The sequence below is a fragment of the Pyrus communis genome, chromosome 17 (genome assembly GCF_963583255.1).
Source record: "Pyrus communis chromosome 17, drPyrComm1.1, whole genome shotgun sequence".
NCBI classification, from domain to species: domain Eukaryota; kingdom Viridiplantae; phylum Streptophyta; class Magnoliopsida; order Rosales; family Rosaceae; genus Pyrus; species Pyrus communis.
Genome location: NC_084819.1, coordinates 5,247,123 through 5,301,364, shown reverse-complemented (window position 1 = coordinate 5,301,364; position 54,242 = coordinate 5,247,123). Strand labels below are relative to the sequence as shown.

General features: G+C 37.7%; 7 protein-coding genes and 1 pseudogene across 8 annotated transcripts; 6 read left to right on the top strand and 2 right to left on the bottom strand.

The window, feature by feature from the left end:
- The first annotated feature begins 4,588 nt into the window (after positions 1 to 4,588).
- Positions 4,589 to 5,376, top strand: LOC137723525 (uncharacterized). Of its 2 annotated transcripts, none has more exons than XM_068462728.1 (3): positions 4,589 to 4,764; positions 4,866 to 5,014; positions 5,169 to 5,376. In XM_068462728.1, exons 1-3 carry the CDS (start codon positions 4,759 to 4,761, stop codon positions 5,185 to 5,187), a joined length of 174 nt encoding a protein of 57 aa, XP_068318829.1. In that variant the 5' UTR covers positions 4,589 to 4,758; the 3' UTR covers positions 5,188 to 5,376. The 2 variants fall into 2 exon arrangements, with proteins under 2 accessions (XP_068318829.1, XP_068318830.1); XM_068462729.1 differs by having other exon boundaries at positions 4,866 to 5,018.
- Positions 5,377 to 10,528: 5,152 nt separating this feature from the next.
- LOC137723500 (uncharacterized) lies at positions 10,529 to 15,482 on the top strand. The gene is made up of 7 exons (XM_068462693.1): positions 10,529 to 10,789; positions 11,209 to 11,379; positions 12,095 to 12,259; positions 12,355 to 12,519; positions 12,937 to 13,071; positions 14,914 to 15,011; positions 15,145 to 15,482. Exons 1-7 carry the CDS (start codon positions 10,598 to 10,600, stop codon positions 15,329 to 15,331), a joined length of 1,113 nt encoding a protein of 370 aa, XP_068318794.1. The 5' UTR covers positions 10,529 to 10,597; the 3' UTR covers positions 15,332 to 15,482.
- A 605-nt stretch (positions 15,483 to 16,087) lies between these two features.
- Positions 16,088 to 25,489, top strand: LOC137723501 (DNA mismatch repair protein MSH4). Its single transcript, XM_068462694.1, has 24 exons — positions 16,088 to 16,208; positions 16,863 to 17,066; positions 17,221 to 17,256; positions 17,351 to 17,463; positions 17,805 to 17,850; positions 18,111 to 18,157; positions 18,347 to 18,454; positions 18,592 to 18,667; positions 19,002 to 19,074; positions 19,172 to 19,317; positions 19,434 to 19,519; positions 20,437 to 20,576; positions 20,702 to 20,841; positions 20,927 to 20,977; positions 21,721 to 21,784; positions 22,576 to 22,719; positions 22,805 to 22,872; positions 23,018 to 23,076; positions 23,425 to 23,581; positions 23,705 to 23,757; positions 23,825 to 23,923; positions 24,562 to 24,676; positions 24,754 to 24,876; positions 25,096 to 25,489. Exons 1-24 carry the CDS (start codon positions 16,143 to 16,145, stop codon positions 25,258 to 25,260), a joined length of 2,379 nt encoding a protein of 792 aa, XP_068318795.1. The 5' UTR covers positions 16,088 to 16,142; the 3' UTR covers positions 25,261 to 25,489.
- An 812-nt stretch (positions 25,490 to 26,301) lies between these two features.
- On the top strand, positions 26,302 to 27,263 carry LOC137722573 (3-isopropylmalate dehydratase small subunit 1-like). The gene has a single exon (XM_068461607.1). The coding sequence runs from the start codon at positions 26,354 to 26,356 to the stop codon at positions 27,119 to 27,121; it is 768 nt and encodes a 255-aa protein (XP_068317708.1). The 5' UTR covers positions 26,302 to 26,353; the 3' UTR covers positions 27,122 to 27,263.
- Positions 27,264 to 28,346: 1,083 nt separating this feature from the next.
- On the bottom strand, positions 28,347 to 30,412 carry LOC137722957 (large ribosomal subunit protein eL15z-like). The gene is made up of 4 exons (XM_068462092.1): positions 30,303 to 30,412; positions 29,737 to 29,903; positions 28,907 to 29,104; positions 28,347 to 28,802 (listed from the first exon to the last, which is right to left on the bottom strand). The coding sequence occupies exons 1-4, from the start codon at positions 30,304 to 30,306 to the stop codon at positions 28,557 to 28,559; spliced, it is 615 nt and encodes a 204-aa protein (XP_068318193.1). The 5' UTR covers positions 30,307 to 30,412; the 3' UTR covers positions 28,347 to 28,556.
- Positions 30,413 to 32,244: 1,832 nt separating this feature from the next.
- On the bottom strand, positions 32,245 to 39,609 carry LOC137722406 (E3 ubiquitin ligase PARAQUAT TOLERANCE 3). The gene is made up of 15 exons (XM_068461396.1): positions 38,584 to 39,609; positions 38,005 to 38,101; positions 37,677 to 37,758; positions 37,406 to 37,572; positions 37,242 to 37,315; positions 37,050 to 37,121; positions 36,791 to 36,947; positions 36,557 to 36,705; positions 36,176 to 36,343; positions 35,794 to 36,093; positions 35,532 to 35,573; positions 35,148 to 35,394; positions 34,703 to 34,891; positions 34,082 to 34,160; positions 32,245 to 33,298 (listed from the first exon to the last, which is right to left on the bottom strand). Exons 1-15 carry the CDS (start codon positions 38,747 to 38,749, stop codon positions 32,513 to 32,515), a joined length of 2,775 nt encoding a protein of 924 aa, XP_068317497.1. The 5' UTR covers positions 38,750 to 39,609; the 3' UTR covers positions 32,245 to 32,512.
- Positions 39,610 to 40,307: 698 nt separating this feature from the next.
- Positions 40,308 to 41,246, top strand: LOC137721742 (cyclin-dependent kinase F-4-like). The gene has a single exon (XM_068460763.1). The coding sequence runs from the start codon at positions 40,308 to 40,310 to the stop codon at positions 41,244 to 41,246; it is 939 nt and encodes a 312-aa protein (XP_068316864.1).
- Positions 41,247 to 44,718: 3,472 nt separating this feature from the next.
- Positions 44,719 to 45,684, top strand: LOC137721880 (cyclin-dependent kinase F-4-like; annotated as a pseudogene).
- The last annotated feature ends 8,558 nt before the right edge of the window (positions 45,685 to 54,242 follow it).

The following is a 54,242-nucleotide window of genomic DNA, read 5'->3' as shown; positions in this document are numbered from 1 at the left end:
GCATGTTTTTGAACTTATACATTATGATATTTAGGGGCCTCATAAATTAACATCTCACTCTGGGGCTCATTATTTTCTTACAATCATTGATGATTATTCTCATTGTACATGAGTTTATTTGATGCTGAATAAGTCTAATACTCAAAATTTGATTAAGTCTTTTTTATTTATTTATTTTTTTTTTTTTTTGCATATGCTGAAACACAATTCCATCCTAAAATCAAAACTATATGCACAAATAATGGGGGCGAGTTTGTTTCTTTGTATGATTTTTTCGTACTTAGGGGGTGGTTTTTCAAAGATCATGTGTTTACACACCACAACAAAGTGGGGTTGTGGAGCGCAAACATAGACATATCCCTCAAATAGCTCGAGCTTTATAATTTTAATCAAATTTATATCTACGTTTTTAGACGAGTGCATTCTAACTGCGGTTTACCTAATTAATCACATCCCTACACCTCTCTTGTCCGGCCTCACAACCTTATGAAAAATTATTTGGCCATTCACCCTCTTAAACACATCTCCGTACTTTGGTTGTTTGCCTTATGCCATAAACATTAATCCCAAACATAAATTTGATGTTAGAGCTAAAAAGTGCAATTTTATTGGGTACCCTTTTGGACGAAAAGCATACAAATTATATGATCTTCAATCCAAAAATATTTTTACGATTCAAGATGTTGTTTTTCACGAGGATGTATTTCCTTACCATGGCCAAAAGGAATTAAATACTCATACAACAACCACCATACACTTGTGTTTAGTGCATGCATTGAACCTTCATCACCATCCTATAAACCACCAGACACCAATAATGCCCCACAAATAGCCGAGACACGTCATGCTCCTAATGGTCATCCTTCTGATAATAATCAGCTTTCTACACAGCCACCTAATAAGCAGCATGCTGTTATAATGCAGCCACCTATTCAGCAGTCTACTCCTATCACACAACCTGCTCTTGCTTTCGCTGCTGTCCCTTTACGACAATCTGGTCGCCTTATAGCTCCACTTTGCGAAGCTCAACGACTATGTTTGTCATTCTCTTACATCACCTTCCGCCATGCCCTCGTTTGCCACTTTGAGTACCAGGTATCCATTTTCAAAATTTTTATCCTATCAAGGATTGTCGCCACTCTATTTTGCCTTTCTTGCTAGTGCTCATACCATTTTGGAGCCAACCACTTACACAGAGGCGTGCAACAATCCTAAATGGCGTCAAGCCATGGGTGACGAAATCCAAGGTAAGATACTCATTGGTTGTAAATGAGTTTACAAAGTCAAGTACAAATCTAATGGCAGTATTGAGTGTTACAAAGCTCATTTGGTTGTTAAGGGGTACACTCAGCTAGAGGGTATTGATTACCATAATACCTTTCCTTTCACTACCCAATTGGTCACATTCCACTACCTTCTTGCTTTTGTTGCCAACTTTTCTTGGTCCTTACATTAGTTGGATGTTCATAATGCCATTCTTCATGGTGATCTTATGGAGGAAATATACATGGTCTCACCTCCTAATCTTCGTTGACACGGGGATAATTTGGTATGTCGCCTTAATAAATTGCTTTATGGTTTGAAGCAAGCCTACCAACAATGGTTTTTCAAGTTTTCGCAAGCCATTTGGTCCGCTAGTTATGTTCAATCAAAAGTAGATTATTCAATTTTCACTAAATGTGAAGGCAAGTCATTTACTGCACTTCTTATTTACATTGACGACATTTTGATTACAGGAAATGATTTAACTGCAATTAATACCTAAAACGTTTTTTAAATATCAAGCTCCGTATCAAAGATCTTGGTAATTTAAAATACTTTTTTGGGCATTAAAGTGGCACGTTCAAAGAAAGAAGTTTTTATTTCACAAAGGAAATACTTGTTGGATATTCTCGATGATGTGGGTCTTCTGGGATCACGACCTAGCACCTTCCCTATGGAGCAAAATCTCAAATTGCTTCTTAATGAGGGCAAAATTCTCAATGATTTTGCTAAATATAGGATATTGATTGGTTGTCTAATTTATCTCAATATTACTTGGCCAGACATCACGTACTCGGTCCACTTGTTGAGTAGATTCATGCTAGCACCTCGGAAGCCACACTATGAGGCTGCATTGCGCATTTTGAGGTACTTAAAAGGGACACCCGGACAAGGTATAATGTTTTCTTTAGAAAATAATTTGAAGTTGAAAGCATATTGTGACTTGGATTGGGTGGGTCCCCCAACCACTAGTTATTGTGTTTTCCTTGGAGATTCTCTTGTTTCATGGAAAAGCAAACGTCAAAAGACACTCTCTTTGTACTCTGCCGAAGCAAAATATTGATCCATGGCAGCAACATGTTACAAGTTGGCTTGGCTACAAAATCTATTTCATGATCCATGGCAGCAGCATGTTACTAAACATATTGAGATTGATTGTCATGTTGTCCGGGTTAAAATCATGGAAGGAAAAGTCATCACATGTTTTGTTCCATCCATGTCGCAGCTTGTTGATATTTTAACCAAAGCTTTGGGGAAGGAACGCTTTAATTCTCTATTAAGCAAGTTAGGCGTTTTTAATATTCACTCTTCAACTTGAGGGGGAGTGTTGAAAAAGTCAATGATTCCTTTATGATACTTTCCCTCGTTAACCTTCAATCAATGCTGATAAGGGAGAATATCATGGGTTGATTACTTACTTACTTTGTACCAATTAGCTATGTAGTAGGGATCCTTGTAATTGTATATACCTACATTCTTGTACAGTCAAGGTTAATGCATTTGAAGTAAATTTCAAAACTTCCAATAAGTGAAATTTAAGAAGGTGAACTTTGTCGACAACAAATACCATTCTTTAACCCCTAAAACAGTTCTTAATTTGTGTACGAACAAATAAACATATGGATGATGCTGAACATCTTTCTAAGCATCAATTAGTTTCTGTTTTCTTCTTCTAATATTTCTGTTGAGACATCAGAGTGTCGAACATTCATAAGCCAAATAGTCGAGTCCCACCATAGCTCATTGTCCAATATATTAAAGCTCAAATGTGCCAAAATCAACAAATTCTTCTTAGCTACACAACGCAATTGCAATTTCCACATATAAAATTGGTTCATAACCATAACCAATGTAATTCAATTATTCGATTACCAATCACCTAATATCGTCATAGAAACCACTCACTTATTGTCCTACCATGGCCAACAATCTCCTTTATGGTTCGCATTTTGTACACAGAGATTCTTTTCTCGCACAACAAACTCGAGATGTATAATTTCCAAACAACTTCCATTGTCCTAGTAATTTCATAATCCGGGTCAGATTCCCTGTGGAAGTACTTGAATCTAGCTTGAGAAAATTTCTCAGGCTGAGGTGCAGATTCAATTATCAAAGAAAGATGGCTTTTATCCATGAAGACTCTGCCATATCATATTTTTGGCACAATATTTTATAATAGAGGAAATTGTAGCAATGGTCCCTCAACCCAATTGGAGTAATGGTCCCTTAACTAAAAATCCATGGCCAATAGTCCTTTAACTCCTCAAAACGTGCAGTTGTAGTCATTTTCGTCAACTCCGTCATAACTTTCGTCGTGTTGGAAGAACCATTGCTACAATTAGGTTAAAGTTGAGGCACCATCGCTCCAATTGGGTTAAAGTTCAGGGACCGTTGCTCCAATTCGGTTAAAATCGAAGGACCATTTCTCTAATTGGGTTAAAGTTGAGGGGGCATTTCTACAATTTTTTCATTTAGTTTCCACATTTTCCTTTGATTGCGCATGGCACGTAATTCATTTTGATGGAAGTTTTAATGGAGTTGACAAAAAGGACTATAGCTACATGTTTTGATGAGTTAAGGGACCAATGGTCATGAATTTTTAGTTGAATGACCATTGCTCCAATTGGGTTAAAGTTGAGGGACTATTGTTACAATTTTCTCTTTATAATGTTGGCATGAGAACTAACGTTAAATTATGATGTGATAAAGAATATATGGAGAGTCTCACTTTGAGAGTCTCTTTAGTATTTCCCTTGGTTACAATGAAACTTTGTGCCTAGAGGGGTTGGGAGGTTCTAGGGGCGTTGTGAAACTCTTTGTGTGTTTGAAAGATGTTAAGCGGCAAGACCCTTCATTTTAGAGGTGCTTCTTGGTCAATGCATCTTGAGACTTCGCACTCTCGCATGGTTTTTAGCTTAGTTGATCACAAATATAGTTACTTTTAATTAATACACAACTACAACATTAGTGGATCAAAATGATGAAGAGGGAATTTATTGTGGTAATTTAGTCGTTCAATCTTGATCATTAAATTTTTGAAATATACTAGTTAATAGAACACTCCAAGACATACTAAAAAAACCAAAGTCATAAATGTTCGGAGTTTTCTTATTTTGTTTTTGATAAGATTTTCATTTATAAAAGAAAATGAATACCAATAAATTATAATATTAGGTGACCATCAATAAAATCTGTACTTATGACCTCTAAAAATAAAACGTCGATGGTCACGAGATTGTCCATGAAAATAACTAACTTGGGCTGTTATTGGGCCACTTAGCTAAAGGTTTAATCGAAACGCTCCCCAAAACAAAGACGACAACATTGCGACGTCGCGACTTGAGTTAACAGCATTGTGATGAGCCATTGACTCCCGACCCAAGGGCTCAACGCCGACTCTTTTCCTCCCCACGTCGTCAAACTAAACGATCCTCCGCCGCCTTCTCCGTCACCTCCGGACGGCCTCTCGCTCTCTCAACCTTCAGAGCCCCAACAATGCCTGTAACTCTCTCTCTGTCTCTCTCCATAGTTATGGATCCAGATCTGTATCTATTTGTTTATGAAAATTGTGAATAATGGGGGTTTAATCGTGTGCGGTGCAGTTCAGGGGATTGATAGAGGTGGAACCGCCGAGCCCGCTGAGATACGTAATCGGGGCGGCGATCATGATGATCGGAGTAGTCTTACCCGTCGGTTACATGATGTTCCGTAACAAGCGCGTCCCCACTTCCTCTTCGTACTCCAAACAGACGTAGGTGTGCCTTTTTCATATTTTTCGATTTCATCATTCCCATCCCCTTAATTTTCCAAATTTGTAAAATTGCCCCAGTTTCTTAAGTTTTTGCATAGTTCAAGTTAAAGAATTGTTTCTGAATCTGATTTGGGAATATCTGTTGGTATTTCAGGAACAAAGTTTTGATATAGAGAGAGACTATTGAAATTACAAGGATTTCGGATTCGATTTTTCGTGTTGAGAAGTTGAAAAGCTGACAGGCATTGATGGATCCGTCATGAACAAATGTACATTCGTTCAAACTTCAAATCTGTTATATGGGTTATTTGAACTAGATTTTGTACAATGATATATGCATGTGATTCGATTCTGTTTTTGTACCTCTTGATTTCATTATTCCGCTAGAATTTATGCTTGTCAATTATAGTATAGTTGCCCATGTTCGTGATTCCTTTGAATAATTAGCCATTCGTATAAGGTTGTATAGAAAATTTATCGGTTATGTTTTTGTTTTGAGCTGCATAGTTAGATCTGAATTTGTTCCAGTATGTGAAATGCAATTTACAATCGGAAATTTATTTTCCATGTGTACGATTGTATAAGGCAGGCCATGCTTTTGGAGTTTCTAATTGTATTCTGGTATGTATTATTTTGGAGGTTCTTATTGTATTCCAGTTTGTAGTGCTCAATGTTCAAGTGACTTTTTGTTAAGTAGTGTGATTTATGAGGAACGAGGATAACTGAGGTAAAGTGGGCACACGAGAAAGGGTAGAATTAAGAACGACGATATCTGAGGTAAAAGGAGTGGCCGCAGTTGAAGATAAGATGAGGGAAAATTGGTTAGGATGGTTTGGACAAGTGAACTGAAGACCTGCAGATGCTTCAGTTAGAAGATGTGACTATGAGACGATGGCTCAGGGCGAAATGGGTAGAGGAAGACCTCCTAGACTTTGAAAGAGACTAAGAAAAGACATGGCGTACTTGGAGCTAACAAAGATATACATTTGCTTGTTGATGACCCTGATTAGGAGCTTAGTATGAATTGCAAGTTGAGTTGAGCATAAAGACAGCGAGTGTGGTACTGTGCTTACGCACTACACTTGCTTGTGGTAATGTTCTTTGGTTTCGGTTTAATCCTTTGGTGTACTGATTGAGTATGCTATTTGTACTAGTACCTAGTTGTATCGACTTATTGAGATGAAATTTTCATAGTGGTAGTCGCATCCAGCAATTCTGGTCTGGTTCTCGATTCACTTTCATGTTCTTGGTTTTGGTCCAAGTGGTTGAAGTGTTTATTTGAACAAGTTAGAAATTAGAATGGTCCTTGTGCAAAGCATGCATACTATGGTTGTCGAAATTGTCTATTTTGTTGTGTTTTTATTCATTTTTGCTGTAAGACGTGTGCTTATATGAATTGACAGTTTAATTAGTCTTGGGTAGCAAATTGCAATGTGTTGATATTTCTTTACATGCTACGTTTATGCAGTTCTAATTGGTCTGATATAATTTTTCAACTATTACGGTTTATGTAGTTCTAATTTTGGAAATCAGGGTGTCTTAACTGATATAAATTCGAAACCGATAGCGCCAATCACCTCGCACAACGATGAGCAACTAATTCAAGAAATCCCAATTCTTTACATTCTATTTGCATGCTAGCATACAAGGAAAAACAGATTGGAAGGGTTAACTTAATTCCGCCATAATTGAGGTTTCGGACTTTCCTTTTGCTCGATTTATTTTCTCAGTAACCGAACAGGAATGAAATGTGGAAGTGAAACACTGACCTTTACAACTGCCACCTCCGCCGTTGGAACCGTGCGAGCTTTTTGAGTGGTTTTATGGAGTTTCTTGAGAAGGGAACTGAAGCAGCGACGCTGGTTATGGAGGTACCTGAGGTGTGAGGAGTGAGAGAGCATAGGGGTTCCATGTGAAACCTTAAATTTCATCTCTGTAAAATTAGATTCAGATAGAGGCCTAAACCTCAGAAGCTCAGAGCTCCAGGGAAGGTAACGGTGGCAGGGGTTTAGGGCTTTGCCTGCGATTCTATAACCGAGATGGATTCCATTTGCACCCAAGGCTCCGTTTGTTACACCCATAGGACAAGATTAAGACCTGGTTTGGTACTGAGGTGATTCTGAAAAAAGTTGGTATCAAAAAAAGCTGGGAGCTATTTTTGTGTTTGGTAAACATTCAGCTTCAGTTTTTTTTCACACTTTTGGGTGAAAAAAAGCCAAAAACAAGAAGCTGCAAAACCCAACTTTGAAAAATTGGCTTTTTTTCACATCTGTTTTACATAAAAGTTTACCAAACATTATAATACTGTTTTTTTTTTTTCAAAAGCACTTTTACAAAAAAGTTTACTAAACACTCTGCTGCTTTATTTCACTGCTGCTTATTCTCACAACACAGCAGAGTATTTGGTAAACTTTTTTTTGTAAAAGTGCTTTTGAAAAAAAAAAAAAAAAAAAAAAAAAGCAGTATTAGAGTGTTTGGTAAACTTTTATGTAAAACATATGTGAAAAAAAGCCGGTTTTTCAAAGCTGGGTTTTGCAGCTTCTTGTTTTTGGCTTTTTTTCATCCAAAACTGTGAAAAAAAGCTGAAGCTGAGTGTTTACCAAACACAAAAATAGCTCCCAGCTTTTTTTTATAGCAACTTTTTTCAGAATCACCTCAGTACCAAACTAGGTCTAAGTGACTCGTTTAGAAGTGCTTTTAACATGGTTGAAAGTGTCTTCGGTGAAAATGTATTTGAAATCAATTCTTAATAAAAATGCAAGTGAGTTCAGGAAAAACACTTTCAAGAGTTTCATGCAAAAAACACATAATTGGTGCTTTTTGTAGAAAACATTTCAAGTGTTTTTGGAACCTAAGAAAATTTTCTCTAAAAGCATTTTCAGTCATTTAAAAATACTTTCAAACAAATCCTAATATGTTCGGTACAGCTAGCACTTGCAAGACTCCGAGAAAGAATTACATGAAACGGGCCACATGGTTTCCGTTGCCCAGTAATGCATTATCGTGCGCATACTTTTCTCGACATAACAATGTACTATTGACGTGGCGTCGAATCCGCATTTGAGTTGCTCTCATAGACTTGACGCCTCTTTAGTGTTGTTATCTAATCCCAAACCTTCACTCGGTGTTAGCTGATTATGGTCGCTCCCCTCGTCTTCCCCAAATTCATCTCAACATGCTAGCAGTCATCACAGCAACCATTCTACAGTGACCCAAGTCCCAATAATTTTCTATTTACATGTGTATCCCTCGACAGATGATTTGGCCCTTTTGAGGAAAGCAGCTTCTATAGTATCAGTACAACGTTACTATGATGTCTCATATCAATAATAGAATGTTATGTTTGCTGTTTACATTTGGAAGAAAAACCTAAGTGTTAATGGGTGGTGGAGGCACTTTTGGGAAAAATCACCTTCTTTAGGGAGACCTCAATTATTCTCCCAAGAACACTTGGATTTTCAATTAAACTGACATGTTTATAGTAAAAGCATTTCTAAATTCTAAGAAAGGTGGTTACGGGTAGAAGTCCTTTGTATACAAGCAAATGCCTTATAGTGTTGGTAAATAAAATTTTCTTACAGAACTAAAAGTGATGTTTGTTATTAAAGAAATAGAGGGCGGTATCGCTACATTGACCAACCAGCCTAATTTATATTTACACAAAGAGTGAAAGTAACGTTAAAAATAGACAATAAGATGGTGATACTACCCAACTAATTTTTAGTCTTGCGAGAAACTTCTTTTAGTGCAATAAATCATTTACAACATGGTATTAATATTTCACGTGCTATAATGTGGCGTTACGAATCCATCTATTTTGTGGTATGAATGTCCACCTCGAAGTTTGTCAATTATTTTGTTAATTGAAAGGTATTTTCGTCCATTTTGTAGACTAAAGCCTTTTTATTTGTTGTTGACTTATCATATAGGGCCTTAAAGTTGGTATGTGCATTGCACGTGATGAATTTAGCGGAATATTGCAAGTTCGGTAGATATTGGCACAAACTGAAAGTTTGTAGGGACTTAAATTGAAAATTTAAGGAGTGAAGTGGAACAAAATCCAAAGTTCATGAAGTTCTCTTTACTTTCTTATTTCATTTTAATTTTAAAATATATAAAATTGAAAATCTCTTTGGTAGCTTATATCAATTGGGAACTTCTAACATACATGTATGTTATTGTGGCATCTCTCATGAGTCGTGCAAATATCACAACGTTAAAATTAAGTTTTTCTTCGCTTTTATATTATTAAACAAGAGATCTCGATGACGGTATAACTTATTCCTGCCTCAAATTAGCAGAAAATCCCCCTACCAATCATTACATTGATCTCCATGAACTCCTCCAAACCCCAATATGTCCAAAAGTCATTATTCTCGAACCATTAACATTAAGCTTGCATCATCCACTATTAGAAGGCTCCTAAACAAGAAAGATTTGAATTCAATTGACTTCACATAAAGCTTTCAATGAAGCCTTCACCCATTCAAAAGCAACCCTTACTATAATAACTTTAGGATCCCATGGCCTAACAAAATTAGTATAAAAAATTTGTCAATTTCTCCATCTCCAAATATTCCAACATGTAAAGTGGAATAAAATGCACCAATGACTCTGAATGATCACCTTATTATGAACCTTCAGATTAACAAGCAATCAAACTTGAACGTTAAAGTAAAATAAGTTTCTTACATGACAAGGCATACCAAAAAGCTTCCGAATACATTTAGCCTTGTGACAAGTATATTAGACGCAAAATATAAAATAAAAATAATAATTCATGGCTGCAAAAAATTTTGAATTCAAATCTTTCATCCCTATTCTCTGGATCAAAGCACTTCTCCTCGTACAAACTTAATCGTAGACGCAAAATAAAATCAACTTGGAGTTTTAATGAAACACTCTTGGTACTGTTAACTTTTAACGTTAAAGACATTTTTACTCTAAAAAGTCATTAATGTAATATTCACTTACAACACATTTTTGTCATTATGGTTCAAACTTAAAGTTTTCAAGTCTTTTTCATTAGTTTTCCTTATAATTTTTTGTGAGTAATGTTAAGCAGATCATCTATTTAACTTATAATTTGTAAATCGAAAGAGGATTCTTTACTCTTCTCATCTCTCTCTCGTTTTTCTCCTCTCTTATTTGAACGGTTACGATTAAGCAACGTTAACATTTTATATTAATTTTTTATAGAAACAATAAGACAAAAAACATATGTGAGAGCAGGGGAGGAAAGATGATTTTAATAGAAAGGGAGAAAATTCTATTATCTGTAAATCATACAAAATGATGGTTGGTAATTGGATTGTTAATTAAATATTAATTAATATGTTTATTTTCTATTAATGATGTATTTAACAAATTTAGGACATAGATTAGACTAAGTCACATAATAAACCCCCAATTTATTAAACTCTCTATTTATGAAAGTTAAATCATCTTCATTTACAGGTGAAAAAATAAATTGCAATGCTATTGGACTACAATATTTGCCTGAGTTTTTTTTTTTTTTTTTCATTTCATCAGAGTATGTTGTGTTATATCTCCCGGTGAGTGAGAGGCTGCAAAGCTCCAAAAATGTCAGTGATGGCTGCTTCGAATACAGTCAAGTATGGGATTGTAGGGGTGGGCATGATGGGCAGAGAGCACCTCATCAATTTGTACCACCTTCGCTCCGAAGGCGTGGCCGTGGTCGCCATAGCCGACCCCCATCTTCCTTCCCAGAAGCTTGCCCTTGACTTGGCACACTCTTTTAATTGGCCCATCAAGGTATATGCTTTATTTCACCTCCACAAACTTTACTGCAATTGAACTCTGTGATGCTTTATTTCTGAAGAGTTTGGAAGTTATGAATTAATGAATAATGGGTTTGGAGCAAGACCAAGTATTTTTTAGTATAAATTATGTTTTAACTTAAGGGTATGCAAGATTTTTTAGTTTAACTATTTAAATGATGTTTTCCCAGCATATAATTTTTCATCTTACTGCTAATCACGTACAGTTTTAGAATGTTTAAGTTCCGATGGGCAAGGAAATGTGGGTTCGGCCAGTTGGCCGCCACGGCAGTGTGGACCTTGCACCCAAGTTTGAATCCCCCTCCGGCAATAGTTTAGAACGTCGGATTATGAAAAAAGTTGTGATATATTTGATCAAGTAGTATCTCAGAAAAAAGGTTTGGTGTTTTGAAGGTTTTTTCAGGACACAGGGAGCTATTGGACAGCTTGCTCTGTGATGTGGTGGTTGTGTCAACTCCAAACATGACCCATTATCAAATTTTGATGGATATCATCAACCACCGTAAACCCCATCATGTATTAGTGGAGAAGCCATTGTGTACCACGGTTGCTCACTGCAAAGAGGTCGGTTGATCAGAAGTTTTGTTAATTATGCTTGCATTTCATTATCACTTGATTTCAAATAACGCTTTGAACATGATCATTTTAATGATATTCTTTGATAAATTGAATTGGTTGGAATAAAATATTTTGGTATTGTCTTTGTTTCTTTTTGTTTCCGGACTAAATTATGGTACAGTGAACTTTTGAGTTTGGCTTGGTTAACTAAAGGGTTATAGTGCAGGGAATGAATGTGGTAAAGTTGTACTGAAACACAAATCAGCTGAGAACGTTTGCAGGGATTCCTAGCGTTCCACATTCTTGCAGATCTCTAGTTCCGTAGTGGTATAGACATCTCAAGATAATGTATACAGAAATGGATTGCTTTTTGTTTTTTTGTTTTTTTTTTTTTTTTGCTGTGAGTTGGTGTCCAACCTGATGCAAACATCCCTTGAAGTATGAACATTGTATCGTTTGTTTTCATTTTAACATTCAGCACAAATGACACTCAGACAGACATATTTGTAAATTTACACAGATGTTACGTTAATGCCTTATCACATAGGTGCACAGAATATGTTACTAAAGTTTTATCTTTATGTGGTCCTTCTACAGCACATTCGTTCATGTTGTATTCGTCAACATCTTTGACTTTTTCTTTTTTTTGAAGGGGAAGTTATTTATTTATTTTTCCAAATAAGCGATTGATCTGAATCATATAGTGTATCTGGAACTGTAGGTCGTGAATGCTGCAAGAAAGAGGCAGGATATGCTGGTACAAGTTGGACTGGAGTATAGATACATGCCACCTGTTGCTAAACTGATAGAAATAGTAAAGGGTGGAAGTCTTGGACAGGTCAAAATGGTGGCAATCCGCGAACACCGGTTTCCTTTCTTGGTTAAGGTATGTTCTGCAACTGAAGTTCCATTATATCTTTCTTAAAAAGCTTCATTATTTATGTTGTTGTAGTTGATCTTATTGAATCATGCCTGTAATAGGTCAACAATTGGAACCGGTTCAACATTAACTCTGGGGGGACTTTGGTAGAGAAGTGCTGCCACTTCTTTGATCTGATGAGGCTGTTTGCTGGTGCCAACCCAGTTCGTGTCATGGCTTCTGGAGCCATTGATGTTAACCACAAAGATGAAATATACAATGGAAAGGTAATTTCACTTTGACTGAGATTTGAAATTTGTTGCTGACTTTAAGGCCAAACACAATTTCAACCATTAGTTTCTGTTTTGAGAGTTAGAATCTTTGCAGATTTAAAAAGATGTAAAAAGAAAATCAAAGCAAGTATGCTTTTAGTCATCCAAAACTCATTCAGTATTGCTAAAAAGTAAAAACTAATGACAAAACTTTTCATATGCAATGGAAATAATAAAGTACTAGTTAGGGTATAGAATTTCAACCTAGTATCATGCTGAAAGAACACTGTCATGCCTGCGCTTGTCAAATTTATATATTCCAAGAAGAGGACTATATGGAAGTTACGAAACAGAAACACTTGCATTCTTCTACACTATGGGTCACTACTCGCGATATTATTCCTTACACACTTTGTCTCTTTTATTGTTTAGGTCCCAGACATAATTGACAACGCATATGTTATTGTTGAATTTGACAATGGTTCTCGTGGGATGCTTGACCTTTGTATGTTTGCTGAAGGAACTAAAAATGAGCAAGAAATATCTGTTGTTGGTGAGATAGGAAAGGTAAATCTCTCTCTCTCTCTCTCTCTCTCTCTCTCTCTCTCTTCCCCCCCTCATGACACACAGACATACAAAATATGATCTTTTACTAGATTAAGGTCTTTGCTGCCTCGTTACTTGCAGTGACCATTTTCTTTTACTTGAATTTGAGGTGGGTGGGATATGAATGCGATAACACCAATGTCTTATATTCCACCTGTTATGTTTTGACGAGCCAAAACAAAACAATGTCTACCTTGGTGGGTCAAAACTAAGAAATGACTGTTGCGCCCCATAATATATTGGAACCTCTTGAAGAAACTCTGGAAAACTTCAAGAAATTTCAACTTGTCCCGTTGTTTTGACCAGAACATACCTGAATATTCTTGAAAACAACCTTACTAAGCATCCAAGAACTCTACTTTGGTGCATAATCCTTCGCCTGAACACACCTTGGGTGGAAGGTGCTCCACCTCAATCTTTAGCATAAAAAAGATTTGAGCTGGCTCAAACAATGTTTGAATTCCTCAGCTGTGACAGGCTTGGTTAAGCTATTTGAAGCATTCTTATCGTATGGACCTTCTCTACTTCAATGACTTCAACATTTCACCAATATTGAATTCGATGATATCTCTCTTCTATGTGTTTAGTCCTCCCATGAAAGACTTGATTGCTGACCAAACATATAATACTTTGGCTATCACTCTTCACCATAACCGAACCTTGATTAATCCTGAAGTCCCATGTTAACCCGCCAAGCCAAACAGTTTCTTAAGAAGCTTCTGCCAATGCCATATACTCCGCTTCAGTAGTAGACAACACGGTAACCGATTGTAGCACTGCTCTCCAACTAATCGGACCTCCACCACAAACAAAGACATAGTCAGTGGTGGACCTTCTCTTATCTAAGTCTCCTGCATAATCAGAGTCCGCATTACCCGAGGCACTTGAATTGCCTTGTTATCTTTCAACCAAAATCCCAAAGTGCCTTAAGATATTAGTGCCTTTCAAATATCTGAATCCTCTTCATTGCAGACCAATGAAGCTTTTCTGGATTCACCATTTACCTTGAAACAACACTAACCGCTTGAGCCAAGTCGGGCCTTGTACACACCATAGCATACATGAGACACCCTGCTGCTGTTGCATATGGAACGCTTTTCATGACTTCCTTCTCCTTGTCACTAGAAGGACAATCCCTGCATTTAACTTAAGATACGATGCCAAGGAAGTAAACTCAAGCATTTTGCAAAAAGTATATACCTTGTGATAGCCATAACTTTTCCCACTTTCTTGATCCTCCTTATCTCCATGCATACCAAGGACCCAAGATCCTTCGTGTTGATTTCTTTGCACAGTTCTTGTTTTGATTTCACTCGCACGCTTAGAGTCCTCCCAATGTTTGTATTGGTATAGTATAAGAACTAGGTTTACATAGGATCCAACCAGGAGATGAGAAAACCAGCCCAAATAGGACAAAACTAGCCTAAATAGGGCTTTTAAACGAAACAGTAAATGTGGGCTGACCGGTCAGGTAGCTAGGTCCGATTAGTCGCCCTGAGTCTTGCACGAAACCAGTAACCTTTTGCCTCATCCTACTGGTCGACGGAACCTGCTGACCGTTCACCGCTTCTAGAGTCCTTTGTTACTGTTCCACTGCTTCTCCTGATCGATTGTTCCACCAATCACTGCTTCCAGATTCCTACCCTGACACTAATTTGCGAACCAATTCACAACTCCACCATTGGCTCTTGGTGGTAGAATCATTAGTTCAATTTCTCGACTTTCTTGTACGCAGCTGTCTTTAGTTCATGCTTGCATGTGGCGTTTTCTTTCATTTTGATTCATCTCACAAATTTTTAACAGGGGGAGGCCTTTGTTCCTGAGGGCATTGTACATTTTGGTACTCGAGTCGATGGGAGAAATGGTGTCCAGACTTTAAAAGCTGAGAATGATCAAATAAAGTGAGTTTTCTTTTTCCTCCTGGTTTCAACTGTTCATGTTCTGAACCCCCCATTCAGCGCTGTTCAAGTCTGTGGGGAAGTTTTCAGAAATGCGTACCCTTTTAATTTGATTTGAAACCAATTTATGTTTCAGATATGATGGACTGCATCATGGATCTAGCTATTTGGAACACCTGCACTTCTTATCTGCAATTAGGGCCAAAGCTAAAGCTCCAGCTGTAGATTTGCACGATGGATTAGTTTCAGTTGCCATCGGAGTTGCAGCACAACTTTCAATAGAGAAGGGCCGATTTGTGACGATTGAAGAAGTCATGAATTAATGCAATTGTAAAGATTCTGTATAGGTCTTGAACCCTTCATGTTGCTGGTGTGGGTTGGGAAGAAAATGCTGTTAAAATTTCTTCTTCCCTATATGAAGTACGTACAAACTAATGTTTGCTCACCTATTAATGATAAACCCAGCTTTACTGATTTTCTTTATATTTACCAGCAACTCACTTCATCATGCTTATAACTCACCCACTTATCTTTTTTTCCTGAAAACCAATAAAACAAGAAAACGTGTACAAAATAATAATTTTGTATTAATTAAGTGAGTAGGGTTGCGATTTCTCGAGTAAACCCTTTACAAGAATTAATTCTCCGATGCGAACTCCAAAAGTATCTGAAAAGACCAAGATTTGATTGTTTGATCTAAGGTCGTAGAAGCTTGATCTTGATCAAACGGATGTCGCATGAACGTTTCTTTGTCTTATATGGTGTTTGATTTTGGTAATAAGGAATTAGCTCATATGAGTGTTGCTTGATAATTCTTCACAAGTATGATGAAGAATATATAAAGAGTTTTGTGAATTTGTGGTATTGGAATATGTTGAAGAAGCTGAATTTGAAAAATGCACTGCAATTTGGCAGAAATGCGTTCCTTTGATCAAAACTATGAACGACACTTCGCAGAAACTGTGAGCGAGTGTCGTTTTTCACTTCACTCACTGCGCACGCGACACCTGTCCCGAGCAACAGTCGTGTATATGAGTAGCACCCTCGGCCGGAACAGAAGCTGGCGGGCAATACAAACTCGTTGAAGCGAAAGAGAGGAGAGAGAGAGAGAGAGAGAGAGAGAGTAGGAAGAAAATGGAAGACGAAGGAGGAGAGAGGTCGAGCATCGTCGTCGGTCTCATCGAGAACAGAGCCAAGGAGGTAAAGCTCGCTCGCTCGCTCGCTCTTCCATCTCTCAATATTTCCCGCTCATTTTCTTCGATTTGTTTGTTTCCCGAGAAAACGCTGGAAAATGAAAGAGAATGGAGATTCAAAATTCAAAAAAAGTAGCATTTGTACTTGTGTTAATTGTCTGCTCCCTTTGAATTACTTGGTTACGAAACCGATTTCACAGCATTTTCCAACTTTTCGGATGAGTTCGAATTATCACGTTGCTAGCATTGTGTATGAATTGCATTATACATTCTTCAATTTGTAGGGGAAAATTGGTCCTTAAGTTTTCAATTTCAAGGTTATATTTTAGCTTACATGCAACAGTCTTGCGATGTCTGGTGAAATCAGGCTAAAGAGTATAGGAAAATTGTATTATAATTAGTTCATTACTCTAAATTTTTTGCAAATAAAGAGGAAAAAGAATCCTGTTGCTAAACCAAATATGGCCTATTGTTCTCACATATTTTCTTGATTTTTACTGGTGCGCGATATTGTAATTAAAATCGAAGAAGTTTCTTACTTTTGATTATGGTTCCTTCCAGCTGATTAGCTGAAGGTTATGCTAGAGCTGTATTAAAATTGTTTTGGTGCATAGAGATCAACGAATTCAGGATACGTAGCTGACACTAAATGTTGTGACAGGTTGGAGTGGCAGCCTTTGATTTAAGATTAGCTTCTCTGCATCTTTCTCAATATATTGAAACTAGCAGTTCATATCAGAATACGAAAACCTTGCTGCAATTCTATGATCCTATGGTGATTATTGTTTCACCGAACAAGCTGGCACCTGATGGTATGGTTGGAGTTTCAGAGTTGGTGGACAGATTTTATGCTACAGTCAAGAAGGTTGTGTTCCTTAATCATTAACATTGCTAGCTATCTCTCCCTCTCTCTCTCTCTCTCACACTTGTTTTTGGTGTACATGAATACTGGATGCCTATGAGGTTACCTCTCTTTTGATTACTTGTTTAATCCACTAAACAAGTGTGCTGTTCTGCAGGTTGTAATGGCCCGTGGTTGCTTCGACGACACTAAGGTTATGTTAGAGATTCCTTATCCTCTAATGTTTGCATCAAAATGGGTGTTCACTCTTGAAGCTCACAGCTTAGTGTGCCATTGTTGGGTTCCAGGGTGCCGTACTGATTAAAAATCTAGCAGCCAAGGAACCTTCAGCACTAGGATTGGATACTTATTACAAGCAGTATTACCTCTGCTTAGCTGCTGCTGCAGCTACAATTAAGTGGTACTTTCAGATCTTGAGCTTTCTAACATTATGGTGTTCCAAAGTTTAGGCATTTGTTTTTAGTATGATGTAGGAAGTTCATCATATTCATATTTTGGCGTTTAAGAGTTTCTTTAAGCAATAATTCAAGGAACATTAGATATTTTAACATTTTTTCCCCTGATGCTATTCTAGCTCTATTTACTAGAAAGAGCGTGTCATGTCGAATGTGTTTTTTTTTCTTTCCCGTACCTTTTCAGTTGCCTTATGTTGAACTTGTTAGCAATGTGCACCTTTTATTGTTATAGAATCTGTTACCCTTACCTTTTCTGTTGGTAATGGATCAAGTGCCTGATGAACAGGATAGAAGCAGAGAAAGGAGTCATTGTCACAAACCACTCACTTGTGGTACGAGTTAATGCACGTTCTTTCGTGACCTGTAAAATAATATCAGAAGAAAGTTATCATTTGTATATCAATAATATCCCTCTATTAAAGAACATATAAATCAGCTATCTGCACGCAGAGCAGATCAATAACAATATATTTCTGTATTTTTATCTTCTCTTCCGGCTAAGAACTCCCATCAGTCTGCACTGCCATCCAACCCTGTTTTTGTCTTTGTGATGAATTAAACATTTACTTCATTGCACATATCCCTTCTCCAGGTCACTTTTAATGGATCATTTGCTCATATGAATATTGATGCGACTAGGTACTCTCCCTTCCCTTCTTTGAATTTATCTAGGGCTGAGCTCCGTTTTTATTCTTTAAACAGACGATTTTTTTTTTGTGATATTAGGACAGTTTTCTAAATTATTTCAGATAAATCTACAATGGGTCAACATATATTTTATTAGTAATCTCTTTGGTAATGACTTTTACAATTGAAATTTGTTTACAGTGTCCAAAACTTGGAAATCATTGAGCCACTTCATTCGACACTTTGGGGCACCAGCAACAAGAAAAGAAGTTTATTAAACATGTTTAAGACAACAAAAACAGTTGGAGGGTATGAGGGGCTGGTTCACTGTATTATTATCCGGGATTTCATGTATATTTTTTATAGCTACAATTCTCTGGTGGTAGATCTCTCCTTTCCAATTTCTTGTTTATATAAATCTAATGTGGAGCAATGTATGACTGCAGGTCCAGACTTCTTCGTGCCAATCTTTTGCAGCCTTTAAAAGATATCGAAACTATAAATGCTCGTCTAGATTGCCTGGTCAGTGTTATTTGCACTCAACCATCTCTTGTGGATCTATGTATTATTTTATCCATTTAAGATACTTTTCAATTTGTTAACCTTTATTTCTCTATCAAATTTTAAGAAGAATGAAAAAGGATCATGTTATTTGAATTGCAAAGTTGGTTGGGCAGACTTTGTGTTTATTTTTTGGGCATGGTTATACATGAAAAAGCAAGAATACAATGATAATGTCTACTTTGTATCCTCTGAAAATACATATAAAGTTCTGAATCTTGAAGCTCCTGTGATGGATATTGTATTTTGCAGCAATAGTTTTACGATCCTAAGTCTCTTTAATATTTGATTTTAGGATGAGCTCATGAGCAACGAACAGCTGTTCTTTGGACTAGCTCAGGTTCTGCGTAAATTTCCAAAAGAGAGTGGTAAGAGGGTAGAAGAAAGCAGAGGAAAGTTTTGCCTTAATACACTAAATCTATCTATTCATATCATGAACGAGTGGAGTTGTGTATGTTCATGCAGATAGGGTACTTTGTCACTTTTGCTTCAAGCCAAAGAAAATTACAAACAAAGTTGTGGGTGTTGATTGTGCTAGAAAAAGCCAAGTGTTGGTTTCGAGTATCATTCTTCTGAAAACTGCTCTAGATGCCTTGCCTTTACTCTCAAAGGTAAAAATTACTTTACACAAATGTCGATGTCAAGCATTATTTTCTTTCCAACACATAGACAAATTTAACAGTGCTCAAAACATGATCCAAAGTATCAATGTTTCGTAAAATCTCAGGTTCTTAAAGATGCAAAGTGTTTTCTTCTTGCAAATGTTTACCAGTCTGTATGTGAAAATGAGAAGTATGCTGCCCTTAGAAAGAGGTTTGCTTCCAAGCTTCTATAGTCCTGGTGGATCATTTGTAAATTTGTTTCTTTGACATCCCTAACTCATTTGAATTTGGCACTGGAATATGATGTTGAGAATGAGTCCCACATTGATGGGAGGAGGGATCTTGCATGGGCTTATAAGTAAGATGGGCTATTCCCCATATTGCCCATTGGTTTTATGGTGGAACCTCAACTTTCTTCATATCCAAATAGATCAAATTAAGTGGCCAAATTAGTCCAGGCATCCTCTGGGAAATGACCACAACCGAAATATATCCAATATGTTCTAAAACATTCACTTTTGTCCCCTCTTTTTGCAAGATGAAAGTATATCAGTTCTACCCTTATAAAAAGTTCCCTTCATAGTTCACCAAAAAAAATCCTTAACTACAATTACTAATTAAAACAAATTGCCTCCTTTTACAATCTTTTTCTTACTGTCTGATTTAACCTTTTCCTGGTACATAACAGGCATATTCCAATTCCAAATATGCTTTTTGTACCATGACTATGGTCTTGCGACTCTTGCCTACAACCCGAAACACTCCATGTTATAGAGGCATGCACTCAACCTCAGGTGTTAGTGTCCAACTTACCTGATCAAGTGGATCATACAGTTTAAGAGATTCAACCCCAAGCACTAAAGTAGTTATCATATTTCCATTAAATTGGATAGGGATGGTCAAACCCAAGTGCTAGGGTCCAACTTCTGATGAAGTTAATGATAAATTCTGCATGGATTGCTACATAAAATAACTTTATTTGATTGATAATCATATAAAGCGGAAGAATTCAACTACGAGTACTAAAGTAGTTATCATATTGCCATGAAAGTACATGTTTGAAGTTTCTTGCTTGTTGTGTGATGTATATACATTGTTTGGCAAATCAAGAAGCTGCATTTGTTTCAGGATTGGAGAGGTTATTGATGAGGATGTGCTTCATGCACGGGTTTCATTTGTAGCCCGCACACAGCAGTGTTTTGCTGTCAAAGCTGGAATCGATGGACTCTTGGATATTGCACGGAGATCATTTTGTGATACTAGTGAAGGTGTTTTCTTTTTACATATGCAATTAAAATTCTGTCCATTTCCCTTCATGTTCAATTTGTCTTTTGGTTTCTTATATTTGAGATAAAGTAATAAGGCCATTGTTTTGTCAATGTTGAATTAACAGCTATACATAATCTTGCTAACAAGTATCGTGAAGATTTCAAGTTGCCCAATTTGAAACTCCCGTTTAACAATAGGCAAGGGTTCTACTTTAGCATTCCACATAAGGACATTCAAGGGAAACTTCCTAGCCAGTTCATTCAGGTTTAGCCTTTAGGACAAGCTTTCTCTAAATTACTAACATCTCTTTACTAGTTATTTCTGAGTTCTATATGATATTCTGACATAGGTATTGAAACATGGGAATAATATACACTGCTCAACCTTGGAGCTTGCTTCTGTGAGTACTATGACTCAATCTTTTAATTGAATTAAATTTAATTTACCCACTCTAAGTAATGATTGTTGTATTATTCAAGCCATCTTGTCCATTCAAAATATAACTGTCAACTTCCAAGGTTCTATCTGTACAGCCTTAATTGTCTGTGAACGTTGGCATTTCCTTGATTGGTTATAACTTACAACTTATAATGGTGCCTTTGCAACTATAATAAGTTCAATCTATGATCTTTGGAATGATATATTTTGCTTGAGTTTGCTAAGAACTTCAATTGTGGAGCGGCTTGTACTCCCATCTTTAACTTTGATTAGAACATTAGGTTAAGCAGGTTCATAGAGACCATTTTCAAATACAACCTTGATTTTAGGAGGTGTAAATTAAGGGGATCATTTGTACTAGACCAACTCGTACAGAAATCTTAGATATAGGTTTAATCATCATGTAGGATGATGTTGGTGCCTTTATTTCTTAAATTTTTATGACATTTATGTGTTTTATCTCAAGCGTTTCTTTTTAACAAAAATCAGGGCCATCAACGTAAATAAGAGTAAACGAAACATCGCTCCTCTTTATGATTTTTGCAATATATTTGACTTGAGCCTTCTTTTTTTCAGATGAATAAATTCAAGTTTCAATATAAATTGTGCATGTGTGTCTATGGTATTTTCAAGTGTCAATATCTTTTTAACTTAAATGAATACTAAAATTTATATTTATGTTTCTCCATTTCATGAAATTTACAGCTAAACGTTAGAAATAAGTCTGCAGCTGCAGAATGCTACGTACGTACAGAAGTTTGCCTAGAAGGTTATGCTAAACATACATCTTTTGTATCATAAGCTTCTTTTGGTCTATTTCTGTATCATAAGCTTCAAGTGTTTGCTTTTGTTTACATTTCAGAATGGAGTGTCAGTAAATGAGTGAATCTTAATTAAACAAGTAACTTACTATTTTGAAGCAGTGCTTATTATTGGTTGAACAACACATGGGAGAACCTTCCTTTTCATCATGTTCAAGTTTCTTGATTTGGGAAGGAGAAGGTTAAATATTAGTGGCCAAGTGAATATCAGTTATCAGGTCCTGAAACCATCAGTGTCAATGGGCTTTATCTACTCAGAACATGAATATTTTCTTGTGATTGGACTCCGAAACAATTTCAGTGCATCATTTTATGGGATTGAACCATGAATTGAAGCTTATTAACGCTAACTTGATTCATCACAAACAACTTGTAAATGATGTTTTTCTCAGACAGGACAATTCTTCTTTTTCCGTTTTTTGTGTATTTGAAATGTAGCATGTTCTTTTTGGATTGTCCAAGTGGTAACATTCAATATTGTCTTACCGCTGTTATGTGGACCATTGAACATCTTGTATATGCATTGCTGATAATACTAGATTAGTGCGGTTATAGGAAATGCATGGATCTTGTTGAACTTTTTTATCTTATTGTTTTATCGGTTTTAATGCCTTCTATAAGCTTGAGTATTTGGTAAATGATGATGTTTAGACATATGTACTGACCTTTTGGTATCTAGCTTATATCTTCTTATATCTTATGCAAATATAGATTACTGATGTCTCTATATTATATGCAGAATTAGTAGATGCCATACGAGAGGATGTTTCTGCACTCACACTGCTGGCAGAGGTCTTATGCCTTTTGGATATGATTGTTAATTCATTTGCACATGCCATTTCCACAAAGCCTGCTGATCGTTATTCTAGACCCGAATTCACAGGCAAGTTGCTATCCTCTGGCATTAAAACTCATGACTTTGGATGTTCAATACAAGATATCCTTGATACTGTTACTTTTACATATAGATAATGGCCCAATGGCAATTGATGCTGGAAGACACCCTATCCTAGAGACTATACACAATGACTTTGTCGTACGTAACTCTTTATTTTATTTTTATAATTCAATTACTTGTACAAGATTAGACATCTAAACCTTTTGTTATACTTTCTCCTCATCGATATGCTTGAAATTCTGTCCACTAGAGCTATTTTTTCATCTGTCTTTTTTCCTTGCAGCCCAACAATATCTTTTTATCAGAGGCATCAAACATGGTGCTCATCATGGGCCCAAACATGTAAGAATTTCTGTTCAAGCATTACATTCAATATTATGTGTTGTCTCTATTTGTGACCATAAACTAATTCTTCTAATCATAACAAAGGCAAATTAGAGTACAATTGGAGGGAAAAAATTGCCAGCTTCATCCAGTTATTAGTTTAGAGAACAGGTTAAATAGTGAAGAAGAAAACCATGTTTTTACCAGCAAACAGTGAGAATATGCATGTGATAAGCTTTACAGGTTTGGACTGAAATGGAGATGGATGAGCGTACAAATACATATGAGTTTTTTTTTTTTTTTTTTGAAAATGTGATCAATTAGGTTACTGTTTGCTCGAGTTTAACTGTAGGATATTTCTGTCAGGAGTGGAAAGAGCACTTATCTTCAACAAGTGTGTCTTATAGTTATTCTTGCTCAGATGGGTTGCTATGTACCAGCTCGCTTTGCAACTCTAAGGGTTGTTGATCGTATATTTACAAGGATGGGTGCAGTAGATAATCTTGAATCGAACTCTAGTACGGTAAATTTTCCAACTTCACTATCAGAAATATGGAGTCATGATATGTTTTAACTTTTAACGATGCAGCTTCTCTCTATTAAATATGGAATACTTAGAAACAAATCTTCTTGTTACCTGTAACAGTTCATGACAGAAATGAAAGAAACAGCTTTTATCATGCAAAATGTCTCCCAGAGGTAGTTAGTACACTACAAAAATTATTTAGCCTTTTGAATATGTAAATAATATCATTTTTGGACGCAGGAGTTTGGTTATCATGGATGAACTTGGGAGGGCCACATCTTCCTCTGATGGATTTGCAATTGCTTGGAGCTGCTGCGAACATTTATTATCACTGAAAGCGTAACCTCTTTTTCAATTACCATATACTAAGATTCCAGTTGGTTAGTAACATGAAAGCTTATGAGTTTTGAACATAGAAACGTTAGAATGTGTCCTTTTAACCATTGATATACAGAGTTTATACATCACATGAATTGAAGCGTAATGCTTCCAATCATGCTATCATTTAAAAATCTGTTCGCATAGTTTTGAACTTCTCAATCGTAAGATACTGCAGAAAAGAAGCAACTCAAATTATCTACATACTAGAATACATATATAACTAGTCTAGACAAATAGGCATACTACAACATATTTTTCAATACTTCAGAGGCGTAATGTAAAATTTGTTAGTGTCTTGCAAAATTCTGGAATTTTTAAGTGCTTGTGCTCTCTGTGACAGGCATTTAACCGGGATCTTTATATCATCATATAAGAGATTGAAGAAAAGAAAAATTATATGTTGGAGTTTCGCCATTACTAAAACCTTAAAGAAGTTAAGACACAAAAATATTATTCTTTAGTTCTATCTAGTTATTTTGTTCCTGTTGTCACTATTCATTGTATGATTGCTTTGTTGACATTTTCAAGGTGAGCAAAGCCTATTGACCAAATTTTACTTGCAGTAGATCACTTACCTTCTTCTCAATCTTTCTCAGGTACACAATATTTGCTACTCATATGGAGAACCTATCTGAACTAGTAACCATCTACCCAAATGTGAAGATACTTCACTTCGACGTTGATATTAAAAATAATCGTTTAGAGTTCAAGGTGGTTTTTCCGTTATTCTTTCATTCGATGCATTTTATGCGAGTTTATTTTGCTGAAAGTCTTGTCTTTTCCTCTAGTTTCAACTGAAGGATGGGCCGAGACATGTTCCACACTATGGTCTTTTGTTGGCAGAAGTGGCAGGATTACCAAGCTCCGTGATGGAAACAGCCAGAAACATCACATCCAGGATGACAGAGAAGGTAATCTCTTTCTGAGTACCAATAACTTAAAGTTAATCCCAACTTAAATTTGGCTGACAAGTAGTAGGCATTGACATGGGTTTTAAACGCCATCCTGCCTTGATTTTGCCTTGTTTTTCACTGGATCTGGATTAGTTGAAAGAGTGACTTTAGTTTTCTGTACGGAAGTCCATTTCTCGTGAACCGTTCACTCAGCAAATTTGAAATTTCAATGTATAGGAAGTGAAGAGGATGGAAGTAAACTGCCTGCACTACCATCCAGTCCAGATGGCTTACCACGTTGCACAGCGGCTGATATGTTTGAAGTACTCGAGCCAAGATGAGGATTCGATCAGAGAAGCACTACATAATTTGAAAGAGAGCTACATTCATGGAATGCTGTAGACCGCAGAAACCCACATTACTGTAAATATACCGTGCCGAAAGAAGTTGTATTCAAAAATCCATGAACCTGCCGAGGGCTGAGGTTATATTCTTCCTCTTTTCTGTTATATGCTCGTAAGTTACACTGGAGGTTTTTTTCACACTGTACTCGTAAGCTGCGGGTTCAACTAATATCCCACGAAGAAAGTGTTCTCGATGACTCAAATATTGATTTGTGTACATACACGCAATTTTGGAGCACGGTTATACTACAAATGTATTCACAAATTGATCTACAATTCAGGCCTTTCAGATCCTTCCTAATTTGTTTTCTTATTAGAAAGTGATTTTCACACCTCTTTTCTCCCATTACACCCATGACATTTGGATTGAATAATCTAAATATGTGTGACGAGTAGAAAAAAGGTGTTCAAAAACAAATATAAGATACCTTTTGCACAATTTTATTTATTTTTATTTCTTGATTTTCCCAATTCATAGGTTAAGAATCAATGGTAAAATAAGTGCACAGTAATCACATTCCAATGAATAAAAAGTAAGTTCTTGAACACTCCATTGTTAAATGATACGATTATTAATTCGTTAAATTGAAGCCCTCTAGTTAGATTCGTCAATTCAGATCGTCAATTACTCTTATCATTAAAAAAATCCTAGTTAAGGATCAAATTCCAACTTTTTTCTATTTGGCCTTGTGAAATACACAAGAAGACATGAAGGCAGGAATGCGAGTTCAAAAAGAATGGAGTTCAGCCACTCAGTACTACGATCTGGTGATAATCTTCTTCACTTGAAAGTTAGAGGTATTAAGTTTGAATCTTGTGAATGGCGAATTCAATACCAAATTATATTGCCGATTGTGTAGCTTAGCCGAACTTCTCATCTTCTTAGTGTAAAAATATCGATGTATTAAAAAAAAGTGAGGAGTTCAACTCCAAATTTGCCTTTTCCCCACATAAGACGACAACATCTTTAGTGTCGTTCAGCCACCTTTCACTACTTAAATACTCCAATCCCTACTTATAAGTTCGAACACGCATAACCGCTTCATTTCCTTGTCTTCTTCCTCTGTTTTGAGCAATCCTCCAACCCCACAATGGCCGGCGCCGCCTCTCTCGCCCTCTCTCCAAACCCTAGCTTCACCACCACCACCTCCTCCCACAAATCCTCTCTCTCTACCCCCAACTTTCTCAAATTCCCTACCCTATCCCCCACCCCCATCAAACCCCTAACCCATGCCCCACAAACCCAAACCCAAACCCCAATCTCACGCGCCACCTTCTCCACACGCGCAGCCGCCTCCACGACTCCATCCACCACATTCCACGGTCTCTGCTACGTCGTGGGCGACAACATCGACACCGACCAGATCATCCCCGCCGAGTACCTAACCCTGGTCCCCTCCAACCCCTCCGAGTACGAGAAGCTCGGGTCCTACGCGCTCTGCGGCCTCCCCGCCTCATACTCCACGCGCTTCGTGGACCCGGGAGAGACCAAGTCCAAGTACTCTATCGTAATCGGGGGCGCCAACTTCGGGTGCGGGTCGTCGCGGGAGCACGCGCCGGTGGCGCTGGGAGCGGCGGGAGTGGCGGCGGTGGTGGCGGAGTCGTACGCTCGGATATTTTTCAGGAACTCGGTGGCGACGGGGGAGGTGTACCCGCTGGAATCGGAGGGTAGGGTTTGCGAGGAGTGCAAGACGGGGGATGTGGTGAGCATTGAGTTGAGCGAGAGCCGTCTGATCAATCACACGACGGGGAAGGAGTACACGTTGAAGCCGATTGGGGACGCGGGCCCTGTTATTAGAGCTGGCGGGATCTTTGCTTATGCTAGGGAGGCTGGGATGATTCCTACTTTGAGTGTTTGACTCTGGTTTAGGGTTTTTATTTGTAATTTGGGTTTTGTTTTTGTGATTTTGTATGGTGATTAAGCTTAATGCTGGCTTGGCTGCCGTATTAAGAATTTAGTAGTTACCGGGCGGTTTAATAACCATTTCATTTTCAGTCATCGGTTTCGGTTTTTATAAATAAAATGGTTAGCGAATGGCCGCCAAACAAGTTCAAAGTATTACTCATAAAATCATGTTCCAAAGTATCAGCGGTTTGTTCAATCTCAGGCTCTTAGGTTCTTAAATTGTTTGCAAACGTCAGGTAGGCGTCATCGGCGACGGGGCGCTATAGGTTCTTAAATTCTTCCTCCTCCCTATATTTGCTTGTTGAAAATAAAACAAGTAAATAACCAAACCACCAAACTCAGCACATCCATAACTACCACATACGCATAGGTCAAGCTTCCCCGTGATCGTACTATCTTGCAATTGTCCTGTAACCATCCGAACAAGAGCCATCAACTCGGATCAAGGCCGTGCTTCGAATGCACAATGCAAGCTAAGCTGGAAAGCTTGTGCAGCCAAGCTTGTGATCGCAGGTTAACTCTGGGACAAACGTCTGTGTCACGGTCGAATTTGGAGGAAACCACCATCCCGGTTCTTTTCTTTTGGTTTAGATTTGGGTATTTTTGGTTGTGTAAATCTCAGAAGCTGGTGCAGCTAGGTGTTTCAAAATTTGGCTAGTTTGAAACGAACAAGATTCTGACACTAATTGCTGGATAAGTTGATCAATCTAGAATACAAGGCATCGTACCTCTGAATTTGAAGCATTTACATGGAACGAGTTCACCGACACTACCGTCCTCCTGATCCTCTATACACCTATGATGAAAAACTCAGACATCATTGTGTTATTTGAACAGGACAGGACGCCATAGTAACGGTGAACCCAATTCATGTAAATTGTACTCATAAATCCGAATCTGTTGCACCAAGAAAAAAGATTCTGAACCAGAACTCTAATGCCAGTCTAGATTGGAATGCTAAACTATCAACACGATGGGTGCTCTAACATAACTGGACTCATCCAATTTCAAACCATGTTTGTGTTTTCGTATCCTCCCTTCGGGTTCAAGAACAAAATAATAGAAAACAAAGCTTGTACTGTAAAGTCGGCGAAAATCTTGACAGGAATTTTCTTTTAACTCGTTTGACCAAGCTTTCACTGAATGAAGCATGGTAGATATCACAAGATGTGAAAACATTACCAAAACAATGACTACCTTAAAAAATATCAAAAGAATCAGGAAGAGTAAAAAAAGGTAATACGTCCCAAAAGACTTTCAAATAAGACCGTAAATCATTCAAATAAAACACGATTTAAGTTTTCATCTGCCAAAATTTCAAATCCATAACAGACTCTTCCTGAAAGTACGCAGAAATAACGCCACAACATAAGGTAACACAACTGAAATCAACGGTAACGGCGGAGTGAAAGGGTGGTATTTCTCTTCCATGTTGCCCTGCGAGAAGGTCGGTTCTTGTGGTACAGATGACCCTTTCCGCGCAGACCCCTGTATTTCTTTCCAGCAGAAGTAAGACCACGAAGCTCTCTGTGCTTGTGAACAGGGTTGCAGAGCCAGTTGATTCTTGGGTCGTTCCTGATGGCATTGTGAGCAACATCAACCATGATGACCTCAAAGTACTTGTAGGTCGAATCCTGCATCCAAATATTGCACACAAAAAATTGTAAGCAAGACTTCGGAAAATCAAACTAACAAGCCCAAATCCAACCAACTCAAAAGTTGAAAGTGAGTCACAAACCTCATTGAGCCAGTATGAGTTGAGAACCCTGAGGCCTCCCAACTTGCGCCCAGCACGCTCCTCAGCAACAGACCTCTTGCTACGCTGGAACTTGAGTTGTGTCACACCCTGGTTTGTGGGCTTTCCATATACAATACCCTTGGAAACAGGCCTCTTGCGCCCACCACGCCTCACACGGACACGGTAAACAACGTAACCCTGAAACAAATTTTACAAGAAACATCAGTTAAATCACCAAATTACTTCAAACATGACTGGGGACCAGCAAACGACGGGAGCATTCAAACAGATAACAAATTAGATGTTTATAAATTAAAACACAAGAAAAAAAATCCAGGACACCAACTAGAATAGTTCACTATAAAATTGAGGCAAAAGCAAGAACTATAAATAGGACTCGCTCGGTAGAAGATCGATTATTTGATTTAGTATAGCCAGTCTCAGGAAGCATTTGATGATTATAAAAAAGGCATTTATAGGCACAATGGTTAGGCATCAAAGTGCTGCTTAACCAGTGCATACTCTGGATTAGATTAACTGATGCACAACATAAGCAAAGCAATGTATTAGAGACAGTATGCATGCTCACCAAAACATTGACACGAATCAATCAATCGTGTCCGTTCATCATATGTCAATTTTCGTTAGGTACTATTTATATTCAATTTTAAATTTTAAATTTTAAATGATTTATGACCGCATGATGAATGAACATGATTGATTGGATCCCCACAAAGAGGATCCGGCAAGGGTCCTTGTTCCGGATAAGACAGTAATCCTATCACATACCATCATAATCATTAATTTATGGTTCATGAAATTATCAGTACCTGCTTGGCCTTGTAACCCAAACGACGCGCCTTATCAGGGCGTGTGGGTCTTGTGACTCGGACAATCGAAGGATGTTGGCGATACTCCCAGCAGCGGACCCTCTGGAGGAACCTCATCACATCAGACTGCTTCTTCCTCCATATCTCGGATACGTACTTGTAAGCCCCTACAATGTCCCCAAAACAAAACAAAACATGTTATACAACTGAATTTTATGGAAATCATTTAACCCAATACCATCATGCAATCAAAATTAAACCAATCAGAGAAGCAGTTTTAAAACCTTGAAATGTAGTGTATTTCATAGAATTTTTTTACACAATTCATGAAACCCAACATTATTTATGTACAAAATCAAACTTAAACAAATAAGAAAAAACCAATTAAACCACGGAAATGCGATCTATTTCCTAGAAAAAAAAAATGCAGGTTAACAAGAGAAAGATGAACTTGTCAGCTAAGCATCAAGCAAAAACCAAACCCAGTTAACAATAACTTTATACAGTTAATCAATCATGAATCTAGAGAGAGCGAGAGAGAGAGAGAGAGAGAGAGAGAGGAGTACCCATGGCCGGATCAGAAATGAGCTGCGACGCACAGGGTTGGGCAGTCGGGGCTAGGGTTTTCAAAGCACAGAGTGAGGTTGGTGGCGAAAACTGGACATTATATAGTGCTCGAAAGGATCAGGGATTTCGAATCTGGGCCGTCCATTGTTTTTTAGAAACCCTAAAATGTCTTCAGAAATACGACGTGTCGTATATTTCTAAACTACATCACGTTTCTCGGCTTTTAACGGGATTTTAGTTTAATGTGGCCGAGTAAATTGAAATGCCCTAATCAAGAGCTTTCCTTTAAACCTACTTCAACCCTTAGAGTAAAATTTAAATTTTAGATTTTAAATTTACCTAAACTTACTACAACTCTTGCTGCAAATATGAATTAAAACTCAAAACTTAATTATGGGTCAAATTTAGCTCATGATTTCTGCCTAGGTTAGTGGGGCTGACCCCCCCCGTATATGTATATATTTTTTTTAGTTTTATATTTATAAATTCATTAAATCTAACGGTTAAGATCTAATTTGATGAAATTTAATAGTATAAAAAAAAATCTAACGGTCCGAATTTAAATCCAATAGCTAAAGTAAATTAAAAAAAAAATCTTTTATGTGTTTTATATTCTTTTATAGTGTTTCACGAGTTTCATAGTGTCGGTTAGTGATTTTTCAATATTTGTTGGAATCTAAATATTTGTAGGTTAACATGTTCATAAAATTAAATTAGGATAGTCTACATAATTTTTTTCTTTTAAAAAAGTTACTTTAAGAAAAAAATTAGCCTAAATTTATTTTTTAATAATCTGGGGCTAAAATTTTAACCCATAAGGGTTGGAACAAAAAAAGATGTTTCTGGGTTAAAACCTACATTTTCGGGGCTAAAAAATTTAGGTTTTAACCCAATGGTTTGAGATGGTCTTATGATCTATCAAAACTGGCCCTAAATCCCATTGTTTTGTGTTGTTACACTATGTTTGGATGAGAAAAATAAATTTGAAATTTGGATAAAAGTCAGAATTTGTAAATTGACATGCACCAAATCCCTTGTTTTAATTCATAAACATAGAAATTTAGAATTTTCGAGTGAAAAAAAAACGTGGAATTTGGGACCTCCAATTCTCAAGTTTAAAGTCCATGTAAATAGATGTCATTCCTAATTTCTATGATTAAGAGCTTAAAAATAACAAATTTCGTATTCATTCCATTGTTCTTTTAGGTTAACCAAACAAAAAATTAACTCTAGAAAATAAAATATCGTCAATTCAATTTCCGTCATTTTAAACTTCCTTAGTAATCTTAAATTTCTTCATTCAAATAGTGTTAAGAAAAATAACAATTTCATAACATAAACTTAAACAACACATCTAAGACATGGACAAAGATATCCAAAACACCAAGCACAAAAAGGTAACAAAACAAACGCATCTACAAAGGCAAACCGAGAGTGAAAACTGCACAAACGATAATGTTACAGGCACCACCAAAATTATTCCTCAAATGTTATTTCGAAACTTGACGTTACTAGTTATTAAAAAGAAAAAAAAAGAAAAAAAAAAAAGAGGTTTGAAGGCTCATAATTGAATAAATGAAATGCTGAAGTGCACTCATTGAATGTGTTTGTAAGATTTAGATTTTTAAGATTTCATCTCATTATGGTTTGAATCGATATCATTTATAGTTACTTGAAGTTTAGGTAGGGCTAGACATGGTTCGATCAAGCTAATTATTTGATTGGAATAATCAGCTTGATCACCAAGCCCAAATTATTTGATGTTTAGGGTCATTGATTAGGAGGGAGTGGGAGGCTTCATTTCTAAACCAAGAAGCTAAACATTTTTTTATGCTTGATAAAATATTAGGTTTCTCTAGCTTTGAATGTTAAACAAACACATCAATTAGTGGCAAAAATTAAAACATTCTCAGTAAATAAAATATTAATACTCAATAGGAATCATGATCTTGAAAGAGACTCCTTATTCATATTTGTAATTTTAGGGTTTTAAGATACGCAAAAAACATGCGACACGAAATTTCAGGCATAAACCAAAACAAAACCCAAAAACATTCATTGGGCCCCCGCAACACCTCCGACTGGGCTTCTTTACATATACAGTACTAAACCCAGCCACTCAAAAGGCCCAAAACCCAAAACATAGAGTGAGGGGGAGGAACGATGTCGTTCTGGATAAAACCAATACGGGCATTTCCCTAAAACCTATCTACCTCTGCCTGCGTTCCCGATCCTTGCCGCCTCTCGAGTGCCTGGAGGGCTCTTCCTGCTCCGCTGCCTTCGGCGGCGACTCCTCGTACCTCGACGGCTTCCTCTTGAAGTGCCGATCGTCGTCGCTCGACTCATACTCCATGGAAGCAGCTCTGACCATAGTCTTTCTGCTTCCAGCTCCGCTGCTCGCAGCCTTGGCCGCCGTAGACGACGACTTATACTCCTCGTAGAACCCATTCGCCAAGGACGACGACGACTCCTTGTGATGGTGATGCGCCGACCTGTTATCCTCCTCCGCCGGAGAAGGAGCGGCGGCAGAAGCAGTGGAGGAAGAAGAGGCCTTCCGCTTCTTGCTCACTTCTCCCTCAGGAAAGCTTATGCGAGAGAACACGCTTGCCTTGTGCTTCCGCTCCGCCGCCGCTTCTGCCGCAGCTAATGCTATAGAGGAGGTAGATTTCGCCGATGTTGTCGTTAGACCGGAAGGCTTTCCCAACGACGACTCAGAACGGTGGCGTTTATGGCGGGGATGACCATCCTCGTGGTCGTGGTCGTGGTCGTGGTCGTGGTCCCTCTCGCGTTCTCGATCTCGGTCGCGCTCGCGTTCTCTGTCGTGGTGGTGGTGGTGCTGCTGCTGCTCGGAGTTTCTCTTTGGAGGACGCGGAGGCGGCTGTGGCTCCAGGTCACGTGGGTCACGTGAGGGTCTTCGTTCTGGAGACGGCCTCTCGCGTCTGTGACTGCGGTGATGATTAGTATAATCTGGGCTTGGTGATCGGGCCATTGACTTCTGCACCAACAACAAATAAGTCAAAGAAACTTTCCATGCCAGCAAAAATTACCATGACAAAATTATTGACTTTTCACTGTCACTCAAATGGTGCCCATTTACTATCTTTTCCTTTTATTTTTCAAAATCAGGTTCCGGTGTGCTCGCAAACATTTTTCTTTTAATATTTCAGGTCCATCAAATTCTATGACAAGATTAAAATTAGGATGATTTGATTATTTTTTTTTTTCAGTTTTCAAACAAGGGAGCATTTAATATAACAAGTTTCGGTGGAGGGGAAAGAGGTGTTTTTGGAGCCCCCAGCAAGCCAGTGCGGGATCCCATCACTTAATTTTTCCAAGAATTTTCAACCAACAATTTCCAGAAGCAATTTTGTACTCGGAATAAATTGGGTAGTAATGGGATCCAGCCCAAAATTGACCTCAACTCCTGCCTAGTTTAGCCATTTATCCAACGGTTTAAGTCACCGCGACAAAGGCCAAACTAGGATATCTTCTCTCCAATGGAGCATGAATTACCAAGAGAATAAATACGATATAATTTAAAACTAAAAACCAAACAAGAATAATAAAGTCAAAGTGATAGGAAAACGGGACTAATACTGTTTGATCCTAGCTGCTGCTGCTGCAGCAGTGCAATCTCTCTAGGCGTTATTTGGCCAAGTTGGCTTTCTATTGCCAACTTGGTGTTGCCTTGCAAAAATGCTGATAAATACCATAAGCAGCTGCTGCAGCATACAAACAAGGATAACAAGATAGGGAAATTGGCACAATAGAGACGTACAGATTTTGGTTTCATTGGAGGAACATCGCCGCCGCCACTGCTCACTTCCCTTCCATACTCCCCATCTTTGGACAACTCCCTGCCGTCAAAAACAGAACAATGAAAATAATTTAATATTCAACCAGGCTAAAATAGTCTAAACAAATAGTTGCGGCATTAGGGGACATAACATGTCTCAACAAGCAATATCGTTATTAGACTATAATGATGCAATGCCCATATATGTAAAAGATAAATTCCAGACACAAGCGCAAACAGCTAACTCATAACGCCAATTCTTAAGGATTTATCTATCAAATGTCTCTCTTGCAACAAGGAAAATAAATAAGCATTATACTTTTTTTATTCCAGTACAGGGAGAAACAACACGTGTTACTAAGCTTGCATCAGTGTATTATCGACTCTTATTATCAACAACCAACATGCCAAATAGGAATTTCACAATTCAATTAAGTCACTGATATCACAAACCATTAAGACTTCACATACAGTGTCCAAAATTTACAATGACTACAAAGGAGGCGAAACACTTTGGTAGACCATCTCACAGAGTATGGCCATCTATCTAATATATGTGTAAGTTATCACAAATCCAACAAGAAATAATGAGTTCAATCTTACCTTTGACCCCGTCTTTCATTTTCACGCTTCCTTCTCAAATCAGCTTTCCGAGCCTCAAATTCTTCTCTGCTCATGATGGGGGGTCCATGCATGCCATTCATCCCATGCATGCCATTCATCCCATTCATCCCATTCATCCCATTCATCCCATTCATCCCATTCATGCCCATACCAAAGTCCGCAAGATCCCTGTATGAAGTTCAAAATTTAAAACGAAATAAGGCTTTAGGATCGAAAGGAAGGAAAAAAAATTACTAAATTGCAACTTGAAACCATATAATGATACGCTTAGGGCTATGGTACCACCTACAAACCTACAGGGTCGTGTAATGGTTCAAAGGAAAATAACGTTAACTTGCATACCTAATTTGAATAACAGTATTCATAACACAAACCCACCAACATCACACCCATTCACTAAGAAATTCATGAGTCGAATGCATACCTCTGAGGCGGAACCATGGGAATCATATAGCCTTGAGAACCAAATGGGTCCTGTGGACCAAGACCCCCAAATGGCATGTCCATCGGACCATAACCCATATACGGCATCGGACCACCATATGGTGTCATATATCCTTCCATGCCCATGCTAGGTTGCATGCCATTCCAGTATGGATTATAAGCAGCAGGGCCCATAGGCATCATATAGTTTTCAGCTGCAAGATCTTGAGGGTTTCTCCATTGCATGTCTGCGTAGGATGTAATCATGTTATATACATATTAAAGCACAAGGATTAGAGTATATCAATCAAATATATAATTTACTGCAGAGAACTTGAACAGAGACATCTATGTTTACAAAAACAAAATAAGAGAAAAGGCATACCATTCGCTGGCACTCTAATTTTCTTCTTTTTCCTTTTCTTTCCTGTAGCGAATATACAATCAAAACCCAATAAGAGATCACTACAAATTTCTTTTCAATTTTCAAGGAAAAAATAATTTTACTCAACACATCTATCCTACTAATACATGTCAAAGAAAACAAAAGATAACACAGAACTTGATACGCTCCATGAAAAAAGTTCTAAAATAGAATAGTAGGCCAACAGAATCAAAAAACAATAATACCCAGACCAATACATTACCTGCCTCCCCAGAAGCCATCCTTTGCTGCACTTCTTCCTCAACCAGTGGAGCACTCCCTTGTGATGCCGGTTCCTTCACACTCATTGACTCATGTGTGGCTTCAGACACATCAACTACTTTCGTAGTTCTCACTCTGTCTAAAATCTGCTGCTGGGGAAGAACAGGCTTTATCTCATCTTCAGTTTCCTGGATCTTTGGAGGTTCTTCATTCAAAGGTAAATGTTTTTCTTCTCCTTTTGATGCAGCAGATACAGTGGGGGAAGGAATCTTGGGTTGTGGACAGGGAGCAGACTCCATATCTAAATATTACAAATCATGATGTAATAACAACAATGTTCAAGTCTAAACAGAAATAGAAGGCACGTCCCTGAAAAAACAAACCTTGAACATGGAATGTACTCCCAGCATTGTCAGCACTACTGTTACCACCAGATTCCAAGATGCGATTGATTGTATCTCTGAGTGTCTTATTTGGCAGTAGATCGTCTGCCAGTGTATTTGTAGCCCCACAGACACACACTGACATGGACATAATGTAGTTCCGGATACCTGATTAACATATGATCCAGTGTAAGCACAAAGAAAGTTGAGATGATAGACAATACGGGTATGAGAGTTCAGGATACACAGTTAAGTAATAAGATGTCGAAGGGGCTCGTGACCCAGATGAGGGTAAACCAAAAATATCACAAGAGAGAAAAATTGAATTTCTTCCCTTAGATGTTGCAAAATTTAGACAATTAAATTTACATCATAACTTACACTTATCACAAAAGCTTTTAAAGCAGCACTTGCTCGTTAGCACAGCATCTTTCATCACTTCTTTGCACAATGGGCAGTGTAGCTCAGGCGGTAGATCACCAACAGAACGTGTAGATGGTAAACCTTCAATCTCTTTCTCAAAAGCAGCCCTGTTTCCATATCAAATATAAAAAGTTCTTTTATGAAAAAACTGGAAACTAAGCCTATAAAATATACAAAATCAAATTAGCTTACTCGTTCGGCCTCAATACAGCTTTATCACCACTTGGCAATTTATATGAGCCATCTGGGTTTGCCATCAGCATGGACTTAGGAATTCCAGTGGGTGGCTTAACTCTTTTAATGTCGAAATTTGGATCACCATTCGTAGGGCAGTGCTGAATATAATGCCCTGGACACACATACAAATGTCAAATATTAGAACATTCCTCATCTAAGCACTTATCACAAAACATCCATTATCTTCCAAAAAGGAGAAGGAAAATGATCATACCAGGCACCTTACACCTATGACAAATATATCCGTGTGGAGGTGTTTTCCTCTCAAAACCCCCTCCTCCGCGACCTCAATTAAAGAAAATAGATATCAGTTTCAGTATGTAAAATTGATAGAGAAAGAGACACAGATTCGATGAGCATTGATATGTACTGTAAAACAAAAATAATGTAATCTAAAGAGACTCACCAATACCACGTCCATTCATCATTCTTCCACCCCTGCCAAAACCTCTACCAGGACCAAAGCCATCGGGACCTTGGCTGCAAAAACACAAAGATCATCCAACATTAGTGACCAGAAACCTATCATTATCATATCGCAGTGCACTAATAAAACTGAAAGCATCATACTGTTGCCATTCCAAGGCTGAAGTGTCAATCAAAGCCTTAATCTTGCTATCTTCATCAGCTTTATCAGTTGGCTGCGCATCCGGAGCCTGATAGCTTGTCTGCACAGCCAGCACTTCAGGAATTTCATACAAATCATCCCCATAATCATCCCAATCTGGATCACCAGGCTGCAAAGCCATAACAAACACAAGATCAACAAAAGGTATGGCACCAAGCAAAGCACAACCACACCACTTAAAACCAAAGAGGACTAGCGGATATTAAAACTTACATATTTCGTGGCAGATGATTCAGCTGCCAGAAAGCTAGTCCTTTCTGGTTCAGTGTCCTCCACCTTATCTTCTACCTTTCGCCTGCAACAAAAGAAATAAAAATTGCCTAACTAAACAAACCCTTGAAATCTGCCCTAAGGGTCATAAGAAACACAATTACCCTATCGAAGTACATGGCACTAATGCCAACGAAGATACAATAACAGGGACTACCATGTCACAGATTAATTAAACACAAGAACAAAGTAATACTGACAACTCAAAATTGATCATGGATTTTGCGACAACATAACTAAAGACGAGAAGTTAAAGGATCCGAGATAGTACTCTGAATCAGTAACAATGGGCATCGGAGGCCTTCCAGGTACACGGCGTATCAAAACTGATGTATTTTTTGGAATCAACATCCCTTCATCAAGATACTCTGAAATTACAAAACACAGAACATGAAGACTATAAAACATTGCAACGATATTAATCCATGAAAGCAAGGATAAAAGCTACCAAAATGTGATTCCCCACATCATAATAGTTCCTAGAAAGCTCTGGTCAGATTAACCATTCCTAAAGAACCCAGATTTCAACCTCACACAGCCCGTCCCCACTCAGGTCGAGTCAATTCAACATAGAGAATGTGGTGGTTAAAATTCTCTTTCAATGACAAAAGTAAACCACCATACACAATCACTATCTTGAATTTCAAGGCACACTGTGGCAACTAGAGAACCCAATTTAATTAAATCAAGAAAAACCCTAAAACAAAATTTTAGAAATCCCCAAAACCACAGACGACGATCCTACCACTCGACTCTGACACACAAAAACTCTCGTATCACCTGTGAGGACTCATATCTGTGATTAATTAGAACATGTTCAGAAGGGAATAATAACTAAATCAGAACCAACCTTCATTGGTCTGGGCATTGGTGACGACGAGGTCGTAATCAGTACCCCGCCCTAAGTGCTTGGATTCATATATTTTTTCTTTCAAAATACCAACTGCGATGAACGGGCCGTCCATAGGAATAGAATCATAGTCTTTTGCACTCTTAAATTTATAATACACCGCCATGGTAAATTTTTTTTTCTTTTTCCTTCCAAAAGATGAAATATGTATAACACCACAAACAAGAACAAAAAAATAATCGAAGGCCAAAAAAATTATACGGCCTTATATTCAACTCCAAGAAAAAAAGCTGCTATATTCAAACAGTACAAAAAATTCAAGCTCTTTTTTTTCTTCGATTATTCTATTGAGATGGAACAACCAAACCACCGCAAGGGGGGAGACAGAGTGACAGCTCTTCCAAAGCTTCTTCGCCGCCGTCAACAGCACCAATCTCCGCTCTTTTGGTTCGATTCGAATCCTTCAGAAACCGATCGTCGAACAGATGGCGATGCTCGGAATTAAATAAGGTTTCTACACCCTCCCTCCGCCGCCGATCCAATCCTCCTCCGCCGATCGCCGCAATCGGAATCGAATTTCACAGATCTCCGTGAAATCAGAAAAAGCCCTCTGCCTACGCTTATCGATACGAAGCGTTCGCACCGATCCTCAACGAAGAGTCTGAGAGAATCAGAAAACCCTAGGTTGAAGAATCGATATCGGTTGAATTAATTTGCCGATTGATTGATTGATTGACCGGATCGTCGCTTCGAAATCGCCGATTGACTGGGTTGCACGAACTCCGAGAAAGCTTCCGTCACGCCAAAATCGAGAAAATCAGAATCCGTCAGAGAGAATCCCCGTGCAATTTGTGAAAGCAGCAACGATTTACAAGCCCTAGGGCGAGTTTTATAGGTCGATAATCATGACGAACCGCCAGGCTGCTAGGGTTTGCTTTTGGGAAGTTTCAGAGCGCCCCCAGAGAGAGAGAGAGCGAGAGAGCGAGATAGAGCAGTTGTGAGGGGGGTTGGGTTTTGTTATGTTCTGTCTCTCCTTTTCCGTTGCGGATAATCCTTGTGGGGTCCAGCCCATCTACGGCTCACGAAAATTTAAACCGTTTTCATTTTTTACACCATGGTTTCATACGGCCATGTTATATAATATCTGGACCGCTGACAGCTATTGATCCATGTTAAAAAGCAGTTTTAGAAAATCCTGACCGTTAGAAAATCCTATACTTGTGCCCAAAGAAAAACCAATTTACGAAAAAGCCCTTTCCTTTTCCGCAGAGGAGTGAAGTAGCAACTAGCTACTGGGAGAGTGAGGTTGCTTGCGTTACACGAATCGAATTACCAATACAATTAAGCCACGTGAGTTGCAATCCAATTAAACCGAGTGAGTTGCTTGCTTGCCGCGTTTCCTCGTTCAATCGGGAGATAATGGAATGAATGAAGCCATAAATTGGAACCCTAATTTCCACACTTTCCATAATTTCCCGAATCTCAAACACAGTTACCAACTTGCTTCTCTCTCTCTCTCTCTCTCTCTCTCTCTCTCGTTATTTCACAAGGTCTCAACTTTCAAGTCTTCTGTTCACAGAGATCCGGAACCCTAATCAGTGTTCATACGTTCTAGGGTTTTTCCCCAGAGATCGCAACTCGTTCTTTGGCGTTGAGGGGTTGGGTTTAGTCCTACATTAACTGTTGGAGGGTTGGTTCGGTTCCTTACGAGTTACGATCGGATCATGGACAAGTTTTGGATTACTAAGCAACTAGGCGGTGGTTCTTTCGGAACGGTATTTGAGGCGCAGCACCAACCGACGGGTGAAGTCGTTGCAGTCAAGTATCTGAGGGAGACATTCAGTTCCTTTGAGCAGTGCCTAAGCCTACCGGAAGTTCAGTCCCTTTCCAAGCTTAGGCACCCCAACATTGTCCAGTTGAAAGATGTCATCTTCGAAAACGATTCTGCATTCCTTGTCTTTGAGTATATGCAGAGCAGTCTGCTTGATCTTATGATGAAAAGGCGAACCAAATTCACCGAGGAAGAAGTTAGAAGCATCTGCTTTCAGATGTTTCAGGGCCTGGCTTATATGCACAGAAACGGCTATTTCCACCGTGATTTGAAGCCCGCTAATGTGTTGGTTAAGGATGGTGCTCGTGTAGTCAAGATTGCAGATTTGGGTTCGGCTAAGGAGATTGATTCACCTCCTCCCTATACAGACTATGTCACTACTCGTCCGTATCGTGCTCCTGAGGTGTTGCTTCAGTCAGGCTTGTATGGTCCTAAGGTCGATATGTGGGCAATGGGCGCCATCATAGCGGAGCTGTTTTCATTCCGGCCTCTATTTCCTGGCGAAAGTGCTGATGATCAGATGTTCAAGATTTGCAGTGTTATAGGCAGTCCCACCTGGGAGTCATGGCCAGAGGGACAGCTTCTTGCCCAAAACTTGAACTATCAGTTTCCAAAAATTGGCGGGGTTGGTCTATCTGCGATGATTCCTTCTGCAAGCAGATCTGCCATCCAGCTGATTTCTTCCCTTTGTTCTTGGGACCCTTCCGCGAGGCCTACTGCTGCTGAGGCACTACGGCATCCTTTCTTCGTTGGCAACTACAAGATTCCAAGAACCATCCCTTTGAGACAGAGCAACATTCTGCCTGCATCGAATTCTCTTATTTTCGCGTAGATTTGACACAAGTAACGTGGGTAGTTAACTGTATTTGATTCATTAGCTTTCAAAAGCAACAGATTTTATTTTAGCGAGCGTAGTTTATTTGATTAAAGTGGCAGCAAGCCAACTACAAGTAACGTATGTCAGATACAATTTTTGTAAGCTCTCATTAATGTGCAATATATACCTACAAATTTCACTTCAATTGAGTCACATTGTTTTTATTTGGTTCAAATTTCATTGTTCGAAACAAAGGACAAATCAGACATTGACGACTAGTAAGTTGTTCTATGAAAAGTCCTGGCAAACTATAGCTTGAGAGATAAAACCACACACTTTAAAATAACATATTTTACTGATAAACTCTTGATATCCCAAGATGATGGTTGCCAGATAAAATTCGAACTGTGATGAAGGGGCCCTCATAATCTCTTGCACTCATAAGTATACAAACTTGTATGTACAACAAGGTATATATTTTCTTCTTCCAAAATAAGAAATATGTACAAGAACAAACAAACGCCCTAAACAGAATGATAAACAAATGCCAATAAAAATACTCGCGAAAAAAAAGTCAAACCGTACATAAAGTTCAAGCTCTTTTCTTAACAATTAAGGCACTAGGGAGTGAGACAGGGAGCTCTTCAGAAGCTTTCTTCCAACACGATCACACAAATCTCATTTCTCGATTCAATTCGTTCAGAAGAATTTTTACTGGAATCTGTGTTTCTTAATTCTAAAACTCTAATTAATTTATCTTGTGAGACGCCTGTTGGCATTCCTGCCTTCCTTTCTCTTTCAGGACCTATCTAAAAGTGAATCCATTACTTTTTTGTCGTGAATATCTGAATAGAATGAACCGTCCTGTGGATATCTTTGCTTCGGAACAAAACAATTAGAATTAGTCGGTCAACTGGAATGTGTATTATCCAAATAGGGTTTCTTCTTCTGAAATTTTTAATTGTTTTATTGTTTTCTTGACAATACAATCATTAGCATAATGGCCGAACTTGTGACACTTCCAACACTGTCTCTTAATTTTATCACTGGAGTTGCTATTAAATTTCTTTGGTTTCTTGGACTAATATTTCTTTGGTTTTGTGTTATAAAATTCATTATTATTTTTGAAAGAATTTTCTTTTACTTTGGTAACGTCTGGATTTACTTGTTTGTCTTTCGTAATTCTTTTGTTTATTCCGTCTAGATGGGGGAATTGAAGTTAGACGTACACAAAAGTTTCCTAATTCGTACTGGCTGACTTTCTATCGATTGAATTGTTTACCTATTTCTTCAATACACATTTTCATACCCTCTTGGTTAATTGCATCAAATTAAGGAGTTCAAATACAAATTTGGCACATTATCCTATGTTTGTACCGCTCTTCTATTTGGTTTAATAAATATCGATCCTTTTTCAAAAAAAATAAAAAATTCAAATTTGGCTTATTTTCAGCTACGCTCCTAAAATTCCGTTTTGATCTCCCTTTACCTATCGTAACTCAAAAGTTATTACTTTATTTCCTGAAACTCAAAATTCGTTCCACTTTGACTTGTGGACTATCTCTTTTCCCTGAAACTTATAGGTCGCCTACTGAAACATATGTTGGACCTAATACCCAATAAGACTATGTCATGTGTGCAGTAAATTTGATTATAAATCTCTATTATGTTTTTACCAAAAAAAACAAAACAAAAAAAAATCCATGATGCGTTAACATTTAACAATCAGAGAATATTAATTTTAAAAGAAAAATTAAGAGAGGAAGAAAAATAAAAATAAAAAAGAAATTGATTACCCTGGCACACCTAAATCAAACTCATATAAGAAATTAATAGATATAGAGGAATGTGGAGCTAATTTTGAGTTTTACATAGACGACTTTAAAATTTTAGGTAAGGGTGGGCACGGTTTGGTTTGGTGCGGTTTTGAGTGAAACCAAAACTGAAACCGAAAATTTTTGCAGTTTAGTTCAGTGCGGTTTTGAAGCCAAAACCGAAATGAAATCAAACCGTTTGGTTCGGTTCGGTGCGGTTTCAAACGGTTTCGGTTTGGTTTTTAAGAAAAAATGTACAATTTGCAATTTAACATATTAATTAGCATTTCCCAATAGCAATAGGAAAAAGACATTTGTTATGTAAACAATTAGCATGTTGCATGCAGTTGTGATGTTAAAACATGTTTTTGCAACAAAAGGGTGTCTCTTACAATGTTTATCATAAAACAAGATGAATAAATTTGAATTCATTAAACGTGAGCAAAACTTTCATACTAGAATATGTGATATCATGCTTCGAATGAATGGACTTTATTAGATCATTGTTTGATTCTTGATAACAAGATTAGTCCACCCTTGTACATATATGTGTGTGTGTGATGGTATAAAATAACAAAGGTCCGTCAAGTTAATGTACGAAAGAAAGTGATGAATGATGATATTTTAGTGTGGTTGAGTCCATACTAAGTGTATAGATTTTAACTAACAACCAATTAAAACATGAAATCTAATATGGACATTTAATTAAATATTTATTAATATTTGCAGTGCGGTTCGGTTTCGGTGCAATTTTCAAAAGCCAAAACCGAAACCAAACCGTTTTCTATGTTGCGTTTCGGTTTCAAAACCGAAAATCCAAACCATTCAGTGTGGTTCGATTTGGTTCGTGTTTCGATTTCGGTTTTCGGTTCTAAGTGCCCATCCCTAATTTTAGGGGGCAAAATGGAATCAAAATCGAGTTCCGAGGGCAAAATGGAGCAAACTTTGAGTTTCAGGAAGTAAAGTGACAACTTTTGAATTAGAAAGAGCAAAATAGATTAATAGGGAGTTCGGGGAGCATAGCTAAAAATAAGCTTTTACTTTAAGGAAAATGATCCTCGCCGGATCCTTTTCCTAGGGATCATGTGATCGTGACCATTCATCGTACATTGTGCGGTCAGTTTTCGTTAGGTACCATTTATATTTAATTTTAAATTTTAAATTTTAAAATGATTTTTGATCGTACGATATACAATGAACGGTCACGATCACAGGATCCTAAAATGCCTAGAAAAAGGATTCGGCGAGGATCCTTTTCCTTACTTTAACTGCCAACTCGTGAAATCTCAAGACTACCAAAAGCTATTGACAATTGACCCCAAGTAAATAACACGTTTTAAAAAGATCAGGAAATTAGACTTTTGCAATTGTGATGTTACTTGGATTGCACGAATCCAAGTACCAATCCAATTAGACTAGTGAGTTGCTTACCCCGTTTCCTCATTCGATCAGGATCCAAGAACCTATAAATTTCAACCCTCCACACATTTAGAAGTTTAGCAACTTGCCTCTCTCTCTCTCTCTCTCTCTCTCTCTCCCTCCCCAATCGAAACGCTCCAAGTTTGTCAAAAATGGTGCTTTTTCTTGAACTTTGTCACATATTTCTTAGGCGTTGAGGGGTTTAGTTTACTTCTTCAAGTACTCATAATTCCATCAATTCCTAGAAACCGATCATGGAAAAGTTCGAGATGATTAAGAAACTAGGTGGTGGTGCTTACGGAACGGTGTTTGCTGCGCTCCACAAACAGACGGGTGAACTCGTTGCAATCAAGAAACTGAACCAAAGGTGCAATTCGTTACAGCAGTGTCTTAGCCTACCAGAAGTTCAGTCCCTTTCCAAACTCAACCATCCCAACATTGTCTAGTTGAAGGAAGTCATCGCCCAATACAGTTCTGCTTACTTTGTGTTTGAGTATATGTAGAGCAGTTTAGATGATCTTATTGAGACAAAAAGGCAAACCGGATTCACAGAGGACAAAATTAGAAACATCTGCTATCAGATGTTTCAGGGCCTTGCCTACATGCACAAAACTGGCTATTTTCACCGTGATATGAAGCCGGAGAATGTGTTGGTTAAGGAGGGTATTGTCAAGATTGGGGATTTAGGTTCTGCTAAGGAGATTGATTCACCTCCTCCTTATACAGACTACGTCACCACTCTCTGGTATCGAGCTCCTGAGGTAATGCTTCGGTCAGACCGCTATTGTCCAAAGGTCAATATGTGGGCAATGGGTGCTATCATGGCAGAGCTTTTCTCGCTCCAGCCTCTATTTCCTGGTCGAAGTGATGCTGATTAAATATTCAAGATTTGCAGTGTGATTGGTAGGCCAACTTTGGGGTCTTGGCGCAATGGGCTGCTTCTTGCACACAAGATGAACTATCAGTTTCCACAAACTGACGGGTTTGGTCTATCAGCGATGATTCCTTCCGCAAGTGAATTAGCCCTCAAGCTAATTTCTTCCCTTTGTTCTTGGGACCCTTCAGCGAGGCCTACTGCTACTGATGCAGCCAAGCATCCCTTCTTCGTTGGCAACTACCACGTGCCATCCCTTGGAGACAAAATAATATCTTGCCTGCGTCGAATTCTATTATTTCCATGTAGCTGTGACATGAGTGATTTGGTAGTTAATTGCTTTTGATTCATTAGCTTTCAAAAACTACGTACAATTTTTGTTTTAACGATTGTAGTTTATTTGAATGCTCAGAGCAGAATGGCAGCAAGCCAACAACAACTAATGTATGATAGGATTTTTGTAAGCTTTTTAATCTGCAATATATAAATACAAATTTCATTTTAATGAGTCACGTTGTTTTGTTTGGTTCAAATTTCATTATCCGAAACATATACCAAATCAGACGTCGACAACTAGTAAACTCTTAATATCCGAAGATGTCGGTTACTAGAGGATGCAAAAACACTTCTTGTTTCAAAATACTAACTGGGATGAAAGCCCAGTTGGCAATAGGAATAGAATCATAATATCTTGAAATCTTGAATTTAAAATACACCGCCATGGTGATTGTTTTTTCTGTCCCAAAATAAGAAACATGTATGTAGAATACCATAACAAACACTATTAAGAGAGTGTTTGAACATGAGCAGAAGGAAGTGGAGATAGTTGAACTTGAGCTATTGGTGGTCTCCGCAACTTATCAACTGCAGCATTCAGATTCTGGATCTGGTGCTTTGGCTAGAGATGATAATGTGGAGGGTCAGATTTTTTCTGTATAGAAATGTAAGCTGTTAGCATTGTAATAATGTATTTAAGCTGCAACGTTTCTGCAGATCGAATGTTTGTGCAACAATTTTATCATTTCTTGCGCCCAGTTAATCAAACTATTGCCTATGATTTTTGCCACATCTAGTAATTAGTATAACAAAACTGAAGAAACTTCCCTTCAAAAGTAACTTTCTGAATTTGTATAGCTTCAATTTTTGCTAAGTTCCCGTTAACAGGACAGAAATTCAATGTGGCATTACATGGTTGGCTCATCACGCGTCCGTCACATCTAATTTCTGTCTTGAACATCAACAGGTGTTAGCGATTTTAAACTTTAGTACAAGGTAACAATGAATTTTTGTCCATGCAACCAATTACTTTAATCCTCAGATTGATTACAACATACAAACAATATGGCGTTTGGCAATCTGCCTCCCTGATCTCTTTTTGCTACATTGAAATTGTGATCCTCTTCCCAGTCTCGTCATGGAATTCCTCTTCAGCTTCCAACTTCACTTACTTTCCAATTATTTCTTTCAAATTACTATCAGCCCAGACCAAGATTGTGACCAAATTCGCACGGTTCGAAGTCGATTGCAGCCTAGAGAAGCAAAATAAACCAAAACTTTCAGGGGGCGAAGAAGTTAAAAGGATCAGTACATAATACGAACAAGGAAAAACTCGAAAAATGTAGTAGTTAAGGTGTAATGAGAAGAGCAATTGAGAAACTGCAGGGATACAAATGCTGAGTCTGTATCATAACAATCTTTCCAAATATGTATCTTGTTTTTCCAAATACGTATCATAAAAATCGAAAATGAGAGGGACTTTCAGTTGGGTTTTGTTGTATGTATGTCGTTTTTTTTTATGCCATTATGTTTCCCCCAGGTGTTTTTGTTTCTTTATTTTATTAAGTCTTCCTCGTATGATCGAGGTAACAGAAAAAAATGAATTAGTTTACAGGAGAAACTTTTGGGGAGGGACAAAATTTAAAAAAGTAAAGGGTTTGAAAAAAATGTAGACAACCAATTACACTAACTGGAGTGGTGATTGGTGGTAGCTGGCTGGTTCTGCACTCAGTAGTAGTGACAATCTTGGCAACCTTACTAATTAGCACTACGTGTTACATCTTTCTTTTCTTAACCTAATGTATGTGGACATCTATCCCTCTACTCTTTGTTTTCTTGTCTTCTCTTCTTGGTGCGATGTGCCAATACGCTACCCTAGTCATCTGCATAGCCCACATATGCGTCTGAAGTGACTGTCATTTTCGTTTCCAGGCACAAGTAGATATGATCGCCGATTGGTGAACAATGGTGTTGAAGACACTTTTGGTTTTGTGAAGAGCCAATGATCTTTGTTTTTCAACATCAAATGTGCAAAATGGAAGTTCTCCCTATGTCTCTCTCCATGCATTCACAATGTTTGTAAATCTATCTTAATTTTAAGAAATATAACTACAAGATGTTATATCCAGATGAATATCAGTTAACGATTTCGATTGAATAAAATATGCGAGCTACCTTCATAACAAAGTTTCAGTTTGATTGTGCACTGTAAAAATTCACACAGATATACATGATGAGCTCTTTTATGGAGCTGGCATTATCAGAAGCCTTTCCTCCGAAACCTCATTTCCGCTAGCGGTTAGCTGCCCTTGCCTCTAATGCTGCAAGTTGCTACCATTAGCCAAGCTGTCAAACTTCACAGCTTTTGAAAGCATAGCTGGGTAGTGTCGTTGGCAAAAGTTCATCAATCTCTTGATTGATTGCAAGCATTTCCGAGTTATCTCGTCATTCATGATATAAGCCACAATGTTGGTGCAAATCTTCTCACGGGCAGAACATTCGTGGATACCAACCCTAGTGACACCAATTGGCCACGGGGCATTCCCAATAGTCGTTGATGTACTGGTCCATTTCAGTTGCAGCTAGGTAGTCTCACTTCATGCAGCACCGAACCACCACTATCAACGCTATGCAAACCTCAACTTGAAGGATCTGCAAATCGTATACAACAATTGAATGATCCATATCAAAAAATCAAATAACTAAAACTATACAATCCAAAGAGAACTACAACAATAAGAAAACACTGGGTTTTACATTCTATTGGAAAATTTAATAATATTATTATTATATTAAATTTAGGGTAAATATCAGTTTACTACCCCTCTCAAGTTTCATGGTTTTCAACATTTGGTAGATGAAGTTTTTTTCGTCCCAGAGTCATACCTAAAATGTTAATTTTAGGACAGTCTCATACATCCACTAGTCAAACTGTTAACTCTGCCGTTAACTGATGATGTGGCGCCTATGTGGATAATGATTGGACGTCACATGTCATTAAGGGATCCACGTGGAAATTAAAAATTCAAAAAAATATTTATTTAAAGAAAAGTTTAAAAATAAAAAATAAAAAAAAGAGCAAAACCCATATCGTTTTCCCCAAATCCCCCCGTGCCCACCCTACCACACCCATTACCCGCAACCACTTCCTTCCCCATTCTCGCCCATTTAATTCCAAATGAAAAAAAGAGCCAAATGGAAGAGTTCAGAACGCGCGAGAGAGAGAAATGGAGGAATCGATTCGGAGCTTGTGCAAGGGCGTAGCGTCCTTCTGCAACCACCTCCACAGCAGCTGCGACGCCCTCAAAACTTTCATCGAACGCCGCCCCATCCCTCTCGATACGGCATCGTCCACCTTCCTCCAATCCCTCAACCGCTGCATCTCCACTACCAACACCCAACTCAACCTCATTGAAACGATGTTGTTCGACACCGTCTCCTTCGAGGAGCTCTTGGGACACTGCTTTGAGGTCTACAAGGACAACCAAACCCGTCTCCTCCACCTCCAACATTGTCTCTCCCCCTCCTCCGTCACTGGTACTACTTTTCTTGCCAGCCAAACACGCCCTTCAAAATAATAATTCGTAATAAATAATAATTATGGTATTTTCCGCAAAACTTCAGATTGACGAGGACGACTTTGAAAGGACGCCGATTGTTTAAGAGGATGAATTCTATGCACCTCTCATTGATGAAGAACAAGATTTGTATACTTAATTAGGAATTTATAATTGAAATTTAAAAATTGGGAATTGGAGTTTCGGTTTGTGTTTTCTTAGTGGTGTTTTGATCAAACCCACATCAAAAAAAAAAAAAAGTAATCAAACTATTTGCAAAAATCATAATTGCGTACTCACCTGTTCGGTGCTTAGAAGGTGGAGGTTCTTCTGCAGATTGGGCGCAGAACCGCCGATGTCGAGGCTGGCGAGCTTTTCGGTGGCGGAATCGAGCGCTGAGGCCATTGTTGCTGTGGCGGGGAATGGAGATATGATGCGGCGGTGGAAGGCTGCTGTGTGTTCGACGAAAGCTTGCAGGAAGGTGGAGGTTTTTCTCTAGATTTGCGATCGATTTCTCAAGATTTGCCGTCAAATCTGGTAGTGGGGCACGCTCATTCGAGCTCACGAGGCCGTCGAAGAGGATGAGGGTTGAATGGGTGGAGTCGAAGAGGGAGGGGGAAGGATAGATGTGCAGAGGTTGGGTAGGTGTAGAGGAGAGAAGGGAGGGGGTCGAGGGTTTGAGGAAGAAGACTTTTTTTTTTTTTTTTTGTAATTTTTGAATGTTTAAATTTAAATTTTATTTATTAATATCCACATGTGATTCTTATTGACACATGGCGCCCAGTCATTGTCCATGTGGGCGCCACATTATAAGTTAACGGGAGACTTAACAGCTAAACTAATGGATGTATGAGACTGTTCCAAAATTAATACTTTAGGTATAACTTTGGGATGAAAAAAAATTCATATACGAAATGTTGAAAACCATGAAACTTGAGGGTAATAAATAGAGATTAACCCTTAAATTTATTAATCGAATGAAAATTAGAAGTTGAGCCTTTTGGTAGAAAGATATGTCTACTTAAATGTAGTGTTGCAACTTTTGACTCTTCATGAATAGTCACATGTTTTCCAAAGAGGTATCTCACATTCTTTAAATAGGAAGCCCCCTATAATCATTTAATTACTTTTTATCATACATACATATAGCGCATTAAATATTAGAGAGTCTCATTGAGTCTATATGAGAGAGTTTTCAACACAATCGTGATTCATGGAGCCTTGTGATTTGGAGTGCTACTATTATAAGGACGTGGTCGTTGTATCTTGGGAGACATGCATCGATCAACCATGAGCACTGTAGTGGGGCATAAACTTGTCTTAAGGACAAAGTGTCCAACACTTGTCTTGACCATATTTTCTAGGTTTTTCTAATCCATTATGTCATGTTCATTTAGCATTGGTTACTCATGTGCATGCATTATTGTGATATATAATTGCACGAATTATTTCTTGATTTTTTATGTGATTTAATATAGCAAGTAGACCCACCGAAGGTTGATCAAATAAAGTTTGCTTGTGAGAAAATCACGTACGGACAAAAAATATGGTATTCGATTACATGGATTTTGTCATTTTGGTACGTTGTTCATTTGTCATTGAAATTATGAATAGTATATGATTATATGAGAGCAAATGCATGATTAATATATGGTTGTGGTATGCATGTTTATTACAAAGCAAGATTCAATGTATCAAATCCTGGTTTATGGTTAGATACTATGTATATCCTTGAAAGACTTACTCACACTTGTTGACTTTTGAAGTTTGCAGTTTTGCTTTTCTTTTAAGTCCGGATTCCATAAATTCTTGTTTGGTTTCGACTGACCAATTGGAAGTCTCGAAGTGCCTTTTGGAAACTAATGCAACCCTTTTAAAGGTTACATCGTTGATCAAAGGACACGATTAATGTCTTGGGTATTGTACAGAACTGGTACATGAAAGACATGAGAGAGATTACCAAATTTGGTATGTAATATTCTCAGTGTGGTGTTTGGTTGCATCCCTTACCGTTGCATATTCTTGTTCAACAGGCATGAATAAAACTTACAGTGATATATATCATGACTATGATCTTATTCCTGATAAGAATTTAACAAAAATGCATGATCATTCAATATGGGTCATTTGGTTCTTTCCAAATGAATTAGCTAGTTTCAGAAGTCGTGACTTTCTTTTCATTAATATGGATATATGTGTAATCGTATGTCTGAATTAATTATAAACTACTTGGAGATGTCACACCCCAAACTGGTACTTTTGTTTATTACTTGCATGTTCTGCTTATTGCAAAACTGGTATATGGCAGTACCTTTTCCAAGCAGTGGTATCTAGCAGTGAAGTTAAATCAGTTAGCAATAGATGCATATAGTATCTAGCAGTGAAGTTAAATCAGTTAGCAATAGATGCATACAGGAATTTTTCGATTAAATGTACTTGCATAAGTTTGTTTACTGAGAACTACGTTTGTCAACATGAAGGGTATAAACCAAAACCACAATATTGACTGGTGAATTTTATTGGGGTTTTTAAATCGAACAGATGCATCACTTGTCATTGTTCCATTAAAAGGGATTAATATGGCTTAAATGGTCTGTGTGCAAGGAATTCATCAATTCAGAAATGAAGGTGGCCTAATTAATGATATACATACATATATATATATATATATATATTATGTATCATGTACTGTGTAGATGCAAAATTAATTTCAAGAAATAGAAACATAACTCAATAGTTTGTTCTTAATTAAGTATTCTGTTTGATTAATGAGTATATTAACGTTGCAAATATATGTGATGGCAAAAGAAGTATTCCCTCAAAGGGAAGAAATTTTAGATCATGTTTGGTCTGATACTTAGAAGCCTAATTAAGGAGACAAGTTCATAGGGCTAAGGGAAAATAAGTAGCCAACAAGTGCATCTCCTTAGAAGGACTAGTGAGGCTTAAGGGCCTACAAAGATGGATGAGAGAAATTTATCTACATAAGTTTTCTATTTCTTTTAAGTATGATGAATGAATTATTGATAGCAAAGAAAAGCAACCACAATGTAACGGAATTGTGGGGGTGGCTTAGCTATTTTTGAGAAATGGAATAAACTTAAAAATAATGTAAAAGTAATTTGCTTTTAGAAAGAGATAACGATTATCTCTTATAATTGAAGTTTTAAGGTATTGAAAGGTTAGAGATCTTCTAGCAAATACCTTAAATGTGGGGGAATTTACTCAAGTGTTAGTAAATTACTTATCAAGTCCGAACACATGTTTGTAGGAATTACGTTGGAACAACTACTCTCCAATGAAATATATTTTCATAAATGGAAGTGCACACCATAAGAGATAGTCATCAACCTAGTGGATCCAATTAATTAAAGATTTGACTAGAAAGTAAGTTGTATCATCGAGGGGAATGGGTTAAAAACCTAAGTCTTAAGAATCGTCATAATGGCAACCCAACCTAGCTGACTGGAGATCCCAAGATCTAGGTTCAAAGGGACAACCGAATTGTGGATGATTCAATGGGAGCACTGCGGAGATAATCTCCTGCACATGTCCTATGATGAAACAGTGTTATCTGCAGCGTATTTAGGATAAGCTTTGCTTTTAATGATTCATATACTTGGAAATAACAAGTGGGGTATTGTAGGATACTCTTAATGGGAAGTCACCTATCTTGAGTGAGGAATAGGGCCGTTCCTATGAGAATTTTTTTAAGGGCTTAGTTGTCTAAAAGCACTCATGAGAAACCAAGAATTGTTAGGGTCAAAATGAACACAACTGAGCAACCACGGGGTGTCTGGAAGGGTATTGTGTAATTACTATTGTCTTTGGTTTACACAAACGGCTAAGTAGTTCAAGACATCGCGTTCACTAATTAACCAAATAAATCCAATAGTAATTCACTATGGAAGGTTCAAAGCAAAAAGCCACCTATCCCGATGCGGTTATTTTCCTACTAAATTCTCTCTCTAGTGTTTGCATTGTCATTTGCATAGTGTTGAGTCAATTTCCATTCATGTAGGAGATTGTTGGAAAATTTAATAATTATATAATTATATTAAATTTATTAATTGAATGGAAATTAGAAGTAGAGCCTTTTGGTAGAAAGATATGTCTACTTAAATGAAGTGTTGCAACTTTTGACTCTTCATGAATAGTCACATGCTTTCCAAAGAAATATCTAACATTCTTTAAATAGGAAGCCCCCTATAATCATTTAACTACTTTTCATCATACATACATATAATGCATTAAATATTAGAGAGTCTCATTGAGTCCATATGAGAGAATTTTCAACACAATCTTGGTTTATAGAGCCTTGTGATTTGGAGTGCTACTATTACAAGGACGTGGTCATTGTATCTTGGGAGACATGCACCAATCAATCATGAGCACCGTAGTGGGGTGTAAACTTGTCTTAAGGGCAAAGTGTCCAACACTTGCCTCGACCGTAGTTGCTAGGTTTTTCTAATCCATTATGTCATGTTCATTTAACATTGGTTACTCATGTGCATGCATTACTGTGATATATAATTGCATGAATTATTTCTTGATTTTATATGTGATTTAATATAGCAAGTAGACCCTAATTTTTCCAACACACTCTAAGTTCAATTGTGTGAAAAATATACACCGTGGACTAACAGGGTTTACTGGCTTGAATTAGTTATCCTTCTATACTTCTTAACTGCTACTTGCACACTGTTTATCTAGGAGAGAGGCACATTGATATTCCCAAGTGATCACGAAATCACATCTTACATGGACAATATAACTTACGAGTAGCACTAGTGTTAGAAATTATACTTGCTTTACGGCTAGGGTTTACAAGTTTTATGAAAACAACGGTTTTACAAGACTTTGTTTTTGTAACGACCCAAAAATTTTTATTTGGAAGCTGATATCTAGTGATAGGCCAAATTTAAAATCATGGTTAATCTCTACGCTATTAACCACAATAAATCTCTTTCCTTAAAGAAATCAAGTACAATATTAAATTTGAGTTGTTTTATGGCTACATCTAACCGTCTCGTTAGATTGCCTACGTATCCTACAAAGGGATTAGGCCATT

Excerpts from the sequence above, each read along its gene's own strand:
- LOC137722406 (XM_068461396.1), bottom strand. The coding sequence starts at position 38,749 with ATGGCGGTGTATTATAAATTTAAGAGTGCAAAAGACTATGATTCTATT. Across the intron at positions 37,759-38,004 it reads CCCATTGTTACTGATTCAGA|GCGAAAGGTAGAAGATAAGG; the intron begins GTACTATCTCGG and ends CTTTTGTTGCAG. Across the intron at positions 36,948-37,049 it reads TCATAGGTGTAAGGTGCCTG|GGCATTATATTCAGCACTGC; the intron begins GTATGATCATTT and ends ATGTGTGTCCAG.
- LOC137721742 (XM_068460763.1), top strand. The coding sequence starts at position 40,308 with ATGGACAAGTTTTGGATTACTAAGCAACTAGGCGGTGGTTCTTTCGGA.
- LOC137723501 (XM_068462694.1), top strand. The coding sequence starts at position 16,143 with ATGGAAGACGAAGGAGGAGAGAGGTCGAGCATCGTCGTCGGTCTCATC. Across the intron at positions 19,318-19,433 it reads CCTTGCCTTTACTCTCAAAG|GTTCTTAAAGATGCAAAGTG; the intron begins GTAAAAATTACT and ends GTAAAATCTCAG. Across the intron at positions 23,758-23,824 it reads ATGCAAAATGTCTCCCAGAG|GAGTTTGGTTATCATGGATG; the intron begins GTAGTTAGTACA and ends TTTTGGACGCAG.
- LOC137722573 (XM_068461607.1), top strand. The coding sequence starts at position 26,354 with ATGGCCGGCGCCGCCTCTCTCGCCCTCTCTCCAAACCCTAGCTTCACC.
- LOC137722957 (XM_068462092.1), bottom strand. Across the intron at positions 29,105-29,736 it reads TGGGTTACAAGGCCAAGCAG|GGTTACGTTGTTTACCGTGT; the intron begins GTACTGATAATT and ends AATTTGTTTCAG. Across the intron at positions 28,803-28,906 it reads ACTCATACTGGCTCAATGAG|GATTCGACCTACAAGTACTT; the intron begins GTTTGTGACTCA and ends ATTTGGATGCAG.
- LOC137723500 (XM_068462693.1), top strand. The coding sequence starts at position 10,598 with ATGTCAGTGATGGCTGCTTCGAATACAGTCAAGTATGGGATTGTAGGG. Across the intron at positions 10,790-11,208 it reads CTTTTAATTGGCCCATCAAG|GTTTTTTCAGGACACAGGGA; the intron begins GTATATGCTTTA and ends GGTGTTTTGAAG. Across the intron at positions 12,520-12,936 it reads ATGAAATATACAATGGAAAG|GTCCCAGACATAATTGACAA; the intron begins GTAATTTCACTT and ends TTTATTGTTTAG.